Consider the following 71321-nt stretch of genomic DNA (forward strand, 5'->3'; position numbering starts at 1 on the left):
ACCACGATGTGCCTCCTACAGCAAGCAATGGTGCAAGCCAGTGTGAAAAATGATTCACCCAGCAATGCTTCTTGGGCCCACCCAAATGGGGTGGAGAATAACACTATGGTTCCTATGCTCAAATGGTCATTATTGACCATGTCTGTTATACAGCACAGAGCTAAGTATAAAGTCAGTAGCTGACTCAGACTTGATCTAGACACTCAGCAGAGAATTATCAGAGATTTTCCCACTTCCCCAAGATCCACTCTGCCTCCCTGGGGTCCCCATCTCACATTTTTAAGTACCACTGGCCTAACAGTCATTAGCCAAAAGCTGATGACCATTTGCAAAATAACTTTTCACAATATCCATATCATTGCTTATTAAGCTAGTAATTGAGTGATGAGAATGTTTACATTCCTTTTCTTCACCAGCTATCTGGTGAGGTGTAAATATGTGGCAAAATCCACACATACCCTGGGCACCATATTACAAATGATAACCTTAAGATATGTTATACATACAATATAGTAAGATGCTCTTTGGTAAATGGCCTTCTCTATTCACCCACTGATATCTTTTTTTACATATGGAGAAATTACAATTTTTAATACTTTAGAGCCCAGATCTTTGGAAAATTATTTCATGTATCATGTCATTTTTGCATCCTTTAGCTGTCCAAAGAATAGAAATTAGGTTAGGGAGTGTGGGTACTGAGGTGTTATTTCTGAAACGGGAGAATGAGGACTCCTGAGTTCTGTGACTTCTCTAGAGATAAATTATCTTTTCCTGTTCTCTCCTCCCCACACACACACATTTCAGCCCACCTACCTTCCAAACCTCTGTTGCCAGGCACCCTGAAAGCAGAATCATTGCAATATTTGGTTTGTTGGCTGAAGCTTTCTTAGATTTTTGAAGCAGTAATCAATGTTGCCAGAAGTGGAACCCAAATGGTGCACACACGCACGTGCACACACAAACAAATGCACAATTCAATCAAAATTCTTGCTTTCATCTTTCCCCTCCACATCTCCCTCCCCCGTGGTGCCACCTGAAACAGGTCATTTCACCCTGCTGCACGTCCCTAGCAATGATAAAGAACAGGACTGAATTTCAGGCCAAGCACTTTCCTACTTGGCTGCCTGCCTGCCATTTCTGTCTTATTCCAGCACCAAGGCCAGCTCCCAACTGCCTCCCTTAACCATCTTAATAATTGCTGAGTGCCTTGTTGAAAGGCTAGAGGCGTTGGCGGTGAATTCCATTGAGGGATGGCTCCAGATCGCACCTCTAGCATCCAGTCTATTGTGCTGGTATCTGAACAGGGCAGTTTGCACCAGAGTGGAATGCAACCCATGGGGAATTGGAGATCCTGGAACCATCTGGCAATTGTGCTCACTCAGCCTTGGATCCATATACCCCCAGACAGAAGGATAAGCTTTAGTTAACTCCACACACACTTATACTGATTGCCAGTCACAAGGCAAGTTTTTGCTCTGGCACTAGGAAATGGAAGGGAACAGGTTTGAGCAGAGGAAACCAGATCAGTTCTTATGCCCCAGACTCACTGCCACTTTGTAAGACAGGGCAAGAGGCCTCTGGCCTACTTCTCCTCCCTGTACTTCCATGTTTGAGATGGATTTTCCATATGCTACTTTGGATGCAACTTTTAAAGCAAGCATTTCAGAAGTCAAAAAATCTTTCAAGATAAATTATTTTAAAGTGTTTTTTTTTGTTATTAAATTATTCTTGGTGATAGTCTCTCTCCCTGTAAACCCCAGAGATTCAAATGGAAAATTATATCAATAAACACAAACATTAGGATTTAGAATGAGTGTCTGTTTTTAGAGAACATGTTTACAAGATAACTAACTCATAGAAGAGCATTAAGCCAAATTATTTTTCTATGAAGTACACACGCATACACAGAAAACACCAATGTTTTGCTTTGCTTTAATGTTTGTTTTCCACCTTTTGATCCACCAGAGGCCTCCAAGGCAGTTCTTTAGATATAGGAATTTCTCAACATTAAGAACCACAACAAAGCACATAATCAATGCATTTAAAATATTGGGTACGTCTTTAATTAATTCATATTTGATGATGGAAAGAACTGTTGGATGGGAAAACATCCTTGCTTTCAATGGGATTTCATAGCAAAGGGAGAAGCAGGTTACAAAAATGACAGTCGTTTGGTTGTTTTCATTTTCTTGCCCTGCCTAGTTGGAAAAGCTGGTGGTAGAAATATTAATCAACCCCTCCAGGACAGGGGCTAAGAAAGTCAGATGGGGCTAATTAATAAATTGGCTCTACAGCAACACTAACACAAGGAAAGGAGGTAGCAATGGGAATAGAGGGAAATATGAAGGTGTTCTCTCTGTGTATGGCGGGGGTCCCCTGCCACACCTTACTTAATGCCATCTCCATAGAGAAGCTTAAATGCATTTTTAAAAACTCATCTGGTCTTGAACACACAAGAGTAGAAACAGCAAAAAAAAAAAAAAAAGACACACTGGGCTTGAATGCTGAAACCTTCAAGCAAAATTTTCGCCCCGTCAGCAGCGGAGAAAGAGACAGACACATAGACAGCCCTCGACTCACCCTTGTGTGTGTGTGTGTGTTGCCTCTCAAACACTGATGGAGCTTCCCAGGGGGTCTCTCAGCCTCCTTCGCCAGATTCTGTCCCCTTCTCTCTTCCATGGTCCATCCCCAGCTGAGGAAAGCCCCGGGTTTCTTGTGGAATCCCATCCTGGTGGGTATGAAGATCACACCCTCCTCCCTCCCTCGTTCCTTTCCTCTTCCCTCCCCTTTCCACGATCTCTGCCGATGTTTCCTCTTCCCCACCCATCCACCCTCAGTCCAGAAACCTCCATGTTTCTGGGGGAGGAAAAAAGAGAGTGAAAAAGGAAAAGAACACACACACGCGCACACACGACACCCATTTTCTCCTCCCAGCTCTCACTTCCACCCCAGAGCACAAAAGCGGGACGCCGGCAGCGAAAACGGGCACCGATCCGCGCGGCCCTGCTCCAGCCCCACAGAGTCGCGCGTCTGCTTGGCGAGATCCCCCTTAAAATGACGCCGGAGTCGAAGCGCACTGTACCTTGACAGACACAGGGGTAGGGGAATATCACCCAATGGAAAACGGAGTGGGGGGAGGCTGTGAAGCGCCCAGCAAACCGATGTGAAACCTGGAGACATGCCAGGCGGGGCGGGGCGGGGCAGGGCAAGGCAGCGGCTTAACCCGGCCCCCCAAACACAGACGCGCGCGCGCGCGCACACACACATACGCACTCCTGGAGGCGCCACGTGACGTTCTCCTTCTGGGGTCCTCAAGGCGTGGCCCTCCAGATCCACCATGGCCCCGGCACGGGCGATGCTGGCGGACGGAAAGTTAGCGGGGCACGTGGGCGCCCCCAACCTCTCGCTCCCTGAACTTGGAGTGGGCACAGGCAGGATTGGATGCCGACAGCGTGGGTGCAACATGCGGAGCGGCGCGTCTGCGTGGATGTTCATTTCCTCCCCTCTCGCGCTCTAAGGGGAGGGCTGCTTTCCGGGTCTCTGTGCTGTCACGAGCGGCGGAGCGAGGCCCCGGCCTGATGGAGGAGAAAAGGCTCAGGGGTGGGGCCACTGGCGACCGGCAGGCGTGCGGTTGGACGGCGCCCCCGCCCCGCCCCCAGAAAGCCAGCGGAGCGCGGGGCCAGGCAGGTCTGGAGCGGAGGGCCCACGGCCGAAGACCAGTCGGATCCGCTTGCAAGAAAAGGCTGCAAACATTCCCACTTCCATGGTTCAGCTTTTGCACGTGACATTTTCGTCTTGCAAAATGGAATGCATTACTTTCTGTTTCATTTGGATACTTAAACATGCATTTTCATAAGCCGGCAGTGGTCAGCTACCGTCAACTAATAGTACTACTTCCACAATGAATATATTGTGTGTGCGCGTGTGCTTGTGCATGCGCCACTGTTACGCTTTAATGTTCAAAGCATTCTATTTGCATTACTGTGTAAACTTTTAACCCCCCCCCCCCGTAAGGTAGGTCATGATTTTACCCATTTTGCAGGCAGAGTGTGAGAGACAGATGCATGAGAACTGAGGGGCTTCCCAATTTGTAGCTCAGCCTCACTCATCTGTGAAATGCAAGATTCATATTTCAGTGTAATCAGATTATCAGAATGTTTAACTTTATTTTAATGGCAGGAAATATTTTGTATTATCTTTGGAGCTCATCTTGCACCCATTTTGCATTTGAGCCCATTGGTCCTTTATCTGCTCATACCGGTTTTGCTAGACCTGTGCTTCTTGGAGTGTGACTAGATAGAGCTACATCAGCCAACAGGAGGAAGCTGAAAGACAGCAAATGTATAGCCTACGGTTCCTAGTCCAGCAGGCTGAAGCAGAGGAAAGTGAGATGAGATGGGAAGTAGGGTTATCCATCAACCTGTCTTCTGTAAGCAGGGTTTTTTTCCTCTTCCCTCCTCTTTATTGTTCCTTTTATGTGTGTATGCTGCTTTTGTTGTTGTTAAATCAAGGCAATTAACTTGTGGTCCTACAGATATTTGGACCTGCAACTCCTAACAGCAGTAGCCAGCATAGTCAGTGGCATAGGATGATGGAAGCTGTAGGTTAAAACCTCTGGAGGGACCCATGTTGCCTGCTGCTGTGAGATTGCAGGAACGTGGACAGTGACATTTCTTTTCATTTATTGCATGTAAGCTGTTCCAGGAGTCCCTTTGAATGAGAGTGGAATAAAGATGCTCTAAATGAATATGTTGCAACGAATAATGAATTGTCAAGAAAGAATCAGAGGAAGGACAAGGACAAGCTTGCCATGGAATGGGAATGAGGTTTTGGTGCTCCTGTTTAGCTTCTGGAGGCAAAAGAGAGATATTGATTAGAAAAGTTCTCAGAATTCTCTGGCAGTTTTGACATTGAGCATTCGCTAGATACTCTCATAATATTCAATGGTTGCTGTATGTTCATCGAAACTAGAATTTGGCACTGATGCCCCATTTTATTTGATTTCTAAATTGACAGGACAGTTGCTTGTGAGATTTCATATCTGACACCTGTGCAAAGCTATCCAGTTGTATCAAAAAAGCACCTTTCAAAGAACCCCCCATTAAAATTTGAAATTCCACATTAAATATCTCCGTGATGTAATTTTACATTCCAGGAGACTTTTGAATATCTCTAGCTATTCTAAACTAGTTGCAATACTGGACTGGGCAGCCCAAGGCACAGTGGTACCCATGACAGTTAATCCAAAGGGCACAAACCAAGGGGAAGTCATCTTGCACAAGCTCCACTGAAATGCAAGACGTGCAAGAAGAACGTGGTCCTGGTTGCTTCAGCATGGACGTGTCCAAGAATTTCTGCTCTGCACTCTGTCTTCCTGGATCAGGTCACATCTGTCCATCTTCACTTGCATTGCCTCCAATGCTGCCAGCTGCTCATTCTGCTATGTTACCTCACAGGAGGGCCTCCAGGAGCAGAATTTCAGAGCACTGATGTCTGCTTTTTCCATGCCAGTGCAAGCCAGGCAGCCCGGCCAGTTCTGCTCTTTCTGTGGACCAGCTCCCCATTCATTCACTTGTTTGTTTCATGCTTCAGCAGCTTGGGGGAAACAGAGCCCAACCATCACATCTGCTTGTCATCGACTCGGTCTGAATTATTCATGCTGAGGCAGAGGGCTAAGAACTGAGCTGCTTCCCATTGGCTACACGTAGATCAAAGGTCAGGTTACATGCTTGCATGCACAAAGATGTTCATTGCCACCAGCACACCCACTCCTCGGCACTTGCTAGCTGGGCTTTCATTACCCCATGCCCCCAAAACTCTGGGACCCTTGGGAAAAAGAGCAGAAGGGTGGGCAAGCTGGCTTCCTCTCTTTTTCCCCCTACCCCAGTGTCCCTCTCCCACCCCCGAGCCCCACCTTGCACACATGTAGAACAGAGATGAAAGGTGCACTACTAACCATGTGTAAACAGAAAAGAGACCTACAGTGCCCTGCAGTCCATGTACACCATCATGTGAGGTGATTGTCAAATGGGTTTCCACAAAGCCAGGGCCCCAACCTCAAGAGCAAAATGGGCTATCACCTGGGGTGCCCCTATTCTGGGTCCCACTGCATCATCTATGATCATCTCTCATCATCTATCAAAAGCCTGAGAGTCATTGGAGAAGCTTTGGCAAAGCCATTGACTGGAGGTGGCTTATTAACTGGGTGCAGTGCCTCCCTTGAACTCCAGGGGATGCCAGAGAGACCCTTTTGTTGTTCCCCAGCCCCGCCCGCCCCAAACATGGAGAGTAGAAAAAGAAATGGCAAAGAGAAGGAAGTAGCTTTGCCTTCAGCTAATGTTTTGCTGCCCTTAACATGGCTCCATATATCATAACTTGCTGAAGTGGAGTCACCATTTTAGTTCACCAAGAACAAACGCTTAGCTGTCCTACTCACGTACATGCAGTGAAGCATGCGATGATGAAACATGAACAATGATGAAAAATGAACAGATTTTTCATCAGAAAAATGAACACTAGATTTTATATCCACACAGGAAGAATATGTATGGAATGGGCCTGATGCCCAAGAACTAAATTGCCCAGAAAAGGAGGTGCTCACAGCATATGCAAGCATCCCCCCCCCCCCCCGTCACTCATGTGTTCCTATGCCATCCATGTGCTGGAGCCCTGCTAGCCCAGGATACTTTGATCTGGAAAGACATGTTCTCCCAGATTCCCTTGTCATGCTCTGCTCTTCCCTCCACGCTCTCAGCTCCCCCTCCATCCAATGGAGCATTTGCAGGCAGATGCCTACTAGGAAGCCACAGCCTGGCTCCTCCAGTAAAAGAAGTCTCACTGGGAAGGCAGTGACTGAATCATTGGCTGCCCAAGCACTGCTTCCATTTAATGGGAGACTAATGGGGGAAATGGCTGCCTGAAGGATACTCTGAAATATTTATCACTGGATTGCATTGATAAGGTGAAGCTTACCAGGAAGCTGACACAACTGGTGCCTCCCAATGAAAATTAGGGAAAGGGAAAGGCCATGAGAGAGGGGGGAGAGGGAAAAAGAGAGGAGAGCCAGCAGGAGAAATGATTTGGAAATCCAGCAGGCCGCTGGTCTTAAGGGAGGGAGAAACTGAAGGACCCAACGCAGTATCATGGTGGAGAAAATTAGCTGGCATCCTGTGGGAACTGTCCTTCCATTGCAAAGAGCAGGTGCTATTTAGATCAGAACCACAGCAAAGTGGTAAAGCAGGATAGGCCATGTGGCACCCACTAGTACCTATGCACCCTTTCAGTGTCCACCTAGGTGCCCTACCTCTCCCACTTGCCCCTTATCTATTTTCTTATCAGCAGCTGGGATCACTTCAAAGGAAATTGAGGGCCTCCAGAGCCTGTCTCTGGGTCACATTCATTCATTCATTCATTCATTCATTCATTCATTCATTCATAGCTTTTATATCCTGCCCTTCACAATGTCTCAGGGTGGTGGAGCTCAGGAGTCTTCTCAGGAAATGAAGGTGGAAGAGGGCTGGAGGTCAAGTGTGTCCATTTTGTCATGTTGCTGAGGACAGTTTCCCAAATTGGCAAACAAGCCCACAGGCCCCAAAATGTTGCCTATCCGTGGAATAGGGCCTCCCTATACAATCACGGATCTCATTCTGGATGCACACACAGAGAGATACACCTGCTATTGAGGTTTTTAAAACCACTCTCACACAATTGCTAATGGTATGAATAGTGTCACATCTAGGTTGGCCCACAAACTAGGAAGGCAGGTATTTCCAGAGGTCCTAAGAGAAAAAGCACAGGTCTGAATGCTTCCTAGCTGTGGGAGTGGGGACTTCCCCTGGAGTGATAACTGAAGCAGGATGCCCTGGGTGAAGTGACTCCAAACAGGCCATGCTGGGCCAGTCATCCAGCCCATAGAAACCTCCAGCTTCAACAGGAGGCAAGCAGAAGCCCAAGGGAAGCTTGCAAAGAGGGAGGGAGAATGAGGGAGAGAGGGGACTCCTGCAGCAAGCCTCTAGGGTTGCGTATTCACAGTTGTTCACATTTGCTGGACCTGGAAGGATCTGTTTCTGTCATAGCCACAGATCTTGCCGGACTGCCAGGCCTATCACACAAAAAGGATGACATGGTGACTAACCTCAGTTGCTATTATTTTTAAAGTAAGCAGATATAACCACAGCAAATGGCATTGAAAATATACTGCTCTGTTGCACTTTAAATTAGTTTAAAATTCTTATAAAAAACATTAAAGTAAAACAATTTGAGCCTTTCAATGAACCAGAAAAACACATGGCATTTACTTTCAGCACCATATTGCTATCTAACCAATTTTGGATCAGCCTCAAAGTGAGAAGCATTTGTATTGTTGACAGGAAATGTTGACAGATTCAATAAAGAAAGATAAGTCAGACAAAGCTTCTCTCTCCCTCTCCCTCTCCCTCTCCCTCTCCCTCTCCCTGTGGCTGTTACATTGTAGCAATGTGTGAAAAGAAGGAAAGGCTTTCCTTTTAGGGCACAGCCTTGTGCCTGTGCTCTGAGTGACTCTGTTTCAAAGTTCTACACAGATTAAAAAACAGAAGCTAGGAGCCAGCTTCCAGTTATCTTTGGAAAGGCTTGGACCATGGGGGCTGATTTAGAAAGACATGGTTTTCAGAGTCCATGTCCTCAAGAAAAATAAATTTTTTAAAAAATAAGTCAAACAAATTCATGGAGGGAGAAGATTTATATCCTTGCCTTGAACAGCTAGTGCAATGGCTCCTTTACACTTTAATTCCATTCATGGCGACTTAGAAGTAAGCCACCATGAGTTCAGTGGGGTTTTCTACCAGGTGACTGAGCACAGAATTGCAGCTTTAACCATTTACAACAATGCCTCCTTCCAATGCAGTCTTATACATGCCTACTCAGCGGTAAATCCCATCTAGCTCAGGAGCTCAGGGAGGCTTACAGTCAGGCAATTGTGCTACAGCAGTGCAGCATCACTATGTAGAACCAGTGGGTTAGCCACAAGCATACCCTGAAGGCACGATCAACCATGGTTTGAAGCAGAGAGGAGAGGGGGAAGCCGTGAGCCAGGAAGCCCCTCCTTCGCTATATGAGCTCTACATGTCCCTGTGTGCTAACTTCTGAAACTTCCAGTCATGGAAGTGGATGCCATTCCAACTATCATACATACAATGGAAAAATGGAGTAGATGTAATATTTGCATTCCTTTTTAATTGTGGATGCCTCGGCAAGACCTAATCCTGAATCCAGCAAGACCAATTCAGAGAGAGAAATAGGGTGGTTAATTATGAATCACCCCAAAAGAGGAAATGTATTACCAAAAAAGAGGCATAAGGTGCTATAAATCTGCATAAAATGTATGTGCTAATTTATAGGCATAGATGCCCATTTAGAAATAATCCCTACTATTTAAATAGCAATCCAATTCATCTCAACACTGTATGCAAGATGGTGACCAGGAAGCCTGTGTGCCTGCTCATCCCATCTGCCACCCAGGCACTCCCTGTTGAGGAGTAATGTTCTTCAGTGCTTTATCTTTAAACTGAAGTTGGACAGGGCAGCAGATCCGACCCCTGCTCAGTGCAAGACTCCAAATTAAATCATCTCTATCAAGAGGAGATCAACCCTGACTGCTCTTTAGAAGGCCAGATACTGAAGATGAAACTCAAATACTTTGGCCACCTAATGAGAAGGAAGGACTCCCTGGAGAAGAGCCTAATGCTGGGAACTATTGACGGCAAAAGAAGAAGGGGACAGCAGAGGATGAGGTGGCTAGATGGAGTCACTGAAGCATTTGGCGTGAGCTTAGGTGGATTCTGGTGGATGGTGGAGGACAGGAGGGCCTGGAGGAATGTTGTCCATGAGGTCGCAATGGGTCAGACACAACTAGCAACAACAACAATCAAGTGGCCATCCAGTTACATCTTGAATGCTTCTGGTGGGGGAAAGCCTACGACCTCCCTGTGGTGATTGGTTCCATTGTCATACTGCTCTAACGGTCAGGAGGTTCTTCCTGATGTTCAGCTGGAACCTGGCTTCCTGTAACTTGAGCCTGTTATTCTGTGTCCTGCACTCTGGGATGACTGAGAAGAGATCCTGGCCTTCTTTGTGACGGCCTTTCAAGTACTTGTAGAATGCTATCATATCTCCCCATAGTCTTCTCTTCGCAAAGCTAAACAAGCATGGTTCATTCAATCTCTTCTCATAGGACTTTGTGTCCAGTCCCTGGATCATCCTTTCTGCCCTTCTCTGAGCCCTTTCCAGCTTGTCTGCATCTTCCTTAAACTGCAGTGCCCAGAACTGGACAGTGTTCCAGATAAGGCCTAACCAGTGCTGAGTAAACTAGTATTTCACACGATTTGGAAGTTATATTTTTATGAATGCAGCCTGGAATGACATTCTCCCTTTTTGTAGCCACATCGCATTGTTGACTCATATTCAGCCTGTGACCTACAACATTTCCAAGATCCTCCTCACTTGCAGTATTGTTGAGCCAGGTATTCTCCATCTTGTAATGATGCACTTGGTTTCTTTTTCCGACATGTAAAACTTGGCATTTCTTGCCTACCGAATTTCATTCTGCTGTTTTCATCCAGCATGCCAACCTGTCCAAATCACCTTGTCTCTTCTTCCAGGGTATTAGCTATCCCACCCAGTTTTATGTCATCTGCAAATCTGATAATTATTCCCTGCACTATAAAAATGTTGAAAAGCACTGGGCCTTGCACTGAACCCTACAGTATCCCATTTGTTACCTCCTCCCAGTTTGAGAAGGTGCCATTGATGAGCACTCTTTGAGTCTGATTCTGTAGCCAACTGTGGATCCACCTGATTGTTGTTCCATATGGCCCACTTTTGGCTAGTCTGCTAATCAGAATATCATGGGGCACTTGGTCAAGATATTTGATGACATCAAGATATACTATGTCTACAGCATGCCCACAGTCCATCAGGGAGCTACCCAATCTAAAACTGAAATCAGATTAGTCTAGCAGGAATCCATGCTGGTTTCTAGTAATCACTGCATTACTTTCAAGGTGTTGACTGATTTATAATCTGCTCCAGAATTTTCCCAGGGGTTGATGTCAGACTTACGGGTCTGTAGTTCCCAGGTTCTTCTTTTTCTTTCTTGAAGATAGGGACAACTTTAGCTCTTCTCCAGTTATCTGGCACTTCTCCCATCCTCATTAGCTCCTTTATGACTCTGGGATGGAGTTCCTCAGGTCCTGAAGATATGGACTCATTCAACCCAATTAGATGATGCTGGACCATTGGCCTATCAATCTTGAGCTACCTTCCTGTTCCTTCAAGGCCTGATGAATGTACTTCTATTTTGGCTGCCAACTCTTTACTGCCTCTGCCAATATTAGCAGGTGCTAATTCTTCATGCTGTGAGAATGTTCACCTACTGATTCCTGCATATGAAGCTGCTCTTAAAGGCACAAAAGTGTGCAGAGAGATGCTTTTTCTGGCTTGTTGGCAAATCTGCCTGAGTGAATGGGCATTCTCTTTCACAGAGTCCTGCTCTCTACTTGAAGGGCAAGGTAAAGATGTGGGTTGCCTCAGTGTTTTGAATAGCAGGTACAGAGGTCGAGTGGGGTGGGTGGGAGGTGAAGAATGGGGTAAAACAATAAGAAGGCAATACATTCTCTCAATAAATATATGCCAAGGAGCAAAGTTACTGTATTAATAATGGGAGAAGTGTACATGCTGCAATGCATATAAATATAAAAACTGCAAGGAGATCCAAGAACAGTGTGTAAAATCTCACAAAAGTCTGCCATTTCAGCTGAAAGATCTGTTAACATTTCAAACCAATCCCTTCAGGAGAAATCCTAGTGGAAATGTGAATCTGGTCATCCATTTTGGATTATCTTTATCCACAGCAAATAAATCATTTGGAATAAGAAACCCATTTGAAAATTAATCAGTGAGAATACACCTCCTGTCCTGAATGTCTTAAGAGAGTGGGAAATTCCCTGCTATTGAAAATAATTTTGCCAAAAGTACAGTTATCTCTATGGGGAAAAGGTCCCATCATAGCTTATGGTTTGAAAAGGTGTAAAGTTTTGCCAGTGGCAGATACACACTGCAAGCTCCTTACTATCATTGGAGACAATTCCTTAAAGTGCAACCCTGTGCATGTTAAGACAGAACAAACTCCTACAGTTCCCAGCTGGGAATGGTAAGAATTCTTTTCTGCCCAAGTATTCCTAATAATACTAACATTCCTGATAAAAGGTACATGGCTTCTCACAATCTGAACCTGGAATAAAACACAAATGTCCAGGAAAAGTTAATTTAGTTCTTAAGTCTCATGAGACCTCTTCACAAGGTGCATATCCCCTCTCACTATGTAAGAGCCACCCTATTCTCCTGAATGCCCATGAGGCCATAATTTAGCTCTATGATATTGCCATATGCACTCCTAATATTCCCATAGCTACTCATTCAAAATTCCTAAGCAGGGAAACATCTTTATTAGCCAAAACAAAATATTACAAAATAGTGTCCAAACATTTTAGCTTTCCAGAGCACTTCATCAGGCTAGATGGTCAACAAAACAGACAATAATGGGCATAACTATTGACTGTTTCTTTTTCCCAGTGCTTTTTTTGTAAAAAAAAAAAAAAAGTGCCAGAACTCACATCCCTGCTGCCAGCAGTAAGCACACACACCAATCCCACACCAGCAGGAGCAGTGTCCCAAGCAGCTATCTCTCACTATCAGATAGCAGACCCAATAGCAGTGGGCAGGCACTATGTTAATGATGTTTGCTGCTGATCTGCAACTCCATTCAAAATCGCTTAGTAAAATCCATTGAAAAAAGGTGCCAGAGCCCTGCTTTTTCCTACCTTCAGTCAGAAGACTGTGACTAAATGCAGCCTGTGCATGGGACAGAGCAGGAGTAGGCTGCAACTCCTGTAAGCTCCAGCCAGCATGTCCAGTGGTCAAACACTGTGGAAGCTGTAGACACAGACTACAGCATTCAGACAACTTCTCAAGAGTGAGTGTAGGTTGTCACTGAGTGTGGGTTACATGTTTACATTACATAGCATGGGTTAATGTATTGTTTGAGCCCAGCTGAGGTAACAAACCATGGTGATCAGCCCACAGCTTACAACAAAACAGCAAACTATGAGTTCTCTTCATGAGTTGCATGTGGATAATAAGCCACAGCTTTTAGTGTATCTGGATTCAGACAACCCTAACCCTGGGGACACCTGAGTCAGAGCTTCTGAATCCATACCACAGGTAGGGGAAACTAGGGCCTAGTGCTGTAAGATCACAGTGGGAAAAGTGCAGGGTGAAAATACACAAGGCCACACGAAAGAACTCTTTTAGATCCACATTCTCCTGTTCCAGAAACAACTCCTATGGCACAGAGAATTAAATTATTTCAAAACAGGGAGGAAATTCTGCCATACCATCCTACTTTTAATTTTCTGTTAACACATTTGCTTCCCAGCAGGTGGGATTGATGTGAAATTGGCATGTTAGTGCTGAAAACTGTAGGTTCAAATGCCTAGCTTAGTGTGTTGGGGCTCAGGCTCCTGAGCACTGCCTTTTACTACAACTCCAAAAGGTGTCAGCTCTTTGTTTAAGACCAGGAAAGGAAAGTGGTGGTGATCACTGATAGCCTCCTGCCCAGCAATGAAGGACTCAGGAGTGTGAGGACATGGAGGGAGAAGGAAAAAAGCAGAGAGCATATTTGGGTTGTAATAAAATTTCAGGTTTTGCTGGAGGACTATGTATGTCTAGAGTAAGTTTTAGAGGAAACTCCCCCCCCCCCACACACACACACAGCTACTATTAGGCCATTCCTGGTTAAGGCCCAGATGCTTCAGAAGGCAATATGGGACTAGGACAATATGGGGCATCCTTGCTGGTCTCAGGCACATCATCCTCCTCATCTCAATTTGGGCCGGAAAAAACAAGAACTATGGGGGCATAGGGTTGTAAACAAACACAATATGCAGCATTAAACAGCATCATTACACAGCTGGACTCCAAAATTGATTCAGATCCCTTAGGGGAGATGCCAATGACTCAGTCTGGTCAGGTATTAATGGATGAATTTCAGTTAATGCGGCCTGATGATGTGGACAAGGTGCTTGGACAAGTACGTCCCGCCACCTGCTTACTCGACCCTTGCCCTTCGTGGCTGCTGACCAAAGCCAAACACAGGATTGGTTCCTGGATCCTGGAGGTTATTAATGCCTCTCTGAGGGACGGCCGGGTGCCCGCTCCTTTAAAGGAGGCAGTAATTAGGCCTGTCCTAAAGAAGGCATCTCTGGATCCAGAGATGGCCGCCAATTATAGACAGGTGGCCAACATCCCATTTTTGGGCAAGGTGTTGGAACAGGTGGTGGCAGGACAACTCCAGGTATTCTTGGATGAAACTGATTATCTGGACCCATTTCAGTCCGGCTTCAGACCCGGGTATGGTAATGAATCTGCCTTGGTCACCCTGTACGATGACCTGTGCAGGGAGAAGGACAGGGGGAGTGCGTCCCTGTTGGTTCTTCTGGACCTCCCAGCGGCTTTCGATACCATCGACCATGGTATCCTTCTGGATAGGCTAGCGGGATTGGGGGTCGGAGGCACTGCTTTGCAGTGGTTCCGCTGCTATCTCAATGGCCGATTCCAGAAGGTGGTGCTGGGAGACTATGGCTCTGCACCATGGCAGCTATACCATGGAGTTCCTCAGGGTTCCATTTTGTCCCCCTTGCTATTTAACAACTACATGAAACTGCTGGGGGAGGTCATCAGGAGGTGTGGGCTGTGGATTCATCAGTACGCTGATGATACCCAGCTCTACCTCTTGTTCCCTACCAATCCAGGTGAGGCAGTGGCTGTACTGAACCGGTGCCTGGCTGAGGTAATGGGCTGGATGAGAGCCAATAAACTGAAGGTCAATCCAGACAAGACGGAGGTCCTGTTGGTTGGTGGATCAGGCTTCAGGGAAGGGGACCTGAACTTAGTCCTGAATGGGGTTGCACTCCCTCTTAGGGACAAGGTCCGCAGCTTGGGAGTGCTCCTCGACCCAGAGCTTTCACTGGAAGCTCAGGTGACAGCAGTGGCGAGGAGCACTTTCTTTCAGCTTCAGCTGATCCATCAGCTGTGTCCCTACCTGGAGAACGACTGCCTGGCGATGGTGACACACGCGTTGGTGACTTCCCGACTTGACTTCTGCAACGTGCTGTATGTGGGGCTGCCCTTGAAGACGGTCCGGATACTTCAATTGGTTCAAAATAGAGCTGCCAGGCTGCTGACGGGGACTGGGCATTATGTTCACATGACTCCAGTCCTCTGTCAGCTTCACTGACTCCTCATTGAAGTTCGGGCCCAATTCAAGGTGTTGGTTATGACCTATAAAGCCCTTAATGGCTTGGGTCCTGGTTACCTGAAGGAGCGCTTACATCCATTTATGCCCACCCACCCCTTGAGATCAGCGGGAGAGGCCCTTCTCTGGGAACCATCCATGAAGGATATTAGGAGGGCTTTCTCTGCAGTGGCGCCCAATCTATGGAATGCGCTCCCCAGAGAGGTCCGCCTGGCGCCGTCATTATTTGTTTTTCGGTGCCAGGTGAAGACCTCTTTATTCAAATGCTGTTTTAATTGTTAATTTTATTTATTTTATTTTTCGGGCCAAAACTCATATTGTTTTATTTTGTCCTTATTTATTTATTATTGTGAGCCACCCTGAGGCTTCGGCGAATGGGGCAGCATAGAAGCCTTCTAAATAAATAAATAATAATAAATAAATCTACATGAAACTGCTGGGTGATGTCATCCAGAGTTTTGGAATGTGCTGCCTTCAATATGCTGTTGACACACAACTCTGTCTCTCTATCTCACCTCCACAGCAGGTGAGGCTATGGATGTGCTGCGCTGGTGCCTGGTTGCAACAGTGGACTGGATGAGGGCTAACAAACTGAAGCTCAGTCCAGACAAGACTGAGATGCTGTTGGTGGGTGGTTCTTCTGACCAGGTGGAGGGAATCCGACTTGTTCCAGATGGGGTTACACTCCCCTTGAAGGAGCAGGATTGTAACTTGCAGGTGCTTCTTGAGCCATCTTGAGGCCCAGGTGGCTTTGGTGGCTTGGAGTGCCTTCCACCAGCTTTGGCTGGTGACTCAGCTATGCCCCTATCTGGACAGATAGCCTGCTATGAGTGATCTACACTCTGGTAATCTCTAAGCTAGGCTACTGCAATGCCCTTTACATGGGGCTGTCCTTGAAGGCTGTTCAGGAGCTGAAGCATGTGCAAAATGCATCAGCCAGGTTAATAATAGGGATCAGATGGTCTCATCATTTAACACCAATTCTGGCCAGCTTGCACTGGCTGCCTGTATACTCTCAAGCCCAATTCAAGGGCCTTTAAAGCCCTCTACAGCTTGGAACCACGATTCCTGACAGAACCCAGATGCTACAATAAAGTTCTGGGGCCTTTCTTTGACGGCCACCTTTGAGGGAGGCTTGGATGGTGGCAAAAAGGAGAAGAGCCTTTTAAGTGGTGGCCACCCAGTGATGGAATGAGCTCTTCACTGAGACTGCCTGGCACCATCTTTACTATCTTTTCAGCACCAGGTAAAGACCATCCTCTACTGTAGGGCATTTGCTTAGTTACTGGGGCCTGCTGGTTGATAGGCAGGTCTAACAGGATCTTTTATGTATATTTTTTCTGTTTTTATTTGGTTAAAAATTTTGTATTGCTTTTATTATGTTTTTTTTTAATTTATTTCATTTTTATACGGCCCTGAAGCCCGAAGGCTCTCTAGGCAGTTTGCAAAGTTTTAATTGGTATATTTTACACTGTCTTTAAATATGCTGCTGTGAACACCCAAAGAGCTTTGGCTGTCGTGTGGTATAGCATCCATTTTTGTGGACTGCACTTCACTTCATCTGATCAAGGGCAGGCTTGGATGTCACAGCCACCCACCTAGGCAAGTTGCCACAAGGTGTTGATTGTTCTGCAAAGTGGCTCCACTGAACAAACCCCTGGGCTCATCCTGGGTATTGTGCCGCTCCTTCCACCAGATGGTATGCCAGGTGACACTGCCGGAGCAAGCAGCTCTTCTCCCTCCCACCACCGTGCCAAGCCAGTTTTGGCTCACCTCAGCCTTTTTGTTGTTTAAAACTGTACTTAGGAGGAAGTGGGGATAGCCAGCTGGACGACTGGCTTTCTCAAGTCTCCTTTGAGCAGACATCAAGAGTTGCTTCGGTGTGCTACTTCAGCTTGTTGGAGGGTCTTTCTGTGGTTCTTTGGCATTTTGGGTATGTGCCACAAACAGGCACATTTTTTTTTGGAAAACTTTTGCTCCATTAGCCCAAATACGCTCATTTGCAGAAGTGCTACTATGAGCATTTAAGCCCCAGCTGAGGCTCCCTGCAGGGGGATCCCAGGGATTAGGACTGGGACATATTCAGTGGCGTACAGTCCAGCTCCACCCAATTCCTGCTTAAGCTCCATTTTAGATGAACCCCCATTTTGACAGTGTCAGTCAACTGTTGAACTTGGTTTCCCATTAAAAGGAGAGGCTCCCACTTTTTGTCTTTCCCCAGCCCTCAGCAGGCCAAGGAAATAAAATGGGTGAATTAGAATCCTCCTGCGTGGGGTGGGAAGTCCCTCTAAACACCCTCTTCTCACCCTCACTTGGGTTTCTGATGACAGTCTGCTTTGGGCTACTCGTAAGTAGGAAGGACAGCATTTCAAGCCTAGACTGTGCACTCTAGGGAGGGCACCAGCTAGCCTGGGCAGAGGAAATCTCCCCTCCTGGGGCCATAGTCCAGGCTTGAAATGCCCCCATTCCACAATCAAGTACTTTCATGCAAATGAGAATAAGAAATGGCCAGTGATGTGACTGAATTATTTCAAAGTGCAACTCTAACATGTCTGTGATGCATGCAATGTGTTCTCTATGTCTTAGTATAGGGTGAGCAACATGTGAAATAAATTTTAAAATTGAGGGCTTGCCACTGCAACTTGGTTGTGGCAAGACAGATATATGTTACTTTAAAACAAAAGCTAAGTAGGCCCTTTTTACTGCCACTGGCACTCCACAACTGAATTTTGGCAGCAAACCTCCATTTTTTCTGGCCACAGTAAGTTCCAGTGAGAGAAACTGCCCCGCTCCTGGAAAATGCACAGCCTGTGTTAGCATAACTTGCCTAGGACAGCAGCCAGAGACCCAGAAAGACTAGTCACTCCTGCCTCCCGCCCGCCACAAACCAGGTGAATGGGTGTGCAAGGTACTGCTTGCACTTCCCAGGATCCCCTGGAGTGGCACCATGTCGGGAGCTCTGGGGCCCTGTGGTACATTGAAATGTCAGGCCCTTGGAGCACTGCCACCAGCACTGCTGCCAGGTGTGCCAAAGCAGGCAGAGCAGCACTGGAGGGGCTCTGCCAAAGGCCAAATTGCCTGGACCACCTTAAACCAGGAGCTGGCCCTCACTGTGGGCCACTGTTGTTCTCATTTCCCAATGGAAAAATGAAGGCTGAGAAAGAAACTTGCCATTCCATGAATTCATGGTTGCACAGAGGTTTTTGGCTCCATTCCATGTGTGTGTCTTTAAAATGATATACTTATTCAAGGAGATACGTATGCCTTATTCATATGTGTTATGCAAGATGCTTTAGAATCAGATGTTCTGATCTACTAATAGAAACTCACATCCCTTTGCTTTCATGTTATTCCTCCTCATTCATGAGACCACCTCCTCAAATGAACAACTCCTTTCGCGACAGGATGGCATATAAATATTTTAAACAAACAAACAAACAGACAAACAAATAAAGCTCTCAGCAAGAAAGTGTTGCTAAAACATACTTTATTAAAATTGTTTGGGAAATATGTGGGTGCTCCTTTGCTCCAAGCATGGCTGCTGCTGTCCAAACAGTCTGCCGCTCTCCAGAGCAGCCCTGCAACACGCCCACATGGCGATAGACCCAGTGGGGCACACATGCCCAGTGGCTGGCCAGCAGCGCTAGGGAATACTGGCTCAGCTGGGAGCAAGGGGCCTCAAGGGTTTCCAGGAGAGAGGGGTCATGCCACAGGGGCAGAGTAGTGAGGGAAGGTCACCACCTCCCTCAATGCTTGCTACAGAACCATGTGAATGGTGTCGGGGAGTCAAGGAGGTGAGGCAGGGAGAAAAAAGTGCCTACACTGTGTATTTGACCTCACGAAACTAGTGCTGTGGTCATGACTTCCTCCACAGAACAGCTGGGAGCTGTAATTCTGGGAAGCTGCTTTGTCCAACTTCATAGCTGGAAGCCACAGCAACAAAAAGGGTCTGGAACTGGTTGCCTTTGCAGTGAAAACATGCTCTTAAGGGATAATGGAATGGGAGCTCAGGTTCTGCCCTAGCCCACCCTGGGATACCCCCATGCAAATGGCTCCAGGCCAACTGGGGATGCATGTCCTGGGAACAGGTTATTGGAAACTCAGTGCCAAAACGATTTTTGGCCCAGACTATCAAACACAGAGGTCTAGTAGTGCTTTGGGCAGGTCTGGCATTGTTCTACAGAGTAGCAGCTGGTCCTGGTCCATTCTAGGAAGGACTCCATTTGAGTCAGAACTGTTTCACATGCCAGGATTCAGTAGACCATGTGCAGAGTGCATTTGCTTCAGCACTGAGTCACCACTTAATTCATATGAAGCATGGCAAGGGCTACATTAGCGTATGCGTCAGAACAGTGGTCCTTCTGTAGACTGGCAGAATCTCTTTGGGGTCTCTGGCAAAAGTTCTTCTATATCAGAAGCCAGACAGTTCTCCAGAAGGTAGTAAGGCCAGCTGCTACTCACAGAAGCCTTTCTGAAATTGAATTCTTGCCCTGGTCTTCTTTTTGCACAGGCTTCATGCAAAAAGCAAGTGCATATTCTTGCCACCGATTTCTCTGCTGGACCTTCAGATGCTGGGTCTGCCTCTCCTGATACTCCGTAAGTGTCAGTATCCATCCAGCTTCAGGGGTGTGATGGAGAGTATAAAAGCAAAATGCTTCCAAGGTTCCCTATAGACCACCTCTTCCCCGCACTCTGGAACCTCCAGTGACCTTGGAACTATTCAGCAACACCAGCTGGTCTGCACGTTTGGGCCATTCTACCTGCCTGCTTTCTGGCCTGAGTTAGCCATTAGTTTGTCTGAACAAGGCAGCAGCTCACATTCCTCACCCAGCCACTCCATCCAGACCCCTCAGTAGCAATGCCAGAAATCTGCCTCCTTTGACCTAAAAGTGTGTGGGAAGATCATTCCTACCTAAATGATGCATCTTCTCAGAAATGGAACTCACAGTCTTCCTAGAAAAATAGCTGTTGTGGAAGTGGATGCCTTGTCCTGGCATTGCAGAGCCCAATTTCTGCTAAGAGGCATGAAAGGCCACCACTAGAAGCAGAAGAGTGTAGAGAGCCACATTCTGATCACGGTCCCCAGGAGGATGAGCAACCAGCAGCAGGATCTAGGATCCTCCAATGGCACTGGCCCCTCTGGGAAGCTAACTCTTCATTGGCCTCTTCATCCCCTTTCCCAAGCTACACGGCACATTCAAATCAGAGAATCCGAAGTATGGCATGACAACCCAGAAACCTGATCCAAAGAAGGGGCAAGGAAGAGGTTGGGAAATGGAGAGTGTTAGAGGTATAGATCCCCACCCCCACCCACTAGCCCCATCCCCACTGTAAGGACATCAGGAGTGCCCCCCTTGGTCAGACCTCGCTGGTGACTGACCGGGAGGGAATGAGAACATCTGGGGTGGTGGGGAAGAGACACAGCTGTGGATCAGGTGACCTTTGCGAACACAGCTCTGTGATTCTAGAACAGAGAGAGGGGAGGGGGGGAGAGGCAAAAGGGAGAGAATCAGGCCGGCCTTCCAAAACAAGCACAAACAGTTCAGGTCAATGTTACATTCATAGCTGCCTTGCCCCAGTGGCAACAGGAATCAACTTTGGGGCATCCAATTCTTTAACACAGCCTTCAGTTATGTTACAGTGCACAGCCAGAAGGGCTGACAGTAGTGGACCCATGGCAGTAGTACAACCACATAGGTAATCTTTCAGGCATACTCTAACAATTTTTAAACTTGCCCAATCTGTTTTCTGTGTGTGAACATTTTTAAAAATGGCCATGTTGTGAGTTCTCATAGATGGAAATCTTTTCTTTTAATGCACGGGTGTGTTTTTCTCCTCCCAGCTCTGAACCCACAGAAGTTGCCTAGTCTTCACTTATGGCCCTGTCATGTGAATCACAGCCCTCTGTCCTCAGCTTGTCACAAAAATGGGTAAAACAACAATTTGTACTCTGGTATGAACAATGTCAGGAAATAAAATGGCACAGCAGTACAGGAAATAAAGGTTCACTTTACATTTCTATGCATTTCCTTAAATGAGGAAAATGTGATTTATGCAAATTTGCCTGGTTGGCACAATGTATTCCAGTTCCTGAATTCTTCTAGTTGCAGAATTTGAGCTGTTTTGCACCAAGCACTGCATACATGCAAGGCACCCTGACTGCAGGCTTCCTTGGAAGGATTGTGCCTGCAGCAGCCTGTGGCAATAGGGCAAGAATTGCATTCGACCCCGACTGACCAGCACCTGTCTTCAGACTCTCCTTGACCTGGGTGGGAAGAGAGGCTGGAACCCAGGTGTCGCCTGCAGCGAACCATCCCCTGCCTCCTGCAGTGGCCTGTCATCTGCAGGAGAAAGGTAGGTGCAGCCAGGGCAGGAGGCAAGTGGGCGCATACAGGGAGCAAGGGGAGCCTGAAAGAAGGTGGGCTTGGGTTTACAGAAAAGCTGTCCATGTGGTCCCACCTCCATGAACATTAAGTCTGCTCCTGAGTATTGCCAGTCTTCCTGTTCTCCATGGGATTCCCAAGAGAAAGATTCCTCCCAAGGAAAAGCACTGCCTTTCTAACATTTATCTATTGTATATATCAGCTGCACTTCCACTGTTCGCTCATCAGAGCTCTCTGTGAAGTTCTCAGAATAGAGGTATGCCATGAAACACAAAAGCAAAAATAGCTAAGGTAAAGTCTGGAATCTTTTTATAGTGCCACAGAATAAAACCCAACAGCAGTATTGGTATGAAAAACAAACTGACGGCAAAACCAAAAGAGGCTTCCTAGGATCTGAAATAGTCAGGAAGAGGGAACCTTCAGGCATTGTTAGATTACACTGCTCATCATTCTTGATCATTGGCCCTGTTGGTTAAGGAGTGATGTGAGCTGGAGCTTCTGGTTTTGGGCAGATTCACATAAGCATGCTTCCATCATCACATTGTGATTAAAAACAACAACTACTACTACTTAACTCCCATAGATAAATCCGAATTGACTGAATGCTGTTAATGCTCCAACGGGTTGGCTGGTGCATCATCATGTCTAGATTGGAAACTACTTTTCTGAAAGTTTTTTGGACTTGCTATGTTGCAACCTGGACTGACATTGACCATTTGCACCAGGAACACACTGGGCCACTGGTTATACAATTTCCTATGACACTGAAGAGCCTGGGACAGCTTAAATGTAGGGTGTAATTAAACAGAAAACTACCCGTGCTAGACAATAGTCCACTATCATGGGGGCAAAGGGACATTATGACTTCCTCTCATTTTCAGTCCTCCTCATAAATATTATTGTATACACCCAATCAAGAGTGGTTTTCTATCTATTTTAAAAAGAGGAAAATACGTTCACTTTGAAATTTAGTGGGAAATTCTGTCCAATGAACTGATTCTGAGACACAGGTACCAACAGTCAGAACAAAAGCCCTAGGAACAAAGGCTGCAAAACCTGAGTGAGAAAGGCATATTACTCCATCAAGGCTGGTTGAACCTGGCTCAGTAGCAGAGCATGCTAGAAGGTACCTCTGGTTCCTAGATGCTTTCCTGTTTAAGGTACCAGAATCTCCTGCTGGGCTCTCTGCACTCATACTCTAGAACAGGGGTCTCAAACTCAACTTACCTGGGGGCTGCTGGAAGTAGAGTCTGGGTGAGGCTGGGCCGCAGCAAGTATTCCACCACCGCGGTGGTGGAGGGCCGCTCATCCCACAGCCAGTCCGGGCGCCGCTGGTGCTTTGAAGGCCGCAGGGCCCCTCCCCCATGCCCCGCCTGTCCCGGCAATTGGCCCGCAGGCCGCAAGTTTGAGACCCCTGCTCTGGAAGATGTCTATTTACTCTTCTCAGGTGCTGCGGTATGTGTTGGAAGCCCAGCTAGTTGCAGGACAGACCCAACTGTGCAAACAACTTACAAACATAGGAAGCTGCTGAGTCAGTCAGACCTATCTCACTCAGGATTATCTATGATGATGGCCATAGATAACGCTACCCAGTCTCAAGCAGGGGTCTCTCCCAGCTTTGCCTGGACAAGCCACAGAATGAATCTGGATCAAAGCATGTGCTGTACCACTCAGCTATAGCCTTTCCCGCGGCTGAATATATGGGGCAACAATATTTGCCTTGCATCTGATCTATCATGAAGGCTATGAACCTAGCTACACAGATGGGAAATTCTGTCTTCCTCCTGACCATTGAAATAATGATTCTTCATGGAGCATTTCTGCTTGGACTCAAGCATTCTAGCTGACAGGTGGGCAACAGGTAGATCTGGACCTACTGGTAGATCTCTGTGTGATTCCCAGTAAATCAGATAGAATTTCTGAGTTTCTTGTTTTCCGACTTGCAAAAGGACTCCCCACTGCCAACTTAAATTGCTGGAAAACTTAGTGAGCACTAATCAGTTCTAGCTTACGTCATGTGTTCCTGCACTTGGAATTGTTTAATTTGAACTACAGAAAGTCTGTATCAGATTTCAGTTGGGTTGAGTCAATAAACTAAGTTGATCCCCCCAACCTGCTGTCCACCTCTTGTATCCCTTCTTGCATCCAGATGGATGGGGAATCTGGCTTTTCCTGCCATTCCCACCCAGTACCCTGGTGTCACCTTCTCTCCCCTCCATCCAGTCATTCCCACAGCCTGCACTTTCTCTCTTCTCCAGACATGCTAACCTCTGCACTGGCCACAGCTCCAAAGCTACCACAGCGTTTATGGACTGCACTGGCCACCGGTGTCAATGTTCTTCTCCCTCCTGGCTACAGAAGGAAGGGCGGCATCATACAAGGGGTGAAGTCTGATCCAAAAGGCAGTCCCCCCCCCCCAGGAGCAGGCACTTACTCGTAGGGGTGGGCCACCGCTGTGCTGCCAGGCGCTGCCAAGTGGAGAGATCGCGCTAGCTGCCTTTCCAGACCTCTTGAGAGTAGTGTAGAAAACTCCTGTTCTTCTGGGGTGTCCCTCACCTGCTACATTCCCCCCACCCCAAGAGGAGCAGCACCAGGGCAGGATAGCAGGGGACAAACATGGATGGATAGGAGAAAATGACACAGAAATTGAAACAGTTAGCCACTTGCTCATCACACACTACTTGGAGGGGGAGGGAAGAGCATGGAAGAAATAAATTAGGGACTCTTTCAGGGAACAGGATGCGAAGAACTGTTATGTGGGGTGTGGCGAGAAGGTGGCTAGTGGCACTGAAACAGTGATGCAAAAATCCCAACTGATCTAGAATTCAGGGATGAGGATCAACAACCTGGGTTCTGGCAGGGATAATAAAATCCCCATGCGCAGAGGCTCACGCCTACAGCATGACAGTATGTTGCACCTGGGTGGCAGCACTTACTTTAGGTAACAAGACCAGTTGGATCCATGCTAAACCCTAAGAAGCTGTTAAGTATCCACATGGTCTCGATCATCAACCTCACCCAGCCATGTGAACTGAGTTCTGCTGAGGAGCAGTGGTGAGGGTGAGGACCTCTTTCCTGGCCAAGGGTTGCTCCTGGTTTACAGATATGGGAGCAGAGCAAAAAAAGGGTGGAGTAAGTGTGTCCTGCGACAAGCAAACTGCAAGGCCAAGTTGACCAGGGAATCAAGAGAGAGGTAGCTTCCTTCCTTCCTTGGGGCAGCCTAGGAACAACTGCTGTTGCTTCAGCTGGCTTCTCCAGCTGAGAAGGCAGCTGGAAACAAGCTAGGGGCTGGAGGGCTTGGGTGAGCAGCCTGCCTGACACATCCCACCATCATGGCTAGAGCTGGCAAAGTGACACACCAGACTGCCAGTTCTTTCTACTCCTCACCAGAAAGATCCACTCACCTACCTGGGTTTCCCTTATGTCAACTTACCCCGAGAAATCATTGTGGTATATCTTGGCCAAGAGCCTCTGTCCTTTCCACAAATCTTTCTACCCCGCACCCTCCCATTGGCACTGGCTCCATTTCATTCTCAGCATCAGGTTCAGGCACCTCGTTCTTTAAAAACATCTCTTCTCTTCAGAGTGTGAGCCGGTATTGAAATGCTTTTTGCATAGTGGATTGTTTTTGCACAGTGGCATAGAGCAAGGCACATTTGTGCAGAAAGTGTTCGAAAGATGAAAGCAAGGAGCCAAGCCTTAGCAGGAGGAGTACTCCTGGCAAGTAGAAAAGGGTAGAGGTGAGGGAAAGGGACAGAGCAGGAACTCCAAAGGCCCAAGCAGAAGAGTGGAAAGAATAAAATGAAGAAGTCGCAAAGTACTGAGAGACCAGAAACCAACACTGCAAAAGGGCCAATGCCATGGAATGGTAATAGGCACCACTGAAGTTCTCTTTCTTGTTCTGGTTTTTCTTTTAGCTGATTTGTTCTGATAATATTCTTTGTTGCTTTTAGCCCCTGTAGTCAAGGCACTACACACAGATTTCTCAGGAGATCTCCATCCAGCACTGAGCATTAGCTTCAGCAAGGTTTCTGCATCAGGTGCCTTCCCTCCATCCTTCCCACAGTTCTCTGAAGAATGTCCTTCAGCATCTGCTCCCTCATTCTGAGCAGTGGAGTGGGAACCTAATGCGCTCTTGTGGTTCGAGCCCTCCTCCTCCTCTTCCTCCTCCCGGGTCCCTTCCTGTCTGACGTGCCTCCTCCCCTTTCATACTTGCTCAGGCTCTCTGCTCTGCTAGTCTCAGCTCCCACTTCCCTTGAGATGATCTGACCATCTCAGCTGGCTTTGAAGCCTGCTGAACATTTAGGCAACAGCATCTTCATGCTGAACCCCAGTATCCCTCCATTTCCACAGATGAGGCTTACTTTGAACCACCTACCCCTGCTGCCTTGCAAACTCCTTGGAGTTCCCCACCACCACTGCCACCTCTCATTCTGCTCCAAAGTTAGTCTGGAACCTGTCGAGTTCAGTGTCTCCACACAGAGAAAATGAATCCACTATTTCTAATGCTACACCAGTGTCTTCTCTGGAAGAGGTGAGGCTTGCCAGGCTCCAGACCACACACCAAAATGACAGTGTGTGCAGGAGCAGACCCTCAGCCAGCTGCCAGCACTGCCCTGCCCGCTTCACAGAACAGTCTAGCCCAGCATTCCAGGCAGAGCTAGGCAGCCAAGTCCAGCCTCCATTTTAATTTCCCACAGGGCCCAACACAGCGTTCCTCCAGGGGGCTATGGGAAGTTGAAGTGAGGGCTGCCACTGCTACTGCCACCCCCTGGCACTGTCATGCAAAGCCACCAGGGACCATTAACAGAAGAGCAGCCAACCAGAGGGCATTTTGTACATGGCCCCATGTGTGTGTGTGTGCATGTGTGGACTGGTGAGACCAGATGGCATGCAGGGGTGCATCAGGGATGCCCTTACCTGAGGCACATTTAACTTTTCAAGAGAACTGTCAATGCAGGGCAAGCCCACAATTGGGGCACTGGGCACATTCTCAGGTGGGAGAGCTTTCTCAGCCACAAATGAGGTGCTCTGGAAATTGTTGACCACACAGGTCACCTGCCAGAGAGAGAGGAGAACTACTTGAGACCACCCTCTGCCTGCCTTTGGGTGACATATTATTCTGTGCTAGAGGAAACATGCAGCATCAGTTTTCAACTGTCCATGTCTTTATCATGTCCCAACCATTTCTTTGCCTCTGCCCTTCAATTTGCTCTGACTACAAGCCCTTGGGGCAGGACTCCCTTCTCTATTTAGGATCAAGTTGCACAGATGAACCTACAAACAGCCTCTACATTCTGGATAACTTTGCATGTCATGACAACCAACCCTAAGAATAAGCTTCCTGGGGTGGGTTGCTGTGAGACAACCACTGACAGACCACTGGGCTATCGCAGGCTGTCTCCCACTCCTTCCCCGCTGGTCTTCCAACCAGTATCCCAAGGCTAAAGCCACCTTGCCTCCACTCTCTGCTGTGACCATAGCCAAGGCTTGCAAATGATCTCATTCGTGCAAATAGGGCTTTTAAAAAATAAAACCAAATGCTGGGCAGCCACAGGCAGGTGGGGTACCTTGAAGGAGCTGGTCATAACTTCCAAAACAGGGTTTGTGAAAGGTGATTTCATAGCCACTTCTTGTGATCTCCAGCAAAAAGTAAAAAATAAAAAAATGATTGCGTGGAGTTGTGGGGAGCCCAAAAGTATTCATGGTGGCAGTGTGGAAGGGGAAGAGCTTCTGCCAGCCACCTTCAAGTGCTGCTTGGGCACTTTTGAGGAGGCTGGCAATGGGGGTCACCTCCTAGTTGCTTGGCAGGAGAGTTTGCTGCTCTTGTGAAGGGACTTCATAGCAGTTCGTATTGAATTATGATGGGTGGCATCATCCATATTCAGATGACACAAGCAAGAGTCGTGGGTTAAACTAACTGCAACTAGCCATGGGCTGTTAGGGTGGCTTATGAACGAAATGGAAAGGCTTAAGCAGAGAAACTTCTCCCTCACGCCTTCAGTCAAATAAGTTACCCCCCCCCCCCGCCGTGACCGCATTTCAGTAAATGCTGGTCAGCGCTTGGGAAACTGCAGTCTGCTCTGCCATGTTCCGTTGCCCCCAGTGCTTTCCTGTGCAGGAGCACCACCTGCTGGTATTTAAACAAACACGCTTTAGTGCTGGCACACTGACTCTCACGAATCTACCTTATTTCCCCGAAAAGAAGACCTAACCAGAAAATAAGCCCTAGCATGATTTTTAAGGGTGCTCGTAATAAAAGCCCTACCCTCAAAATAAGCCCCAGTTAAGATCGTCAGCCAGACGGACGGGGAAACACAATAGTACATCCATTGCAACACATGATGGACGTATTTAATTATAAAATAATAATGTGAATATATAATTAAATATAAATATTATTATTGACATTAATACTTAAAATTACTGATAATATAAATTATAATTAAGTATTTGTAAATAACCAAGTGGGCGCCTTTGGAGGAGAGGTAAATGCCTATGTAAACAGATGACCTCGAGAGTCATTGCCAAATGACCAGTCGGAGTACAGACACAATGCACAAATAATGTGCGCACTTGACAATGAACGGACGTGTTTCATAATTCAATACATCATGTGTTGTAATAGACGTACTTAATGCACTCCTGTCTTGTAAGTCTTCAATTAAGACTTGATTTAATGGTAGATTTAAAGGGAATAATATTTTGACCCCCAGATAAGATGTGTGCAAAAAGAAAGAGCTATTCCATCGAGTACAAGAAAGGAATCATGGAGGACTCTTGGGGAAAGAATCTTATGGCTTGCATAAGGAAAAAATAAGACATCACCTGAAAATAAGCCCTAATGCTTCCTTAGGAGCAAAAAGTAATATAAGACCCGGTCTTATTTTTGGGGAAACATGGTAGGCAATGTGTAGAGCTGCAGAATGGCTCCAGCAAGGGCTGCACAGGCTCTGCTGGCATGAGCAATGGCAGGCTTGTGTAGCAGAGACGTGGCTTGTTCCCTATGAGGAGCTTTAATAGCGCCCCACACAGCACTGCACCCATGGATGAACTTTTATCCTTTTCCTACAGCCTGATATCTTGCCCTGAAGAGCAGCTTTTGACATCTGAGGGGTCTGTGCTCTGCCCTGCATGCCCTGTGCATGAAGCACCCCTTCGTGCACCCCACAGAAGGCTACTTCAGGAAACAGGAGACTTACCAGAAACACAGCAATGGCCCCACCTGTGAGGAACCCAGCCAGCACATCAGACCAATGGTTGCGGTACTCAGCAACACGCACCACGCCCACCAGGAAAGCAGGGCAGAGGAGGGCCAGGCACAGGGAGGGTTTGGCCAAGCGGGAGCCCTTCAGCTGGAAAACCAGTGTCACGTACATCTGCAGGGAGCAGGGCAAGCAACAGAGGACATTGAGCAGGTGGGCACTGGGAAGAGCTGCAGGCCATCTTGAAGAAATGTGCAGCAAAGTAGCAGAAATTATACAAGGCACAGCTGGGATGCATGTAATGTGAAAGACAATGGTGCACATTTCTTACAACAATCCTTATCTCTCATGGGCCTCCCTTCTGCTATCACCCCCGCCCCTGCTCAATCCCCCAACCAGCAGCCATTTCTAACTTCCAGGGCCAGCCCCACAACTAAGTTGAGTAAGGTAGCTGCCTCAAGGGGAGATGTTAGAGGATACAATTGTATACAACCCACAGTCCATTCTGCACCCCATAAGTTTCAGGTAGTGGAAGCTGAGAGTGTGGTGGTGTGGGCAGAAGCTGGCTGGGTTGAAGTTCAACTGTACTTCAACACTGGCTAACAGGACAGTGTCCACTGCACCTGAAGCAGTCCTTCTACACCTTCCTGCCAACTCCCTGCCACCCACTACCTCACTCTGTCAAATGACAGGGCTGGCCCAATCCACCCCTGTCCTTCATGCCATTCCTTGCCTCTTCTTTGAATTTCCTTTTTGGACAGCAAAGGAATCAGGTTCACCTGGGATGTACATACGGAGTGAGCTGAGCACCATGGCTCTAAGAAAAGCCATTGTGAATCAGTCCAGCTGCTGAAAGGATCCCACAACAGCATCCTTCAATCCAAGTTCCCCAGCAACTGTTCTGCTGGTTCACTGCCCCAGTACTAGAGGTAGCATTTAGTCAGCTGGACTAATGCTATTGATAGACTCCTCCTCCATGAGTTTGTCCAGCCCCCTTTTCAATCCAGCCAAGTTGGTGGCTATTGCTACAATTTGCACAAGTATTTCTGCAGCTTAACCATATGCTATGTGAAGAAGTACTTTATTGTATCCATCCTGATACTCCAACCAATCAGGTAGGTGCGTTCTAGTCTTTGAGAGACTCTTTATTCTCCATAAGAGGCATAATTTCGTCCACTTCATATGTTCCCCTACTCTCCTCTTTTCTAAACTAAACAATTTCAGTTGTAACCTTGTCTCATAGGGAAGTTGTGTCAGCCTCTTCATCATTTTAGCAGTTTTTTCCTACACTTTTCCCAGCTCTATAATATCCTTTTTAGGTGCACTGGCCAGTATAAAGTAGTGTATGTGTGGTCAAGCCATAGATTTTTATAATGGCATTATGATTTTGGCAATTAAAAATGTATCCTAATTATGGAAACATGGAATTTGCCTTTTTCAAAGCAGCTGGGCAATGGAGTTGGTATTTCATCAAGTTGTTACCACAATCCCAAGATCTCTTTCTTGGTCAGTCATTGATACCTCAGATCCTATCAGTTTATACTTGAAGTTGAGATTTTTTTTTTTTTTTGCCTTAGTGTGTATTTCTTAGCACTTAAGAAAGAAAGAAAGAAAGAAAGAAAGAAAGAAAGAAAGAAAGAAAGAAAGAAACTGCATTTCCTCTTTTGATGCCCATTCTCCCAGCTTGTGGAGATCTTTCTGGATCTCCTCACAATCCCTTTTGGTTTAACCACTTTACACAGTTTGTATCATCAGCAAACTTAGTCACTTCATTGCTCATTCCCAATTTGAAATTATTTATGAACAAATTGAATACAGATCTCTGTGAGACCCCACATCACTCACTCAGGAGAATTTACCATTTATTTTTATGCTGTGTTTTCTGTTCTTTATTCCATGACTGCTAAGTTTGCTCAAGAGTTTCTGGCAAGGGACTTTGCCAAAGGCCTTTTGAAAATCTGAGTAACCATTGTCTTCCAAATTACCCTGTCGACATGTTTATTGAGATTCTAGGTTAGTGAAACAGGACTTACCTTTACAGAAGCCATGCTGATTCCTTCTCATCAAGTTTTGTCCTTCTACATGCTTACTAAGCTTATCTTTAATAATGCCTTCAAGAACAGCTATTAAGCTAAGCAGCCTGTAGTTTCCTAGATCCCTCCTGAATCCATTTTTAAAAACTGGTGCTACACTGGATTGTTTCTGCTCCTGGACTGTATAGAGGCATGGTATATATTTTTATAGATTTTTGTTAGAACAGCAGCAATTCTTCAAGAACTCTAGGATAGAGAACACCTGGGTCTGGTGTTTTATTGACATTTGTCAATAAGGCTAAGAATTTAATCTTTTGCCACCACTATCTATCTAAAGCAGACCCTCAGACTTCCTTCCTGAAAACATCAGCCTAGTCACAGCTGCCTGTCCTGTATCCTCTCTAGTGAAGACAGATGAGATGATTTCATTCCACTTCTTTCCAATCTCCTTATCCTCCCTCTCATGCTCCTTTCACTTCATTGTCATCCAATGGCCCAACTGCCTCTCTGTCTGGTTTCCCATTTCCGATTTAAAGAATTCCCCATTGTTGGCCTTGATCTTTGTGCAGGGTCCCTGTGGTCATGGGGTGGGCAGTTTCTGTTTGCTCAAGTCTGATTTCCATCTGCTCGTGGCAGCCAGCACCAGGACTGGGTCAGGAAACAATCTAGTGAGGACACTGGTCATACATCAGTAGGAGTTGCCTTAAAAAGGGGAAATGATTTACTGGCTTCTGACTGCATGCAGATGTTTTAGCTAATGCCACCACCCTAATGGTAGCATTGCTAAACAAGTGGTGTGTACCTTGTTTTTCACACTACAACTCTCACTGTCCCCATAGCAAGCCAGAGGCCATGGTGGCAGGGAAAGATGGGAATTGTAGATCATCTCTGGAAAGCAACAGATTAGGAAAGGGCAGCTGTGTTACTTATCACAGCAAAAACCACAAAGGGTCTTGTGGCATCTTAAAAACTAACACATTTTCTGTTAAAAGCTTTCATGGAAATATTTAAGTAGCACTTAAAACTTTTAAAGTCCCCTCAAGCAGGATGTGTGAAACAAACTGCTTCTCTGTTATATGTCTTTTGGATGAACAAATTCTGTTAACCTTTGTAAATCCACATGTTGAGACTAGAGAAGCTCTCTGAACTTCAGCTGTTGCTGCTTCCACTGTCTGGAGTGTTAGAGGGTTGGAAGGAAACTGAACAAGGTCCTGGCTGGGTGAGAAAGAGGAGAGACTAACCCAGGGGTGCAATCCCTTAGCCCAGGTGCCAGATCTGCCCTCTGGGTTTCTACATTTGTTCCCCTCACCCTGGGATACTCAGACAGACACATTCACTTCCCCAGGCCTTACTTTCTTTCTCCTCACTTTGTGGTTTCAGGGCTGGCATCAAAGTTATGCCTGGTCAGACACTTGCTAAGGGTCCACAGCACAGCAGGGGCCTCTGGACAAGAGCCTCTTGCACTTGTTCCTCCTCCTCCCCCCCCAGTGCACCTGCTCAGTCAGCTGCCTCTTGCCCTGGCCTGGTGAAAAGGAGAAACAGGAGGTGCTGCTTGCTGGCTTGTTTATTGGCTCGGTGCCTGTCATGCAGCGAGGGAGGCAAGGATGAAAATGAGAGCGAGAGGAGCTACTTGCTGATGCAGTGACAACCTGTGGCCCACTAATGATGGCTTGCCCAAAGGCCTTCAAAAACCTGCAGCTGGTGTTGGGTGGAGCCACATCTTTTGCCCAGTTCTCCTGGCATGTCCCTGCCATTCTAAGAGGCTGGAATTGCTACCATATGGCCGAATTACTAGCAATAAGAGATGCAAGCCAAAATATGGGGGATTCCCCATGTTTTGGCCCCACCCCTTTAAGCCTTCACATTCTGCCCACCACTGGAGCATAGCCCCCAAGAGCTGCTCCGAATGGAATTCAGTCTGAAATTTGGTCTGAAAGAGGCTCAGCACCCCTGGACTATGCTTTCTCCAAGGTATGCTGGTTTTTTAATTGGCTTGTTTTATGGACCCCTTAACAGCTTTTGAATACAAAACCACTAGGAAGTGATGGATTATGGTCTGCCTGAGATGCACATCCCAATTATTTAATCCTTTATTTCCAACTGACGGGTCAGGCTCTTTCCTCAGCAGTTAGACTCCAGAATTGTTTTCTTGACCTTTGCCACCAAAAGTAGGCTTTCTTCCCCATGCTTTTCTGCATGTCCACTAGAGGGCACTCCAGATCTCCAAGTAAGTGTACTGTGGCATGGGAAAAGAGAACCAGATCTGTTCCTCCTACACTCCTCTCTGTGTTCACACTTTGGGGGTATATCTTTGAAGAGCCTCTGTCCACACACTTTGCTCCAGGGTGATATGAAAAGGGGAGTGATGCTGAGCCCCATTTGCAGGGGAGCGGGTAGCTCAGTTAACTGTGCCTACTTAAGTTCCATCACATCTGCTCCCTCTTTCCCCAGCATCCATTTCCAGTCCCTCAGCCCAACAGCCATCCCATACCACAGTATAGGCCACAGCATAGGCGCTGAGAGCAGCATCCTTGGAGGGGAAGGCCTTGCGGGCAGCGGCAATGAGGGCAGGGTTCCCAGTGCAGGCTGCCCTATCTGTGACGTAGACGGTGCCGGGCGGTGGCTGGCAGCCCAGCACAGTGTAGTTGGGCCGACACACAGAGAGGAAGTGCGGCGTCTGGTTGCCGGTCACCACTTGGCCTGCATTTGCAAAGATGGTGGTAGTGAAGAGGCCAAAGGAATAGATGCCTGTGGAAGGAAACAGAAAGCAATGAAGCAGAGTTCCAAGTTTGCTCAGGGGTGGAAGCAGATGGGTTGCTGGCAATGCTAATGTGAGATGGAGAAGGCTGTAGTCCATGGCAAGGGCAGCAAAAGGGGAAGGTCATCCTTCACTTACCCAAAAAGCGAATGATGCGGCGTAGAAGGGGGTTGAAATAACAGCACTCGCCTGAGATTATTGTTTTCTCTGCACGTCTTTCTGGCTGGAGGAAGAAAGCGGCCAATTCTCCAACAAAAATCTGAAAAGGGGGTGTAGGCAGAGAAAGAGCAAGGGTAAGACTTGTCCTAGCTGAGGCCAGTTCATGTCATAATCGCTAAACTAAAGTAAAACCTATAGGGGAGGGAGGTGTGCAGCATGGCATACCATCACCTGGTAAAGACATATATTTCAACAGCGAAAAAACCTCAAGCAGGGCCCAACACCAGTCTCCCAAAAAACGTAAGAAGAAAACCAGGCCACAGCCAGAATGAACTTCAACCATGAACTGAGAATGAACTGAGCGCTACACTAGTGCTCAGAGAATGGGAAACAAACGACAAAAACTTGGGCTCATAGTACATGAGAGCATTTATGATCTTATAAGAATAACTGAAATTTGGTGGGATGACTCCTGGCAGGAGACCGCGCCCGCGCCCGAGAACCGCACCGCGCCCAAAGACCGCGCCGCGCACGCGCCCGAAGACCGCGCCGCGCACGCGCCCGAAGACCGCGCGAAGACCACGCCGCGCCGCCGACTCCGCCGCTACCTGACTGCCCTGCCACGCCCCTGCACACGTGGCAGGCGTGCCCGGACGGGGTGGGGCGTCGGGCGGCCCGCGGCTACAAAGCACCAGCAGCGGCCGGGGCCGGCGGCCAAAGGGCGTCGGCCAAAGGGCGGTTTGCCGCCGTTTGGGGGGGGCTGTTCGGGGGGGGGGGCTAGGCTGGCCAGGGGACTTGCTCTTTTGTTGTGGCAGTCCCTTCTGTTGAACGGCCAATTTTAAATGTTTTATAATTTTAAAGTGTTTTAACTTGTTTTTATGGAGTCGTCCCTGGCCATGTTGCCGCCTGAGTTTCCTGGGGAGCGCACTGGCGCTGCCATTGGTGTGGTGATGGGCAATGGACGTAATAGCGGTGGGGGCTTAACGTGTCTGCATAGAAGAAGGAGGGACAGATGGCTGACACCTGTCCCTACTTCTGGTTTTGCTCCCAGCCAGAAGGTGCCAGGGAGTCTTGTCAGTCGCCCCTCGGGCCTGACGGTGCTGTTGTTTAATGCCAGGTCGGCCAATAACAAATCTGCCCTCATCCATGACTTGATTGTGGATGAGGGGGCCGACCTGGCCTGTATAACGGAGACCTGGGCGGGAGAGGGGGGGGGATGTTGCCCTCTCTCAATTGTGCCCGCCCGGGTATATGGTCCAGCACTGTTCACGGCCGGAGGGGAGGGGAGGGGGGGTCGCTTTGGTTTACCGGGCCTCCATCACTCTCACGGGACTTCCTGTCCCTTCGAGACCAGGGCTGGAGTGTCTCTACTTGGTGTTGGGCGACCGAGACAGATTGGGGATTCTGTTGGTGTACCGTGCACCCTTCTGCCCAACAGTCTCCCTGCCTGAGCTGACGGAAACGGTCTCGGACCTGGTGTTGAGGACCCCCAGGATGCTGGTCCTGGGGGACTTCAATATCCATGCCGAGGCTAGTTTGACCGGGGCGGCTCAGGACTTCATGGCTTCCATGACGGCCATGGGGCTGTCTCAACATGTCACCGGCCCGACCCATGAACGTGGACACACTCTGGACCTGGTTTTCTCGACGGGGCAGGAAGAGGGTGGTCTGAGGGTGAGGAATTTATGCTTGACTCCCCTGTCATGGTCAGATCACTTCCTAGTGAGGTTTGTGCTCGAGAGCGACATCTCCCTCTGCAAGGGTGCAGACCCGATTGTGTGGGTCCGCCCCCGGAGCCGGATGGATCCAGAAGGATTCCTGAAGGCTCTGGGGGAGTTTCCGGCTGACAAGACGGGTGCTCCTGTCGAGGCTCTGGTTGAACTGTGGAATGGGGAGATGACCAGGGCTGTAGACACGATCGCTCCTAAGCGTCCTCTCCCATCGGGCAGAGCCCGCTCTTCCCCTTGGTACACTCCAGAATTGAGGGCAATGAAGCAGGTTGGGAGACGGCTAGAGCGTAGGTGGAGGAAATCACGTGATGAATCTGACCGAACACACTTAAGAGCCCACTATCGGGCCTATGCTGTGGCGGTGAGGGCGGCGAAAAAGAGACACTTCTCCGCTTCCATTGCCTCCTCACAATGCCGTCCGGCGGAGCTCTTTCGAGTGGTGCAAGGCCTGGTTCACCCAGGGCCAAAGGAAGAGCTGATTCCACCCTCAAAGGCCCGCTGTGACGACTTTGCCGAGCATTTTAGGGAGAAAATCGCTCAGATTCGTCACGAGCTGGATTCCACTATTGATTCAGAGGTTTTAAGGGAGACACCAACGCTACCGTCTGGTCCAGAATTATTGGATGAATTTCAGTTATTGCGGCCCGATGATGTGGACAAGGTGCTTGGACGAGTACGTCCTACCACTTGCCTTCTGGACCCTTGCCCGTCTTGGTTAATAAAGGATTCCAAGCACGGGATTGGAACCTGGATCTTGGAAGTGGTTAACGCTTCTCTGAGGGAGGGTCGGGTGCCTGCTCCTTTAAAGGAGGCGGTAGTCCGACCGGTCCTGAAGAAGGCGTCACTGGATCCAGGGATGGCCGCTAACTATAGACCAGTGGCCAACATCCCGTTTCTGGGCAAGGTGTTAGAGCGAGTGGTGGCGGGACAACTCCAAGCACTCTTGGATGAAACTGATTATCTGGACCCATTTCAGTCCGGCTTCAGACCCGGGTACGGTACTGAATCTGCCTTGGTCGCCCTGTACGATGACCTGTGCAGGGAGAAGGACAGGGGGAGTGCGTCCCTGTTGGTTCTCCTGGACCTCTCAGCGGCTTTCGATACCATCGACCATGGTATCCTTCTGGATAGGCTGGCGGGATTGGGGGTCGGAGGCACCGCTTTGCGGTGGTTCCGCTCCTATCTCAACGACCGATTCCAGAAGGTGGTGTTGGGGGACTATGGCTCTGCGCCATGGCAGCTTTGCCATGGGGTACCGCAGGGTTCCATTTTGTCCCCTTTACTGTTCAATATCTACATGAAACCGCTGGGAGAGGTCATCAGGAGGTGTGGGCTGCGGACCCATCAGTATGCTGATGATACCCAGTTCTACCTCTCGTTTTCCACCAATCCAGGTGAGGCAGTGGCTGTACTGAACCAGTGCCTGGCCGAGGTAATGGGCTGGATGAGGGCCAATAAACTGAAGCTCAATCCAGACAAGACGGAGGTCCTGTTGGTTGGCGGTTCGGGCTTCGGAGAAGGTGACCTGAACCTTGTCCTGAATGGGGTTGCACTCCCTCCTAGGGACAAGGTCCGCAGCTTGGGAGTGCTCCTCGACCCGGAGCTTTCACTTGAAGCTCAGGTGACAACAGCGGCGAGGAGCGCTTTCCTCCAGCTTCGGCTGATTCATCAGCTGCGCCCCTACCTGGAGTACGACTGCCTTGCAACAGTGACTCATGCGCTGGTGACTTCCCGTCTTGACTTCTGTAACGCGCTCTACGTGGGGCTACCCTTGAAGACGGTCCGGATACTTCAATTGGTTCAGAATAGAGCTGCCAGGCTGCTGACGGGGACTGGACGTTATGTTCACATGACACCAGTTCTCCGTCAGCTTCACTGGCTCCCCATTGAAGTCCGGGCCCAATTCAAGGTGTTGGTAATGACCTATAAAGCCCTAAACGGCTTGGGTCCTGGTTACCTGAAGGAGCGCTTACATCCATATTTGCCCAGTCGCCCCCTGAGATCGGCGGGAGAGGCCCTTCTCCGGGAGCCCTCCGTGAGAGAAATTAGGAGGGTGGCTACTCGGAGAAGGGCTTTCTCAGCGGTGGCGCCTAAGTTATGGAATGCGCTCCCCAGAGAGGTCCGCCTGGCGCCGTCGTTATTTGTTTTTCGGCGCCAGGCTAAGACCTTTTTATTTAAGCAACATTTTAAATGCTAAATACAATTGAATTTTATCTGGCCAGGGCGGCTTATTTTATAATGTGAGTTTTAATTAAGATTATTTTATATGGATTTTAACTTGTTTTATCTATGTTGTAAGCCGCCCCGAGGCTTCGGCGAATGGGGCGGCATAAAAATGTTTTAATAAATAAATAAATAAATGACTCACATGTCTGGAACTCTACAATTGAAGGATACAACCTGTTTGAGAAAAATGGAAAGGACCAAAGGGAGGTGGAATCACACTATACGTAAGAGACACATATATCTGCAAAGAAATACAAGAAGAGGAACTTAGTAGCATCTGGCTTAATTTAAAGGGAGCAAAAAATAAAAAAACATAGTTATTGGCCTCTAATACTGACCAGCCAGTCAAAAAGAAGAGAAGGATGCAATCTTCAAAAAAGATGCAACTTGCCCCAATTTCCAAGAAGAACAATGTGGTCATGGGGGACTTCCATTTCCCTGATATATGCTGGGAGACAAATTCTGCCAAGCATGGCCCCTCCAAGAGACTCCTGACATGCGTTGCCGACAACTCTCTCCAGCAGAAAGTAGAGGAAGGCACAACAGAATAAATTATCCTCGATTTAGTATGAACAGGGATGGATTGGTGGTGAAAATAACAGCCATGAGAATTCTGGGGGACAGTGACCATATGATACTTAAATTCTCAATTATAAAGGATACAAAGGGTAACTGGAGCCAGACAAGCATCCTGGACTTCAAGAAAGTCAACCTTAATGAACTCAGAAAGATGATAAGTGAAGTGTCATGCCAACATACTCTTTAAGGGGAAAGGAGTCCAAGAGGGATGGGAAATCTTGAAAAAGAAGATTCTCCAATTACAACTACAAACAATTCCATCAAGTAAAAAATGTAGAAGACAGCAGAGGAAGCCCACATGGCTCCACAAAAGGTTAAATGACAGCCTGAAAGAAAAAAAAGAACGTGTACAGGAAGTGGAAACAGGGTCAGGCCACAAAAGAAGAATATAAACGAATAGCAAGGAATTGCATCAGGAAGGCTAAAGCAGGAAATGAACTGAGAATAGCAAGGGATGCTAAGCACAGCAAGAAAGCCTTCTTCAGATACATTCAGAACAAAAGACATGAGAAAGAGAAGGGTGTCCAGCTACTTAAAGTAGTTGGCAGAGTGGATGACAGATGACAAAGAAAGGCAGAGGCGCTCAATTCCGACTTTGCCTCAGTCTTCTCCCACAAGGAAATCTGCAATCAAGAGGAAGTACAAGCTGAAAGGGAGAGATGGCAGCTCAAGATTGACAGAAATATGGTCAAGGAATATCTAGATGGAATAAACACATCCAGATCTTCAGGACCCAATTAACTCCATCCCAGAATCATAAAAGAGCTATCAGAGGAACTCTCAGAATCACTGGCTATTATCTTTGCTAAATCTTGGAAAATGGAAGAAGTGCCAGACAACTGGAGAAGGGCTAATGTTGTTCCTATCTTCAACAGGGAGAAAAAAGATGAACCTGGGAACTATAGACCAGTTAGTCTGACATTAATCTCTGGAAAAATTTTGGAGCAAATTATTTAAAAATCTGTCTGCAAGCATCTTGAACAAAATGCAGTGCTTAATAGAAGCCAGCATGGATTTATCAAAATATATTTAATCTCATTTTTTGACTCGGTAACCTCCCAAATGGACATAGGGAATACTGTGGACATAATCTACCTTGATTTTAGCAAAACTTTCAACATGGTGCCACACAACATTCTGATAAGCAAATTAGCAAAACCTGGACTATTAGGAGGATCCAAAATTGGCTGCTGAATCGGACACAAAGAGTGCTTATTAGTGGCACCTTCTAAAATTGGAAGGAGGTAACTAGTGGGGTGTCAGGGGTTCAGTTCTGGGCCCAGTGCTCTTCAACATGTTTAATATTGATTTGGGTGAGGAAGTACAAAGAAAGATAATCAGATTTCCAGATGATACAGAACTGGATGGAATAGCAAACATTCTAAAAGGCAAAATGAAGATCCAGGTAATCTTGATTAACTTGAACACTGGGCTGAAAACAACAGAATGAAATTCAATAAAGACAAGTGCCAAGTCCTCTACCTCTAGAGAAAAGAAACCAAATACATAAATACAAGATGGGGAATACATGGTTCAACAGAACTGAAAAAGAGAAAGATCTTGGCGTAATTGTGGACAATAGACTAAATATGAGCCAACAATGTGATGCAGCTGCCAAAAGGGCAAATGCTATTTTGGGATGCATTAACAGAATATTACTTCCAAATTACAAGTAGTAGTTCCCTCATACTCCTCACTAGTCAAACCCTGGAATACTGTGTCCAGTTCTGGGCAGCAAGATTTGAGAAAGATGCAGAAAAATTAGAAAGGGTCTAGAGGAGGGCAACAAAAGTGATCCAGGATTTGGAAACACTGCCCTATGAGGAGAGACTGAGGGAACTGGGCATGTTCAGCCATGAGAAGGGAAGACTAAGGGGGGGACTTGGTATCCCTTGGTACCTCAAAGGCTATCACAAAGGAAGGTCAAGATCTCTTCTTGCTGATACCAGAGTGCAGGACACCAAAGAATCATTTCAAACTTATACAACCCAGATTCAAACTGGATATCAGGAAAAGCTTCCTCAGTTTCAGAGCAATATGGCAGTGGAACCAGCTGCCTAGTGAGCTGGTGGGCTCTCCCACACTAAAGATATTCAAGGCAAACTTGACAGTCATCTGAGAGGGATGGTGTAAATTGGTGCCCTGCAACAGCAGGGATTGGACTCGATGGCCTTCATGACCCTTTCCAACTCTACTATTCTATGATTTTATGCTCAGGCACTGCAGTGTTGATTTCTAGAAGTGGGTTTTAACATGGAGGCATACCAGTCTTGTGAATCTAATGAATGTATCTAGCAGGGTTGGAAGATGGGACTCCTTCTTTCCCTTTGGCATTTCTGAAATTGCAATGGCAAAAACATACTATGGTATCAAAATGGCAGCTTTCTACTTGCCTGTTCTTCTGCTTGGTAAATCCAGACCAGCAGAGAGCAGAGGCAGGTGGGCCCCACTGAAGTGCCTGTCTGGCCCAAGTGAAAGAGCCCACTTGCTTTTCTTTCCCTCCTCCCAATGCAGTGGCAGGTTGCTCTTACTAGTGCTCAGAAATGATCCAAAGAAGAGGGCTTTTGAAATTTGGATGAGGACTGGGGGCTGCCCAGTCCTGTTTGTTTCAGTGTCACTGCATAGTGTTATTCTTTAGGAATGTAATGCTGGCAAGAAGGACATTGAGCAGAAAAGGCAGAGACTTCCTGAGAAAGGTTCCCTCAAAGACCACAATGTGAGTTCAGGGGAGACTTGCCCCACTTGCCGCAAACACTTGCCTGCTGTAACCACTTTTGAAGCTGGCTAGTGAGCTGCTGTTAGCAAGACCCTCCAAAAGGCTGAGCTAGACACCCCCCATCATCCTGTCTGCTGCAATCAGTCAGGAAGGAGGCACGGAGAAAGCTGAGCCAGAATGCTTCAGGACACAAACTGACACAACCGCTCTTGCAGTTCACCACTTCTTCACAGTCTTCACAAAACAGATGGAGTCAAAAACAAAAAAACAGATGGGCGTTCACAAGCCCCAACTGTGCCCAGTCATCCAATGACAGACTCAGGCTGGGCCTGAGGAGCTGACTGGGGAAGTCCCTCCCCTTAACAGAGACTAGGAGGGGAGGGGCAAGGGAACTGGCAGTCGGGCTTGTTAGGTGGGGAGAAGGAGGGCGCCTGAGAGAAAGGGAAGGAACCTTAGCCTTCCTTAACCTGGCCCTCTCCACGTATGCTGGACTGTCACTCCCAAGACACCTGGGGGCATCAGGTTGGGGAGGTATGAGCTTGATGATTTGAACTAAAGCTGTTGCTTTCACAATATGACAGGGTTCAGACAGCAGGTTAACCCACAGTCAAGGGCTAAGTATGAATTGAGTCATCACTGAACTGGGTTGTTGTTGAGTTACCCAGCACAGGTAACAAACTATGGTGAACAACCTCCACAACACAACCCAAAAACAAACCATGGGTTCTTTCCATGGGTTGTCCACTGTTAACAAGCCATGGTTTGTTAGTGCGGCTGGGTTCAGAAAACATGATAATTTGCATTTCAAGAACAACCCATGGTTCAAAACAACCCAGCTCTAACCATGCTCAACATGTGAGTGTGGGTTATCATGTTGTTTGAACCCATTCATAGGATACCTAGAAATGGTGGCAAGAATGTTTCTTTTAAGCTTGCTTGCATGTTCTATGTGTTACCTAGTCTGCCTGACAGAGAGTTCTTTGTAACTGTGGCATATTCTTACATCAGTAGAAACAAGACCATGAAGAGCTATCATGTGATCTAACATTTTTCTTTTTGCAATGCTTGGTACCCAGATGAAAAGAAGACTGCATTTTGGTACTGCAGCTAATGGAGCAGATAGTCAGAGGGAGCCGGTCCTCTGTGGACGGCCAAATGAGCCTGCCCAGCCCCAATGGAGCAGAAAGAGTAATGCCATGAAGAGGACCTGACCACCTGCAGCAGCAGTCAGGCCATGTATGATATGACTTGAGGGGTGTCAAAAAGTAGCAGCTGCATCCCTTTTCTTTCTTTGCTGGGGTCAAGGAAATAGGGGGAAAGTGGGAGTGGGGAGGTGGGAGGGAGGGAGGGAGGGAGAGAGACAGAGTGATAATGTGTACAAGCATGGTGACAAACAGGGATGGAGGTGAGAGAGGAAGAAGGAAAAATTATTCCAAGGAGGGGAAAAAAGATCATAAAAGAATTAAGAACTGAAGGCAACTCAACAGAAGTAGTAAGGACTGAAAAAGGATGGCTGATACAGGTCCTTTAGAGTACTAGTATAGGCCTCTGATCATGACTGCAAGGTTCTTGGGGGACATTTCCCACTCTCCTGGACAGGAGAATGTAGATTAATTTCTATGGATACAGCATCTATTGTGGGACTACAACCAGGAGGAAAAACAAGCAGCTGGTCAATTGGAACCCTAACCCTTATAACAGGAGCAGAAGGTCAGTAGAATAAGTTACTGCAAGAAAATATCAGCTTGGTTTCTGTTTCCCCACCACTACCACCATCATTACCCAGAAACCTGCTATCTGGAGCACTTTCCTTCTTTCAAGGCACTGCCAGCAAGATGCCAACAAGAAATGACAGCTGGTGCAAAGTGGAAGGCAGTTGGATTTTGATGGCGATGGAGTCAAGCATGAAGCTTGTACAGTGGACAGTGGAGACAGTCTCTGGAGAACATGACACAAACTTAGCTCAGACCTACTGTGCTTGCACCTCTGTACAGGTCTTTTCTGCATATTAATCTATGACACATGGTATACTGGTTAGAATGTTAGACTAGACTTGGAGAAACCCAAGTTCAAATATCTTCTCAGCCACTGGCTCACTGGGTGACTGTAAACCAATCTCTGTGCCTCAGCTTAGCTTACCTCCCGCACAGGGTTATTGTGAGGATAAGAGTGGGGAGGGATGATGGGACAAGCAGATAGTAAATAACCAAAATTGTCCTGGAGCACTGTATGTTCTCAGAATACCAGTGCAAGTGCATGGCTCAGTAATATAGGTGAATAAGCAGTATTTGTACATTAAAAGAATAGATATTTGCATGACAGTTGGGCAAGATTCAGACAAATATTTCTGAATGCCTCTGGAACCTTAATGTTAAAGACGGCTGCATCCCCTTTCCCAGGTGTGTGACAAATGTCTTGGCAAGTGAAGGCTAAAAGCTTCTCTTCTCCCATGGCCCTTGGCAACCATGCTCTCCAGCAAGCACACCCCAGGAAAAGCATGTGAGGCCTAAATGAATGCTCCCAACAGAGGCAGCGGGCCAAGACCAGCAGGAAGTCATGGCAGAAGCGCTCTGAAACCCTGCTCTGGAAAGGCAGAGGATTTCCCCCCCAATACCGCACAAGACCTGCAGGGCTCTTACCGTTACAGTGGGCACAGCTGTGACAAGTGAGTAGACCAGGACTGGCGGTGCTCGACTGGTGTCCTCGGGGCCAGGGTAGGGCTTGGTGTAGGTGCTGTCGTAGCAGAAGAAGCCTTGGAGATGCACAGGAAAAGTGTCGGTGTATTCAAAGTGGTAGGCCAGCACCACAGTGCCTGCCATTATCACCAGCTGGAAGTAGAGCATGGCACATCAGGCAAGGCGCAGCCCAGTCGGCCAGGTGGGAGGCTGAGGGAAGGAAGGAAAAGCCCGGTCCCTGAAACCCGTGCAGCCTGGCTGCCCTCCCTCCCTCCCTCCCTCCCTGCTGCCTGCTACTCCGTGCAGGCTTCCTCGTGTGCTTCGTTTTACGCTTGGGTGCCTGCTGTAGCCGTGCATCTTGTCAGCACTGCCTGGAGATGCACTGAGCCTGCCTGGTTCAGAGTCAAGCAGTCAGCTGCTTCCCCCCACTCCTCCCCCTACATCTCCTCCCCCTGCTTCCTAGCACCCAGGAACTCTTAGGCACCCCGAATCCTTGGGTGCAGATGAGCCAAGGGGGAGAGAGGGCTAATCTTTGCAGCTGTGTATGGCTGATGCAGACCAAAACTTGGATAAAGGTGGTGTCATGTACATGTTCACTCTCCCCTTTCAAGTCTTGCCACAGCCTTACAACTCTTCAAGCAACCCCAGAGCCCCCTGTTTTCAGTCTGTTTCTGGTCTGTGTCAGTTCTGCGCATGTTTGTTCTTAAGTCCATTTGCTCCTGTTTCCACATTACTCTGTGTTTTTTTAATGGCACAAATTGTATTTAAATTATGTATATAGGAACACATTTTCTCCTTACATATGCATTTCTAAAGTTATTATAACCAAATGTGTATTTTACATACATTTTGAGACCTGCATTGCAAAAGTCAGGGAAGAACAATCACAAGCATAACTAAGTTCTGATCTGCACCTTAGTGCATGGAGATGTGAATCTGGTAGGATTGCTTGAACTGCAATTAAGACTGAATCATCAAACATCCTTTCGAGGTGGTACTTGCCAACAGGCTCCATTCAATTAAAGACAAGCAGGACTTCATGGCTGGCATCTCCCCAGTGTTGGCCACAGGTTGAGTGTGGACATCAGAAGAAGAGCAGCTGCAGAGGTTCTCCTTTACAGTTGCCCAAGCTCAACTGAAGAGGAGCCTGAGATGGTGCAGCAGACAAACACAGGATGGGTGCTTTAAGAAAAGCTAAAGCAGTTCCCAGTACAGCAGTCAGCATGCAAAATAGTAGCTTTACAGGGACTTCTTGAATAATGCCCGAGGTGTTGTTTGGACAACATCTCAGTGCACAATACAGAAACCCACTGTGGGCTGCTAATGACAATGGTTTGACATGTTTTGTGGGCCAGACCAATTTCCCCAGGGTGGTTTGCATGTGGACTCATTGTTTTAGGGATTGTTGTATCCACAGAGGGCTGCTGTGCCATCCAACCCCAGGTGACCAGTCTCTTCATGAATGCAAGGAATGAGCTGCTGAGCTACTTGGCAAGGGTAGCAAAAAATCCTCAACACTTTTGCTGCCCGGCATCCAGGCAACTGTGGCCAAGTGGCCCTGGCTTACCACTTTTCCCACTATGATCACAGCTTTTCCACCTTTCAGGTGTGTTTTTCTTCACAGTTGCAGGAGAGTGAGAGCAGGGAACACTAGGTGGGCAATGCACAGGGCAGGGCCTGCTGGCAAAGTCCAGAGGTCCCCTCTCTGGGCCTTGCATCACAGAGGCAGCAGGTGACTTTGTTTTTTCCTTTTGCTTACAACTGGCAGCTGTCAAAAGTTGATCTGCCAAAGGTACAGTGAGCTTAGTGCATATGGTGTTGATGGCGTGTGATGCAGCAAAGCAAGGTCCTTGAGGTTTTGGGGGACTCATGTGTCCCAACAGTGTCCTCCCTCTTGCACTTGTTCCTGAGATTCTTTGGAAGAACTTAGAAGAAGAGGAGAGGTGTGCTGTGTCAGGCCGAGGACCCATCTAGCCCAGCATTCTGATCACACAGAGGCAGAGCAGCTGCCCACAGGATCCCACAACCATGATATGAGTGCAGCAGCTCCCTCCTGCCCAAGTTCCCCTGCAAGTAGTGCTCATAAGCATTATTCCACTGATACTGGGGGAAGTGTAGAGCCGACAGGGCTAGAACTCTTTGATAGCTTATTCTTCCATAAATGTGCCCAGTCCCCATTTAAAGCCATCACTATTTTCTGTGGCAGTGAATGCCATAGCTTATGCACTGTGCGAGGAAGTACTTTTTTAATCTCTCCTGAATCTCCCAACAATCAACTGCACCAGATCACTCCAGGTTCTAGCATTATGGGAGGAGACAAATGTTACCAATCGACTTTCTCTGCACTAGGCATAATTCTGTATGCTTCTATCATGACTCCCTGCTCTTGCTTTTTTCCCCACTAGGCTAAACAATTTCAACTGCTGGTCTCCTTTACTCATAGGGGAGTTGTGCCAACCCCTTGATCATTTTAGTTGACATTTTCAGCTCTGCAATATCCTTTTTCAGATGTGATGACCAGAACCCAGAAACTCCACCACAAATTTGTATAAGGGCAGCATGATCTTGGCAATGTTATTTTCTATTCCTTTCCTAGCTAGACCTAACACAAACTTTGCCTTTTCCACAGCAGCTATACATTAGACAGATATTTTATTGAGCTGTCCACCACAACCCCAAGATCTCTTTCTGGGTCAATCATTGAAAGTTCAGGACCCATCAACCTGAAGCTGGGATTCTTTGCCCCAGCATGCAGCACTTTACACATTCTTACATTGAACTGCATTTCCCATTTTGATGCCCATTCTCCCAGCTGAAAATATCCTTTTGGAGTTCCTTACAATCCCTTCATTTTTAACCACCTTACATAGTATGGTGTCATCAGCACACTAGGCCACTTCACTGCTCATTCCTAATTCCAGATTATGAACAAATTGAAACAAATTCATCCTAATACAGATCTCTGTGGGACCCAATGTTTACATCTCTCCACTGGAGAAATAACCATTTATTCCCACACCCTGGCTTTTGCTCCTTAACCAGTTACTGATTTATAGAAGGACCTCTACTCTTATTCCATAACTATTGAATTTATCCAGGAATCTTTAGTGAGGGACTTTATCAAAGGTCTTTTGAAAACCACATTAAACAGTGCCTATCAAATCCCCCTGTTGACATGTTTATCAATACTCTTGAGGAATTCTCAAAGGTTCGTGAGACAGGTCTTATATTTGCATCAGCCATGTGGATCCTTTCTTACCACCTCAGGAACATACAGAAGGGCAAGCCACTCTATTTTGCTGGAGTAGTAACCTTGGATAGCTGTAACTACTCCATTTTTCAAGTGGCATCTCCAAGGGCTAAAAAGATTGCCAGGAAAGTATACTGGCATATACCTTGTATACCTTTCTCCTTCCACCACCAATTTTTAAAGTTCTGTTTTGGACTGCAGCTCACCAGCTCTGGCCATTCCTTTCTCAGCAGAGGGTGAAACAAGCAGGAATCTCTCTGATCATATTAGTTGAGCCAACTGGATTCATGGGTGCTCTTACCTCCACAAACACAAAGCAGGGGATAATGGAGATGCTTCTCTTAGGTTCCTGTTTCCTACCAGCCATGGCAATAGGACCTGGATCCTTCCAGAAAGAATGGGCTCCCTATGAAAAAGATGACACCAAAGCAAGTTTGCTAAGTGCACCCCAGGCAAGCAAGATTCCTTCCTTGAGGACCTTCAGGTCACTGTCACCTTCAGCACTTCAAAGCTACAACTTCATACTTCTGTGCTTTAAGACTAAGTAACAGTTGTAACATCCTATTCAACATTCTGACCTGAGCGTCTCCCACTTTCAGAACTTGGATGAAGCTACCTAGCTGCTCATGCCTAGCAAAGGTTACACTAATTTGTAAAGTAGCCTGCACAACATTCCAATTTAATCCAGCAGCCCAGCTTTTGAACACTTATTTTCATTTTCCTGGAGAAGAACCAGGCTGCTTTTGCTTTAGCAAGCTGAGCCTTTAGAAAGCTTTTCTTAATTGCCAAAAATCTTGCTTAGAAGAAAGGTAATCGGTATTAAGGTGTCTCCAGATGCACATGGGAATGCAAAGTGCTGAATCCTCCTTCAGGACAATTACTTGTGCTTCTCAGGAATGCTTTCCTGTGTGGTGCTATTGGCAGATTCACAGTTTGCAGCCCTGATTCTGGCAATGAAACCTCCCCGAAATTCCAGAGAGAAGGTGTCATGTTAGGCACAATAACAGAAGGAATTCCTCTGCCACCACCAAGCCCGCTAGCATCTAGGCATTTCCTGTGCAGCCTCCTCCAGTCTGATGCCCTCCTGATGTGTTGGGCCGCAACTATTCTGCTGGCTGGGAATGATGGCCGCAGAAGACCAGTGCATCTGGAGGGCATCAGGACTGGGAAAGCTGGGAGGGCCAGAATGGTGTGCATGTTTTAAGATGAAAGAAAACATCTTCTGAATATGGGTGAAATTGTGGAGCTACTGGATATGGCTTGCAGGCTTGCTTCCTGCCTGTTGAACAAGCGACTTGTCTTGGAAACTGATTATAAATAAAATTTCCTTTGCTGCTTTCCCCCCTTTTCTCCCTGCCCCTGTGCCATTAATTCAATTTTTTCACATCTACTCTAGAGGAGGGTGTGTACAGCATTTATTTGAAAGAGAGTTAAAGTACTTAAATAAACATAACATGAAATAATAGTATTATAGACTGCCTTTCAACAAAAAATGATATGAGGGGAAGCTTATAATCAAGAGGATAAATGCCACTGCCATAGCATAATGAGTGGATATTGAGGGGTGGGAGTTCATTTCAGTGACATTTCCCAATGACTCCTGGCCAAATCATGTCAAAAAATTAATTAAAAACAATAAATTCCTTAAACTCATATTCAAGGAGCAAAGGGCAAGGCCAGACGTAAAATACATAAGTTTTAACATTCATTGCTAGAGGTCTGTTTCATCTACAAAATGTTAACATGCAGTTCTTATTTTAGTCACTTGCATTCTCATGCAAAATAAGAAAAATGTATAGTTTGCAGCACTTTAAAACTCAGGAAAGTAGTATTCCAATTTCCCCGTTAAGACAACATTTATGAATCTCCCTCACTCTGTGGGACCCAATCCTATTCCTCCACTGCTCTTTTCTATTTTTCTTTTCCCCATTGCTCCTCTCTGGTCAAAGAAACTGAAAATTCAGATGTCCAGTTCAGGATAAAAAGATGTAAATGCAACTGCCTACGGCAGAAGCATGTGCTGATGAATTTTATTGAACTGTACAATTTAATCAGAGCAGATAATCAGATTTAGGTTTTGTTTCTGTTTTTTAGTGGTACAGGATTTGGATTTGGGGAGATAAACAATGGAGAAATACTCTGTTCCAATTTCTTTTCTAAACAGTGAAAGAGTTGGGTAGAGGCGTATACCATACATACTCAGTAATTCTATTACCTATCCAGCTAACCTCAACTGCCAGCCATGACAGACTTGCACAAGGTTCAATTTTCTTCCTCCAGCTCTCTCCCCAGGTTGTAGAGGAAGATTTGTAGCCCAGTTTATTTATTTAGTTTCCACATTGCCCAACAGCCAAAGCTCTGTCACTCTCCTTGACCACCCCACCCCTTGGTATGAACACCAGTTCACCCAACACAAATGGGAGCTGGCATCCCCCACCCCACACACCAAAGCCCTGTTTCTTCTAATGGAAGCCGGTTTGGAGTCACTTGCCCAACTTTGCTTGTACTGTGGACACTGCCATGCAAATCCAGGTGCAAAATGTTTCCCCCATGCTGCTTGCCATGAGCCCCATTTCTCAGAGCAACTCACCAGCCCCTAAGACAAGAGGTTCACTCTTTCTTCCATGACCAATGGAATCAGTGACCATTTTGCTGCAATAGCAAACATCAGCAAGTGAGTGTCTGTGTATACACATACAGCCGCTACTACCCTAAGAGCGTAACTAAGCAACAAAGACCTTTAAATCAGATATGCACATACACACTTACACACACCACACCGACTGTCAAACCTCTAACAAAGCCTGGCTGAGTAACAGAAACAATTGATGAACTGCAATGGAGAACTCATCGAATATGTGATGGAAGTAGACTCTGCAAGATAAGCAGCCCATCCATCCCCAGACAGCATTGCCCCACAGCCCAGCTGCTGCATCTCTCACCTTCGGTAAGTGTGTGTGTGTTAGGCAGCAGCCATGGCTTCCTCGGCCCACATCAGCTCTCCTCTCCTCCTCCTCCTCCTCCTCCGCTCCTCCTCGTCTAAGCAATTTTAACAGTCTGCAGGATGTAACTGGGAATCCATGCTGATCATGCCAATATCCCAATTAGAAGCTGGATGGCTAGATTAAACGTTGCTTTGCGTTAGCAGCTGGAGCCCTTCCAGGGAAAGAGGAGAGGGGAAGCGACACAAATATACACATGCATGCGTACACACACGCACACATACAGACAAAGACGGGGAGAGGGAGAGGGAGAGAGGGAGAGGGAGAGAGGGAAGATAATTCTTCAAGAGGGAACATTAATTGAGATGCTGCCTCTGTACCTCTGGGTCAGAAGGGTAAGAGATGCGCAGTGTAGAATGCTCCACCAAAATCCAAAAACCAAAGATGCATCTCCACTTGCAAGCCTGTCAGCCTTGTTGCTCAATCTCTGAATAGTGATTCCCAGTAAGTATACTTCTGCGTGGCCTCGTATCTCACCTGCAGCAGCCAAGTCTTTTTTTTTTGCACTTCTTCCTATTTTACAGACAGAAAAGCTAAGGCAGGCACTCAGTAGCCAAGCATGTTGCTGATATTATACAACCATAGGATTTATGCATTCTTCAGGCTGGATAGAAAACAGAAAGATTATTCTGAAAAGTGATTGCAACTCTAACACACATGTTCATGGAGTTGTGGTGAATAGAATTGATATGGAATACACCTTCCCATTTTAAACTTTCAACAACAAAGGTTTAAAGATGATAAAATCTTGTTTAAAGATTATTCAGATCTGGATGTGTATTTACAGGGGGTGGGTGCATATTTTGGTGCTTGGCTTTCCTATTCACAATAATTTAAGCTTCAGGGTGGAGCAAATTACAGGAGCTAAATCCATCATGAAATAGCCTCATGATTCTAACTCTTCAGCCTGATATTTCCTTGCTAAGCATTATTTGGTTTGCATTTTTCTGCCTCATACCACAAGATAGCGTATTTTATTTTATACCAATAGTAATGGATGAGAGCTACACAAGTATATCTCCCCCCAAACTTCAAGTTTAAATATCAAAAATTGATTCACAATAGCATTATTAGAGGCATTATTAGGGAGGGAATTGGGGGCAATCCAGTAAGAGCACAATATGTATTCTTTGTAAAAGGAATGCAAAAGCTTGAGGTGTATTACAAATGGACCAAGCAAACCTCTATGCCAGGTCTGCTGGGAGGCGAGATACACTCCCACTATTGTGGCACAACAGTTGCCCAATCTTTAATGCACTGAGCCCAAGAGAGGAAGGGATCATGCACAGCAGCCATATCCCCACCACACATACTTAGGGGCTGTGCTGCAGATGGCACTCACAGGGACTTGGAGGGAGCCACTACAGCCACCACCGGCAGGGCCATGGGCCCAGGGCTCACAGGAATGCCAGGCCAGCATGGCTTTGCTAGCATGGACACCGACGTCGGGGCTGCAGACTTCCACGTTCTCTCTGAGCTCAGCTATGGTCCTCACACTAGCTGAGGGAAAGTGAATCTTCCCAGCATAGATAGAATAAAACCTTGGATTGTGAGTAACTTGGTCTGCAAGTGTTTTACAAGACAAGCAAACAGTTTTTCTAAATTTTAACTTGATAAATGAGCGATGTCTCGCAGTACGAGTATTACGCGTGCTTTGCCTGCGGAGTCTCACATCACAACTGAGTGCTAGTCCTTCTCTCTCTCGCTGCAGGTGTGAGTACAGCGTCATCTCCCCCCATCCAGCACACCTGCGATCGCGCCCGTCTCCCCCCCCCAGCCAGCCCCCGACCAAGTCTTCCCCCCCCCCCAGTGCAACCCCTTCAAACTTTTGTGATTAAAAAAGTTACAGAACGGATTAAACTTATTTATATTGAACCTTATGGGGAAATTCGCTCTGATATACAAGTGCTTTGGATTACAAGCATGTTTCTGGAATGAATTATGCTCGCAATCCAAGGTTTTACTCTATATCGCTCCCTGCAAAGTATTTTGGGGTGGTGGTTCTCTAACAGGGAACAAAGGCCTGCTCCTGATGGAGAGGAAAATGGTGGGGACTGGCTTGTGGATATGCACCTGCACCACTGTCTGAATCCCTGGCCTCTCCCCAAGGACTTGGGATGGGCTTGAGAAGCACGGGCCCTTGAAAACTCACCATTGCACCCCCACTCATGATGACAAAGATGCCCCAGACACCTCCCTGCATGCCCACATGCCCAGCAGGGCCACAGCATCCCTGCTCCACAAGGTCCCATGGCAGCGCTGGCAATGACCCCACCAGGGAGAGTCCCCAGGTGGCCCTCCAGGCAGAGGCATGTGTCCCTTAAGCCACACCCAAGTCACAAGCACTGTTTTTTGTTCTTGGCTTTTTTCTTTGCTATTGTTTATTTTTTACTAACAAAGGGAAGGAAAGAGAGGCTAGAAAACATAGCAACCGCACAGCTCTCCTGGCAGGAAGCCTGTAGGTGGGACCCACGGCCCCCCTCAGCAACAGCTCTGATGAGGAAAGGTGGGGATGAGGCCCATATTTTTTTTTTTAACAAATTTTATTATTTTCTCCAAAACTAAAAACAACAATTATTCAGGACATCGGCTATACTGGGTCAACATCACGCTTTTTTTTTTTTTTTTTACATTTAAGAACTATATTAAATTCTACGCATAATCCCATTTCTCTAAGCAATGATAAAAAATATTCCAAGTTTGATAGAAGTACGTATCTTCCTTCTCTTTCAAAGGCAAAGTAATCTGTCCATCTCCGCACAGTCCAAGATCTTTTTTATAATCAGCTCTTCATTAAGTGGCTCTTTGCTTCTCCAATGTTGAGCAAATGCAATCCTCGCCGCAGTAGTTATATGTAAAGTCAAATACATAGCTTGTTTATCAAGATTATCAGGAACAATACCTAACAGAAAGACTTCAAGTTTAAATGTTAACGGTTTATGCAGCATTTCCTTAAGCCACTTATGTATTTTAACCCACTATTTTTTTGCCTTAACACATGTCCACCACAAATGATAGAAAGTACCAGGTTTGTGTTTACATTTCCAACATCTATTTGACATATTCGGAAACATTTTTGCTAATCTATTTGGTGATAGATACCATCTATAAAACATTTTATAAAGGTTTTCTTTATATGAAGATGCTAGAATTATCTTAATATTTCTTTCCCACAGCTTTTGCCATTTCTGTAACTCAATATTATATCCAAAGTTTTGTGCCCATGTTATCATAGTCTCTTTAACTTGTTCATCTACCATTTTCATATCTAAAACAAAGTTATACAACCTTTTAATCATTTTTTCATCTGATTTTAAAATAATTTGATCAAATGCTATTAATTCCTTATAAAAACCATACATTCTATAATCTTTAGTATATCTCGATTGCATTTGAATCTTATGCCACCAAGAGAGATCAATGCCATGTTTCTGTAATTCTTGATTCGGCTTCAATTTTCCATCATTATCTAAAATATCGTCATATCTCACAATCTTATTAAAATTCAAAGCATTTGGGTATGTAAGAGCTTCTACAAGGGGAGAGCCATCTCGGCAACTTAGGATAGAGTTTAGCCTTTAGCTTCTCCCAAACTGACATCAGAGTTTCTAACATAATGACTTAAAAAATAACCTTGTGTCTTACATTTCTCATAACAGGTTGAGGCCCATACTGATACGGGTACAGCTGAACTGGTCAGGAATTAAACACATCTTACTCAAGTCCTACTCATTTCAATGGCTCTACTCTAAGTATAACTTACATTGAACTTTATTGGAGAATTGCTATGTTTTAGAGATCTGGATGTGGATGGAGGAATTGTAGTAGTGGGAGTAAAGCTGGGTAAACTGCTTGCCTGGTGCAAGGGGCAAGGATATCACACACCATCCAGATACCAATACAGAAAAGGGTGGAATCAGTTGCCATAATCAATGCTGGCAACAACGAGGGGTGAATGTTGTGTAATTCTCAAAGCCAAATCCAGGTTGTTAGTTAGGAGAGTGGTTTTCAACCACCAGTCCACGGACTGGTGCCAGTCCGCAAGAGATTTCCTGCTGGTCCCTGAAAAAGCCCTGGTGAGGAAGCCCTCTGGGGGTGGAGCCAAGTGTCATGGAGGAGCTGCAGAGGGGTGGCATATAAAAGAAGCAAATCGCGCTCTTCCCACTCGCTTAGCACTGCTGCCACCAGGGGAACTGAGCTGATCATAGCAGGAGGTGGGAAAGAGGTTGCCCGGCTCCACACAAGGGGCAGAGCGATTCGGAGAGCTGGAGCATGGGCTGGATTTTGGCTGGAGAGACAGTTCCATGGGAGCCAGCCAGGAGCTGGGAGCCGAACTGCTGATCTACCCTCTAGACGGGCCCTGAAGACAAGGCCTTTTCTGCTGTGTTTTCTCCTGGTAAGGAAATTTTGAGGTGGGTTCTGTTGACTGTGTTTTCCTGGCCAATCTGCTCTGGTGCGAATGGGGGTTTAGGCAGGAGGGGTTGTTGTATTTCATTATTTAACATTATGAATATTATTGTAATAAGTAACTTTGTTTGATTTTTATTGCTCTGCTGTTAATATTGTATTTGAATTTGTATTTGCTATGAATATAGTATTGCATTTATGTTGATTTTATATTTTGCCATTGTAAATTTTTGATCAAATATTCTTGAAAAGAAGCAACAGCAGATTTCACACTAGCTGTATCTGAATTAAATATTGCTCTCTAAAAATGTCAGTTGTATTTTATTACATTTAATTTCAATATTTTATTCTTATTTAGCATTTTTACTGTTCAATTTCTGGTTATTTTAGAGAATTATCATTTTGGCATTATATTTAAAATCGAATACACAAAATACTATATTATGTATATAATGCTTTTTATTTCTGCCTCAGTGGTCCCTGAAATATTTTTCCTATTTTTGCCAGTCCCCAGTTGTAAAAAAGTTGAAAACCACTGAGTTAGGAGGTTGAAGCCCAGGACCACACAAGATGATGTATGGAGGCAGCTAAACAGGCAGGATCCTCAATGAGAGAACAAAATGGTAGTTTAAGGAGGAGGGTTTCAGATTTGTTAGGTAGCTGGGAAAATTTTAGGACAGACTTCACTTGAACCAAAGGGATGCAGTCTGTGCTAAAAGCAGTAATAGAAATAGTGGCAATACAGCTTTTAAACTGAATCCAGGAGACATGCCAACAGGAGCTGGGAAATATCCAGTTCATATTGGAACATCCCTAAGAGATGAAGGCAATTTTCTTCTAATTGCTCAAGTGGAGATGGAGAGGAATCTGGCCATGCACACATGGTGAATCATAGGTGCCAGTCAAAGTGGCCTAAGCAAAAGGAGCACAGGTTAGAGACATCTGGGATGGACACCATGCGTAAGAGTCTCTATGCCATGCTTGGGTATTACCCTAAACCACAATAATGAAGCTCAGCTAGAATATATAGTAGAGGTTAGAAAAGGTAGTACCAAGTCCAAGAAGTCATCACCATGGTTAATGAGCATGGTAATGGAAGCCCTTAGAGAAATGAAGGTTTCCTTCATAAAATGGAAGACTTGCTCAAATGAGAACAAAAGGAAGTATTACAGAGATGCAAACAGACAATAACAGATGCACAAAAGTAATTTGAGAAGCAAATTGCTAACATTAATACCAACAATAAAAGTTATTTAAATAGATACAAGAAACTAGCCAGAAAAGCAGAACAACTGTTGGATGACATCAGAGTTAAGGGACATCTAAAAAAATCAGCAATTACAGAGAATGAATGAATGCTTTTCATCTGTCTTCACTGCAGGATATATAAGACATGCTTGTGCTTGAACTCCTTTCAGGAATGGGGTATGAGAAACCAGTAAAGACAAAAGATTACGTTTTCTCAGCCATACTGACCAAATAAAAATTAATAAATCTCCAGTCCCAGATGGTATCTATCTGAGAGTATCTTGAAGACCTTAAATCTGTGATTGCTGACCTTCTAACAAAAATAAGTAACATGTCCCTTAAGTTAGCCTCTGTAACAGGGGATTGCCAAATGGCCAGAGTAATGTCAGTTTTTAAAAAGGAATCCAGGAGATTACATGGGTAGTTTGATATCTGTTTCTGGTAAACTGCTGAAAAGCATTATAGAGGAAATTGGTAAACAAGATCTGCTGAAAAAGAATCAACCTACTTTCCACAAAGCTAATTTCTGTCTCCCTAACATTTTCAGAGTACCAATCAATACACATGTGGAGAGGGGTGATCTCACAGACATTACTTACCTGGGCTTTCAAGAACCTTTTGGCAACATTCCTCACCAAGGATTGCTGAGCAATCTTAGCAGTCATGGAATAAATAGAGAGGTCCTGGCAACAGAACAGAAAACAAGAACAGAATGGTAATTTCTCCCAAGGGAGGGATGTAAATAGTGGGTTCTCACAGGGATTTGTATTGCAACTAATGTGTTTCAACTTGTTCATAAATGATCTGGAATTAGCAGTGAGCAGTGAAATGGCCAAGTTTGCTGATGACACCACATTTTTAGGGTGGCTAAAACAAAACGGAATTGTTAGGTGCTCCAAAAGGATCTCTCAACGTTGAGAAAATGCGCACCAGGGGAATGGTGATCCATCTGGCAGCATCCTGCAGTGCTCCACCACCTTATCTTGCTTGCTGTTGTCTGTTGTTGTTGTAGTTGCTAGTTGTGAAGTCATGTCCGACCCACCACGACCCCATGGACAACTTTCCACCAGGCCTTCCTGTCCTCCATCATCCCCCAGAGTCCACTTAAGCTCATGCCAACTGCTTCAGTGACTCCATCCAGCCACCTCATTCTCTGCCGTCCCCTTCTTCTTTGGTTGGCCACTGTGTGAACACACCAGGGCCATTATGTTTATATGTTCTTATGAAGTCCAAAACATCTGGAGGGCCAAAGGATGAGAAATGCTGTTGCATAGCAATTAAAATAATAACTGGAGGATGGTAGTACAATGCAGTATTTCCATAATCATCTTGAGCAGGGCTGGACAGATTGTTACACATTTAGAAAAAATGTGCATTAATCATGCCTTAAAAATTAGATCAAGTGAAAACCCTTAAACTGCATCCAGTAAAGACAGGGACTTTCACCTATATTTTTCCACAATAATTTCCAGCTTGTTTTGAAGCTCATGATACACATAACTGGGTGAATTCTCCATAGGGTAGGATGTGGTGTGAAAAAGAGATATACAAAATCAGAATAGACTTCATTATTGCTAAATCTGGAAGCATAATCAAGGGGACAGGAAGTGCGAAAAAGGTCCAAGGAGAAGAAGAATCAAACCAGGCTTTAATTAGAGCAGAAAATTCCTCTCTGAAGTAAAAATGCCATAAAAGTTAAGAACCATATTTCAAATATATGGTTGTGGTGAGATAGACTGCATTCCACAGACCATCAGTGATTAGAGGTATGATTTCCCCTATGACAGGGAAAAATCAGTCAATTGGTCGTTGGTTAGGATATTATGGGGGACCCAAAAGACTGGAAGCATACCAGGAAAATTGCAAAGTCTGTCCCATTGAGCAGCTGAAAGACTCATAGCAAAGCAGAGCTAAGTGAATGCAGTTGACAACAGGATAAGCTTGCATGAAGGGGAACAAAATATCCCATTTCAGAGGATGCTGATAGGGAACCTGGAAACAAATTGCAGAGCAAGCAAGGCGTACCCTCCACCTTCTCTTCCCAGACTAAGGAGAATCTGTTCCTGCCCTTTTTCTCGAAGGGCTTGCTTCCCACAGCTACATTCTCCCCTGAACACAATCTAGTGGATCTCTCTCAGGCTTCCTTAACCAGGCTCTCTCCAGACATGTTGAACTTCTGTGGAGCAAACTGGCTTAAATGTTATCAGAAGTATAACCAAGGCCAAGGATTTTTCCCAACCAACTCTTAAAGTTTCAGGGGAAAAATCTCTCTCTCTTTTGCTGTTACAATTTGAATCCCCAGACATAAGACACAGAAAAAGTTGCCACATGATAATTGTTTGAGATACCAAGTTCCTTCTTTCTTTTTTGTTTGTATTCCAAGAACAGACCAGATGTAACTGCTGTAGCCTGTAAAAAGCTGTGCTTGTAACAGGAGGAGGAGATGATCCTTGCTAACAATGTTGGTGCTCTGATGCCAATGAGTTGGTCATGGACCTGTCCCTGCAGTACAGTAACGATAAAAGTTTGCTTGGACTGTACCTTTCTCTTAATTGGACTGGAACTTCTTTAAAGTTTTTCCTTCCATAATGCCAGTGGTCCTTCTGGCTGGAAATTGTGGGAACTGCAATCTAGCACAGAGGGCACCAGGATGGAGAAGGTTGGTCCAAATTGCCCAATTTAGAATTGTCTAAAAAGAATGTCAACACCTTCCTCTGATTTAGAATCTCTAATCCTTCACAATTGATTCCTTTCCATCATTAATAATTGCCTCTTAATGATCTTCCAGTTAATAAACTCTAGTATAATATCTCTGTATTTGCCTAATTTCTTAATCACCCTCCAAGACCTATCCTACTCTTTGAACTGATAGTTGTGGCTTTTAGAGAGAGAAAAGCATGACACTATTAGGAAATGTTAGCTTGAAACTGTTTACACAATTCTGTTATACCACAGCACCAGCTAGTGGTTGTGTGAAGAAAGGCAGAAGAAAAACCCTGGGAAAAATGGACAGGTAAAGGGGATGACCTGCAAAGAATCTAGAAGCAGGCACCTCAGTAAAGTGATGGGTTAAAAGCCTCATGTAGAAAAATGCCATGTTTCAGACACACCTCTCCATTTTTAAAGTATATCATCTTCCATGCTCCACCTTCTCAAGTCTATGGCTGCTTCCAAGTGGAGGACTAGTGATCAACCTTGTGCAGCTAATTCTTTTTTTGTTAAAGGATTTTTGGGAGCATGAAAAAAATGGAAGTGGTGGAAAAACACAGGAGTGCTATGAGTGGAAGCCATAAAATTCCCCCTATGAAATTCCTGAATGAGGGATGATATCATGACATACTAAAACCTTCAGTAAGTAAGCACCCTATCTTTCAGCCTCCTAACTCCCTCCATTTTTGTTTATGGTGTCCTTCAAATATTTTTATAATGATGTATCTTTGCCAGCTCCAAATGCTGTTTCACAACCTCTTCCAAGTGAGAATTCTCATAATGACCTCTTATTCTCTCTACTCCTGGCCTCTAAGGTTCAGAAATTGAGCTTGGGTAACTTTCCTTCCCAACAATCAAGGAAATGGCGAGGAAGGCATACTGGCCTTGTGCTCCAAAAATCACTGACATTGGAGCTTCCATGAAGCTCTGTTTTCATGCTGACAGGGCTGGAACTGGGAGGAGCCACTTCCTACACAGGAAGCGAGGAGGGGGAAGCTAATTTGCACAGCCCTGCCTTCCAGAGCAAGTTGGAGGACTAACCTATTCAAGCATGCCCTCATCTGCTGAAGAAGAATTACGCAGTTCAGGTCTGCTGTAGCAAAGTTCAGGGCACTGAAAAAGTTAAACAGAATGAGCAGGTTTGAGCTCATTTCATGCCACTAATGCAGAGGTGGCCTAGAACAACGCAATAGTTGAATACCAGGTTTTCCTGCTGAAGCTCTGGCTCTGTGTTTGATCACTCAAAGTTGGCATCAAACTTTAACAGGTACCACTGTCTGGCAAACAGAGAGGCAGCATTCAGATTCCCACGGTAGAGACAGAGAGCCATGGGCTGCCATGCTACCACAGTGAGCCGGAAAGCTCCTGGGTTCAGTCCCCAGCATCTTCAGGCAGGTCTGGGAAAGGCCAGAACCACTGCCAGTTGGTGTTCACAATACCAAACTGGATGGACCAAGACCCTGACTTGGAATAAGGCAGCTTCTGATGTTCTCTAGCCAATGATGGTCAGAACAAACCACTTCCAAGCAGTTGGGTTTAATTTCATCTGCACGGACAAAAGTTCAGCTCCAAAGAAGAGCCCAGTTTCTCTCCAGGATCTTGAATCTCATTTCGCTCCTAAGTAGAGAAGAGGATAGAAGAGATTAGTTTGCCTGACAACCAGGTCACAGGGGTCAAAAGGGAGAAGGGCTGCTGGCTTGTACACCTTGGATAGAATCCCTGCAGGGAAGTGGGGAATACTCCAGTGTAGATGCACTCAGGAAAGTATGGTGAAAGGGGGCTAGGGAGAAATGAGAATGACTGCAGAGCTTACCTATGAGCTGTGCTCTGGGCTGCTATGGTGCTGGTACAGAGCTGAGTCAGAAAAAATGGTGCCTGGCGAGGCAGGCTTCCGATGTTGCTGGTTTGCCCGACCTGTAAACCAAACCAAACCAAACCAAACTAGGAGTGATCAGAGGGGCTGTGCCATCTGCAGTCAATTATGTTTCTACTTTATTTCTATATTAATTTACTTGATTCATTAATTTAGAAAATAATTTATGGGTCTCATTTTGGACCGTAAAGATCGAACACATATTAAGAAATGAATTCTGATACCAGACCCCAGTACCTCCAACTGAAACAAAGCAAATCCTGCCTATTAAGTAGGTGGCCACTTATACATTTCCAAAAAGGGGAAACACATGCCCAAACAAGAGGACAAAAGCATACAGGTATAAGTTTGAATTTGGAAATACTCATTATAATTTACATAGGAATACAGTACATATAATCATAGAGTGGAAGACTGTGACCAAGTGACTGTGTCTTCCTGTCCAGTCCATTCTCCAGGTGCTAAGCTGTGAGACAACAGTTTTATGCTTCTTTACCTTTAGACTGAAGCTGAACAAGACAACTGAAGGACTTTCATATACTGGACCACCCTCATTACAACCCATGAGAACCCATGGCCCTCCTACCTGGCTATTGTAGCCGAGCACATTCCCCCACCTTCCACCAATTCCCAACATTGTGGCAAGGTTGATTTGCACCAGCTGAAGACTCAAAGTCAAAAGAAGCACTGTAAATTACACTGAGCTTAAAAGGGAGACCCTCCCACTTGGGAATTATAGGGCTTGGCCATGTTCTCATGGGCCAATGTGGACCACCCTGGTATTCTTCCTGAACAGCAGTGGGGTCAGCAGGCCCACTGTCACCATGTACCTTTGATTCTTGAAGACCCCCTTCTGTCACTCCAGATGCTGCAACTACTGATGGAGTTGCGCAGGGTATTGATAGCCGACCTGTATGGGAGGGAGAGATGGACAGCTCTTCTGGTTTCCTTTGTGACCCACTTGCTGCTGAGATCAAAAGAAATCTAACTTTGCTACCTGAGGCTGTGCTCCTGATCCCTGAAATCACCACCTACTGGTTGTTTCCTCAGGGACAGACCAGTTTCTCTCTTTACAATTTCTTATCTAACAACCCAAAATGTGTATTTTGTAACACACAAACAGTCACATAAGTTACTTTTGGGAGTGGGAGAGACCTAGTGCATCTGCCTGCAAGGGCTGACCCTCTTTCCATTTCGAGGCACGCAGAACCTTTTGTCCAGAATACAAGTGTGCCCTTAAACCCATGTTAGAATGTGCCCGCATTAAAACATAAGGTAACGATTAGCTCTGCATTATTTAGTTATTAGATTGATATCCTACCTTTTTCTTTTTTTAAAGCACTCAAAGCAACTTACATCATTCTCCTCCTGCTCTCCATCTTATCCCCACAACAACACTCCTGTGAGGTAGGCTGGGCTGAGAGTTTGTGACAGGCCCAAAGTCACCCAGTTGGTTCCATGGCTGACTGGGGACTAGAACCAGATCACCTGAGTCCCAGACCTGTGCACCTAATCACTACACCACACTGGCTCTCTGTAATGCGGAGCTTTCTGATTCAGGAAGTTCAAGCCCTTTGAAATGTCTCAGCCTCCTGCAACATTGTGGCATCCCAAATGTGTTGTGCTGCAGCTTCCATCATTCCCAGTCAATATGGCCAACACTAGCTAGGGATGATGGGAACTGTAGTTCAACACAATTGGAAGACACCAGGTTGGGAAAGGCCATGCCCAGGAACATGTTTTGGAACATGTTTCCCAATGCCAAAATCCACAAAAGTGGAAGGAGATGGGTTCAACTTCAAAAATGTCCTACTAGGCTAGCTGTCTTTCACACTGCAAGACCACTCACAGCACCACCAAATAGGTTAAAGCAGGTCGGACTTTCCCCAGCAGGGACTCCCAAGGGGCTGTTCTTACCAGATGTCATTCAGCTCTTCAGACATGGGCTTATTATCTGCAACATGTGATGCATCATTTGGGATTCTGTCCCTCATCTGGGTCAGGAACTACAAGAAGGCCCAAGGGGAAAAGCAGTTAAACTGAGAAGCAGCTTGAACATCAGCCAACCACCTCCTTTTGTTGTTGCTGTTGTTGCTTTTGTACCATCCTGCCTGATGAAGAGTTCCGTAGACCTGAAAAGATCACACAGTAAACTGTGATCTTTGACCTGGCCAAATGTTGGTAAGGATTCTGGCATGGGGGGTGGGGGGCATTAATCCTTCCTCACCCATATTCACCTTTGAAAGGTTGAAAGGTCCATCTGTCTGGCATCCCTGGAATATTCGATAGCTCTAGATCGATTGCAAACAGCCAAGCTTGTCTTTAGCAGCAAGAATCTACCCAGGATCATAACAATATAAAACAGCCACAGTCCCAGCCAGGTGTCTCCTCCAGTGATCTGGGACAGCTAAGTCCACTCCCTTGTCTATTCCCACCATGTTCCTTGTTCATTCCTGCAGCAGAAAGGCCTAGGGTAACTTTCTGGGCAAAGAGTTAGATTGGAAGACTTCTAGGTCAGCCTGAATTTCTAAGGCATATTTAGGATAGTTCTGCCCATCAGACAGCATGAGGAGAGCCCCGGAACAGACCAAAAGCCCACCTATTTCAGTGTTCTCATTCCCCCAACAACTACCTGCTTCCATGACCAGCAGGGCATAACAACTCTACCCAGCACTCCAGTCCCAGCTCACCACCCAAATCATCCAGGAACTAGTATGCACAGAAATACTGAGTCAAAGTTGACAGCTCCATGGTCTCTGCTATTCTGCCTCTTGATCCAGTTCAAAGAGCAGGAGGAGGCAATGTTCTCTGATCGCTGACCAGAAGCGGGCACCTCACTGAACAAGTCACTATTTTATAGTGGATTTGGGGTAGACTTGGCTAGCTTCCTGGAATGCAGTGGGGCTTTGGCTTTCCACTACATTATTCACTATCCCAGCACTTGACCACTGCACTGCAATAGGATTCAGGTCAAGAGCTGAGCCAAGTGGAGAAACTCACCTTGGAGCACTTCATTTGATTCTCCTGCATTTTCTTAATGCTGACCAAATTCCTGGTGATATCGACCTCCTGGTCCTCTAGGATAAGAGTCCAAATGCAGCCACTCAGGACTGCTGTCATTGCTACATTTCAACCTCCCTCCCTCTCACCGCCGGCCAGCAGCCAACACACATGTTCTTCCTTCTGCTGCAAGCAGGCCTTGAGAACAGCTGCCACCATCCCAGGGAGAAGGCTGCACTTTGTGTCTAGCAGAGGCCCTGAGCTTTCTGGGGCTTTATACAGAAAGGGTCCTGCTGCTTTCTGCCCAGCAGCTGAAAAGTGGTGGTGGGAACCAGGTGGAAAGAGTTGCATCTGGAATGAGCCTCTTTGGTCACTGGGGGAAGGAAGGGTCCTTGGGAGTCTACACATGGATATGGGGGCCTGCCAAGGGAAAGGTGACAGGTGAAAAGAAGCACCTTTGAACAGTCTCACTTTCAGCACAACATGGCACTGCTGGTGTGCGGGGCCCTGGGCCCTGGTTACACAGCACTGAAACATCCTCCCACCACATGCCTGCTCCAGGACCAACCTCTCTTTCTTAGTGGCCACTACAAATTTGGCCCATCCATCCATACATGCTGCTTAGCCCTTAGGAACCCAAACAGCAAACAGAGGGAACACAGATGGTAGTCATATTTAAAAACTGACTACCATCAGAAAGGAAGGGAGATAGACTTACCTTCCACTTAACATACACCCACTATAGGAAAACAAGAGGAAACTGTAGCAGCCAGCATGGATTTGAGTCCTTCAGATCAGCACCGCAGTTGCCTCCCTTACTGAGGCAAAACAGTCCTTCCTAATCTGGTGCCCTTTAGATGTTTTGGATGACAACTCCCATCAACACAAGGTAGTGGGCAATGGGGACTGTAGTCCAAAACATTTGGAGGTGCTAGTGTGGGAGAGCTGGTTAAGAAAATGGAAGAGATTGTGCTAAGGTGTCAAGAACCTTGACATCTATTATGGTTCCAAACAAACACAGAATTTGAAAGAACTCTTGTTAGGGAAATCTTTAATTAAAAAACATACTCCAACATTAGTTGTCAATGGCCTAAGTTCAACCTGAAGGAGAGGGAATAATGGTTCACTTCTGAGAATGAGACAAAAAAAGCAATCACATTAAATGTGCATTTGTAGTTTTCTGCTTGTTTCATGTCACCTAAGAATCTTTTGGGCTACTCGATGGTTTATCAATACAAAAATAAATAAAATGAATGAAATCTTCCTGTAAGAGCAGCTCAAAGGACATCTTCTTTTTACAAGGTTGTGAAGAAAAGGCCCAGAGGAGCATTAAGTGAATACAGTGTTCAGCTATAGCACCAGCAGGTAGACCATGGTTTGGGGTGCTAGTATCATTTCCCTCAGCTTACCTGGGGGTTTAACCAGCTGAATACTCCTTAGTTCTAAAGGTGAATACTCCTTAGCTCTAAAGCAGTTTATATTTTCCACCAGCTCAGAGTGCTGGGGTGTTTGGGGGCTCTACTGCAGAGGAAGATGTAGGTCTGGAGAGCCACAGTCACAGTGAATGTGGGACAGATAGGGAAGAGTGTGGAGGAAAAGTACTGTGGGAGAATTCACTACATGTTGGAGAAGGCAAAGGACCAGACACTAAAAATGACCCCAAAGAAAGTCACTGCAGTGGGTACATACTCAATTTCTGGTGGATGTGCTGCAGTTCACCCTGCACTGCTTCCAGCTCCTCCCAAAGGAACTTCTTGCTGCCAGGGAGAAGGAAGAGGCCCCTTTGAGCAGAGCAGTGGAGATTCCCCCTAAAGCAGAACCAGCCCTTATGCAGGCAAGCAACGCTCTTCGGGGTGCAGGCACTCCTTCTGGGCTTAGGTCTTTCTAAAACCTTCTGTCAAACTCCAGCCCAACACCTACATCTGCTTCAGCCGCAGGAGCAACGGAGCAAGATCGTCACATGGTCCAAGACAGGAAGCTCAGATCTCCCACTCATGTCCTTAAAAACCACTTTCCAAAATTTCATTATACATTCACATTCCCACCACATATGGCAATATTTACCTACCTCCCAGCCATACTTCTAACATACTGTATATATTATTACCTATGTAATTTAATTTTACCAGTGTTAGGTACCATTTCCATGCTAATTTATAGAAATTTTCCTTTTTTCTTACCAAAATGCACTTTAATATTCTCTTATCCCATATTTCCCACTCTTCATTACTAAAATTCCTTCTTAAGTCTGTTTCCCATGATGCTTTAAGAGGACCATATTGATATCCCACTTCTAATAATACCTTATAGATTTTATTATCCCTCTCATCCACATATCCTTTTTTGCTTTTGTGCTATCATATCTTCAAATTTAGTATATTCTCTGCACTTACCATTTTAACCATTCTTTAAGTCCAGTGTTCTAACTAAACTACATTAAAACATTAAATTAAGGAAATTAGTAAAATATTGATGCAAATCCTGGAGTCATATTATTGCCAATATTTGATGGAGAACAATGAGGATGGAATATTAAAGACTCCATAGCAAATTTCCTAATAGCTGTTAGATTAATGATAGCAAAGAATTGGAAAGTAAAACATGATTATCAGTTGATTGGTAGAGAGAAGATTGGAATATAGCTATTAATGACAAGTTAACTTGTGGTATTCAGGCAAAAGAAATCTGTTAAGTAAGAATAGTTTTGATGATATTTGGGGATTATTTATTGAGTATATATTAATAAAAGGGAAGGGTTTATACCTTTACAAGATTCAATGAAGTTCTGGAAGGGAAGTGGGGCCTCCTAAGAGGGCAAATGATTTAACATGTAACCAAAGGTCCAAGTGGAAGGTGCAGTCTTTGTTATTGGATAGTTTTAATTATTTTGATGTTTTCCTTCTTACTTGTATTGTTTACTACTTTGTTATGAATTTTTGTTTTTTAATTGATTTAATAAAGATAAACATTTTTTAAAAAGAATCTCTCACCCAACTTCCACGGAAATCACCACAGCTGTCTTAAGGCAGAGGTGTTTTGCCTTAAGCCCATGGGCCAAGTCTGGCCTGCTTGGGGTCCCAATCTGGGCCTCTGACTGACCATGACCCTTGCCTCTGGCTGCATCCCCATCCCCCAACCACCAATCTTCTGGTGTTTTCCTGGCTTTTGCCACCCCCCTGCCCCATTCCAAAGGGTTGAAATTCATGGGGGCAGCTGCTGGCAGCTTTGGGCCAGAACAGGCTGCCATTTGTGACCCCGCCATTCATGCCTTGACCCCACCCACCACCAGAATACAGCTCCCAAGAGATTCTCTGACACTGGATGTGTCCCCCAGGGTGCCAGAGGGTCAACACCCTTGTCTTAAGGACTGCCAATTATAACCCTGAGCTCCAGTTCGGAGCCCCTTTCTTCTGCCCTGCCCACCCTGCCTTTTCCCTACCTCTCAAGGACTTCTTGAGTCAGATTCTTCATGGAGCTTTCCTTCTGGATCATGGAATCCTGGAGTCCTTCTACCTCTTTGGACATCAATTTCCAAACCTCCTGGATCCTGCTTTCCATTAAACCATCCAGCATCTCTCCAGGAACTGAGTGGCTGGCCAACTGTACTGCCTCTGGACAGAAGGGGACAGATGGGTTGGCTCACATGATGAGAGATGCAGCAGAGATGCAGCACAAAACAGCCTGCATCTGCTCTAGGAGACACATATTTATGCACATGTAACATTTAATATCAGGTTCAGAATTCAGGATGCTAAGATTTTCAACTTCAGTAGGTTTCTAGTCCTAGCTGTGGAGATAAGCTTCGCAATGGCTTCCATGCTAGGAGAGCTAAGTAGAAATTGCTCAGGGATTCTACAAAGCTTTTTGTCTCACATGCCGTGGCAAGTAAACACTGACTGTTCTATGCAAAAATGAATTTAGCTGTTCTTGCTGCAGGACTCCATGACTGAACTTTTTTTTAAACAGTGGGGTTATTCACACATAACACAAATCATTATTGCAGTTACCTTTTTTTACCTTGTGTCCTATGTTCACACATTTGCAAGGTACCTACTCAGGAGTAGTCTCAGCACGCCTCCATCTTCCCTCCAAATGGTGCCATGTATCCCACCGGCCCTTGCAGCTGGGAACCACAGAATTCCCCTATCCACAGAAATCCCCTGCCTACTCATTAGAGAGGCACGGTGGCTCTGTAGCCATAGCAGAGCAACAACCAAGCGGGAGAACTACGCATGGCTTCCCCCACAGTTGCTGCAGCTGGAGGCACTCCCTGTCCCTACGCCCAATGCATGCTCTCTGACATCTGGCTGCCTGCCACCACTATGTCTGCTCATAGCACACAGCCTCCCTGTTCCTGCCTCTTGCACAAATTCACACTCTGTTCCCATGCCCTGTGCAAGGGGCTGGGTCATAGGGACCATGCACAAGAATTCAAGCAAAGGGCGGGTGCTTGCAAGGTGATCGTGCGGTGCTGCTAAGTGAGCCAGACATCTTTGTGGCTGGCCTGGCAGCACAGGAGGCAGGTGACCCAGCCAGGAAGTGGGCAGGCAGGTGATCAGCCAGACAGCGCACAAAGTGGATGAAAAGCCAGGTGGCAGACATGGTGGTGGTGGGGAGGGTGGGCATCAGGGAGTGCGTGCCAGGAGGACAGGGAGCGCAGGGTCAGACAAATAGTGCCCTGCCCACTGGCAATGCGGATGTTGTTAGGTGAACGAGGCAGCAGAAAAGGGCAGCTGGAGCAGTCATGGCCACTCCTGCTGCCAAACTTGCTGCTCAAAATGGGGAAACTATTCTGAAACATGGTGACTGGCTTCACACAGAACAAGAAGCCTTAGAACAAACTGTTGGCAGGATGCTTCCTGCTATGTGGGGTCTTCAGCAGTCCTCATCCTGCAATCACAAAAGCAGCAGCATATGACTTTTAAAGCCAAGCGCCTGCTAGGTGGGCACTGTCTTTTCACATCATTCCTTACCTTCCAGTTCCTTGATCCTACCCTGCTGCTGGTGGCTCTCCTGCTCCAACAAAGTAATGGAGTGGCTCAGTGCCTGGAAAGCCTAGTAGAAAAACATGGCACAGGCAGGGTACACACATACATTGACTTCCTCTGCACCTGATATACCAATATAACAAACAGTTATCTCACCTCTCCCCAATCACACTTACATTTGTTTGGGCATGGAGCTGAGCTTTGATAAGCTCCAGATCATTTTTCAGGACCACCTGAGATTCAGGGATCATCACTGCAAAAGAAACACAGCAGGTGTGCCGAAGTAGCAACAGATCTGGGGTTTCATTGAGGTGCTGCAGGGGAGATGGCGTCCAGCACCAGTTGAGGAACAATTCCCAGTTACCTAGAGCTCAATGTCAATTGTCTCCCAGTCAAGGGACTTTCTAGGTAGCAAGACCACTTCATGGTACCTTACAGGTGTGACATAATGGAATTGGGAAGGGCTTTACTTTTTCCTGTATGATTTTTGGTCTTCCCTCATCCACTTCCTATTTCTCTGAGGGTTGCATAAAGTTAAGAGTTTTTGATTCTGTAGAGATGTTCATTTACAGCTTTAGGACATGCTGATAGGAGATCAAGATTGTGCAAAAGGGCTGGCAAGCACACAGAGCTTAACTCACTGTGTATACAGCCAATCCACATTATTTGCACACCTTAATTTTATAAGGTAGTGTTCTTGAGAACAAGGCTGATGTGCATGGGACTGAACATGGACAATGCATGGTCAAATGCCAGAAACCAGAGATGGGTGGCAAGCAGGTCCAGGAAATGGATGGAGGGAGTGTCGATTATCTCTGGATAGCTCCTCCTGCTTTGTCCTTCCTCACAAAGCAAATTAAAGTATGCAAAACAGAGGAAGGCATACAAATACCTTTCATTTCTCCACTGAGAGAACTCAGCTTGCTTTGTGTGCAAATCTGACTTCTGGATCTCTTTTACAGTACCCAAAGTACCAGGGAAGGCTAAGTCAATCCTGCATCTTTGCCTGTCAAAACAAGGCACGGAGTCCCAGAGTCCTGACAAAGCCTACTCCTATTGTAAACTCAAAAGTGTTTTGGAGCCCAGCCATTGTGTATGTATAACTGTTGTTTGTGGTCAGCCCTTGCTTCTAAAAACTTGTGCTATCACACAGCCGGTGCTCTAGAGTCCCAGAAATGCAGGGCAATGCTTTTTTATATCACTGTTGTAATGATTGCCAAAACCCTTCTGCTTTCCCATTGCTTCACATGTTACAGGACTGAATACTGTCATGGAAAATCTGGAGTCAAAGTTACCCCTGCTGTTCACAATATGTTTTCTACAGAGGGAGGCTTGGCTAGTGCCACGGAAAGAAAGTAAAGCAGATCCAAGGGCAGCAGGGGAAAGTGGGTAGGACCAGAGAATCGACTGGCTTCAGGTAACACAATAACCTACCCTCAAAAGTTGAGCATGCATTGAACGTGGGTTGTCATTGAGACTTAAATGTTGGAGTCAGAATGTTGACACTTAATGGCATATTCACAAACCCCAAGTGTACCCAGCCATGTACCCAAACTTGGCGGCTGCGCCTGAGGAGCTGACTGGGGAAGTCCCTCCCCTTAACAGAGACTAGGAGGGGAGGGGCAAGGGAACTGGCAGTCGGGCTTGTTAGGTGGGGAGAAGGAGGGTGCCTGAGAGAAAGGGAAGGAACCTGGCCCCCTCCACGTGTGCTGGACCGTCACTCCCAAGACATCTGGGGTTGGGGAAGTATGAGCTTGATGATTTGAACTAAAGCTGTTGCTGTCACAATATGACAAGGTTCAGACAGCAGGTTAACCCACAGTCAAGGGCTAAGTATGAGTTGAGTCATCATTGAACTGGGTTGTTGTTGAGTTACCCAGCAAACCATGGTGAACAACCTCCACATCACAACCCAACAACAAACCATTGGTTCTTTTCATGGGTTGTTTAGCACTGCTGGGTTCAAACAAAATGATAACCCACATTTCAACAACAACCCTAAGGTTCAACACCACCCAAATTCAGCCTCTGCTGTCTGAATACAGTCAGTGGCAGATGAGATCTTGAGTTTATGGATGATAAGGCTACCAAAGAAATGAAGAGCCTGGGAGAAGGCATAGGTGGGGAGGAGATGTGAGAACAAGATCACAAAGAAGTGAGAACAAGATATGAAGTCATTTAAAATGGGGTGGAAAGAAAGCATGAGAAGTCTAAGCTAAAAAGTGAAGCCAGGCACTGAAGGCCATCAGCACAGAAACAATGAAAGTGGAAGCCAAAAGACTAACAGACCCAAGCAGGAGAATATCTGTGGTAAAAGGAAGACCTATGACAGAAACTTTAGGGAGCATTAGTGGGGGTAGAAAAGGGGAAGGGAGAGAACCATTAATGGACACCTTGAGGAAGCAATCATGATGAAACAAACTTGGAAAACCCCAGGTAGTGCAGCAAAAACTGAAACTGGACCCCAAAGCTCAGCACTCATAAATCCCTGCTGAGAACTGAAGAGAGGCAGAGAGGACAGAAAGACTGAAGATGCCAGAGCTTGCTTCTCACTGCAACTAGAGCAGAACTGGGACTCCAAGCCAGGAAGTATTTTTTCAGCCTCACTTTTCCCCTGCCTCCTTTAGCTTGCCACACCAGCAGCCAACTAATCTCACACAGAAGAGAACATCACTCACCATGTGGCTTCATCTCCAGCTGGCCCTGTTGCACAAAGAGGAGCAGAGAAATCCCATCAGTCTCTTACCCATGGCTCATTCTCTTACAAAGGTCTTGGAACACAAGCCCATAATAGCTTCTCTAAATCTGAAGGGCTGGCAGCATGAGATGGCCTGGCATCCAATGGAGCAGAGGAGTTTCTCTGGTGCTCTGCTTGCAAAGGAGAAGAAATAAACTCCTCTCTTCCTCTTGTCCCTGGCCAGGGCCCAAACCAGTGATTCTGATGTCTGTGCATTCTATAGTTGTGCATACAGAGGGTCACAGTACATCCAGGAATCCTAATCAGGCAGAAGTCCTGATGGGAAGGTTGTCC

General features: G+C 46.2%; 2 protein-coding genes across 6 annotated transcripts in view; both read right to left on the reverse strand.

The window, feature by feature from the left end:
- Positions 1–20707: 20707 nt before the first annotated feature.
- Positions 20708–47430, reverse strand: PLPPR2 (phospholipid phosphatase related 2). The gene is made up of 8 exons (XM_044443687.1): positions 47365–47430; positions 43778–43966; positions 33867–33987; positions 33462–33718; positions 28935–29111; positions 26653–26790; positions 24167–24291; positions 20708–20813 (listed from the first exon to the last, which is right to left on the reverse strand). The coding sequence occupies exons 1-8, from the start codon at positions 47428–47430 to the stop codon at positions 20708–20710; spliced, it is 1179 nt and encodes a 392-aa protein (XP_044299622.1).
- A 9921-nt stretch (positions 47431–57351) lies between these two features.
- The window catches only part of CCDC159 (coiled-coil domain containing 159), a 55050-nt gene continuing 41080 nt past the window's right edge, over positions 57352–71321 (reverse strand). For 2 of the 5 annotated variants that reach the window (XM_044443377.1, XM_044443381.1), the window contains 11 exons: positions 70969–70993; positions 68467–68543; positions 68276–68357; positions 66742–66913; positions 64992–65059; positions 63303–63379; positions 62220–62308; positions 61133–61212; positions 60243–60343; positions 59471–60046; positions 57352–58350 (listed from right to left, as the gene is read on the reverse strand). In XM_044443377.1, the coding sequence (XP_044299312.1) occupies positions 60243–60343; positions 61133–61212; positions 62220–62308; positions 63303–63379; positions 64992–65059; positions 66742–66913; positions 68276–68357; positions 68467–68543; positions 70969–70993 (771 nt within the window). In that variant the 3' untranslated portion in view covers positions 57352–58350; positions 59471–60046. Of the gene's footprint in view, positions 58351–58909; positions 60047–60242; positions 60344–61132; positions 61213–62219; positions 62309–63302; positions 63380–64991; positions 65060–66741; positions 66914–68275; positions 68358–68466; positions 68544–70968; positions 70994–71321 lie in introns of those variants that run through there. The other 3 variants (XM_044443379.1, XM_044443380.1, XM_044443378.1) reach the window with 3 other exon arrangements.

Source organism: Varanus komodoensis, unplaced genomic scaffold (genome assembly GCF_004798865.1).
Source record: "Varanus komodoensis strain SLA01 unplaced genomic scaffold, ASM479886v1 scaffold42, whole genome shotgun sequence".
NCBI lineage: Eukaryota > Metazoa > Chordata > Lepidosauria > Squamata > Varanidae > Varanus > Varanus komodoensis.

What these genes read in the sequence shown, in the direction of transcription:
- PLPPR2 (XM_044443687.1), bottom strand. Translation starts at nt 47,430, where the DNA reads ATGGCTGGTAGGAAACAGGAACCTAAGAGAAGCATCTCCATTATCCCC. An exon ending in ATGCTGTGGCCTATACTGTG is followed by an intron (nt 29,112 to 33,461) that starts GTATGGGATGGC and finishes TGCTCCCTGCAG; the next exon opens with ATGTACGTGACACTGGTTTT. An exon ending in GGGCCATTGCTGTGTTTCTG is followed by an intron (nt 26,791 to 28,934) that starts GTAAGTCTCCTG and finishes TCTCTCTGGCAG; the next exon opens with GTGACCTGTGTGGTCAACAA.